This window comes from Cebidichthys violaceus, unplaced genomic scaffold (genome assembly GCF_023349555.1).
Source record: "Cebidichthys violaceus isolate CVI_PGR_0920_01 unplaced genomic scaffold, fCebVio1.0.p SCAF_40, whole genome shotgun sequence".
NCBI lineage: Eukaryota > Metazoa > Chordata > Actinopteri > Perciformes > Stichaeidae > Cebidichthys > Cebidichthys violaceus.
The window spans coordinates 60,452-132,540 of NW_027176595.1; the positions used below are offsets into that span (position 1 = coordinate 60,452).

At 36.8% G+C, this 72,089-nt stretch overlaps 2 protein-coding genes, 1 long non-coding RNA gene and 4 gene segments (V, D, J or C); 1 reads left to right on the forward strand and 6 right to left on the reverse strand.

Moving 5' to 3' along the window:
* Positions 1-15,029: 15,029 nt before the first annotated feature.
* Positions 15,030-15,457, reverse strand: LOC137885561 (Ig heavy chain V region 5A-like). The segment is given in 2 exon segments: positions 15,030-15,340; positions 15,418-15,457. Coding segments are annotated over 2 exon segments (351 nt in total).
* A 2,693-nt stretch (positions 15,458-18,150) lies between these two features.
* Positions 18,151-18,578, reverse strand: LOC137885562 (Ig heavy chain V region 5A-like). The segment is given in 2 exon segments: positions 18,151-18,461; positions 18,539-18,578. Coding segments are annotated over 2 exon segments (351 nt in total).
* Positions 18,579-23,231: 4,653 nt separating this feature from the next.
* LOC137885564 (Ig heavy chain V region 6.96-like) lies at positions 23,232-23,679 on the reverse strand. The segment is given in 2 exon segments: positions 23,232-23,545; positions 23,631-23,679. Coding segments are annotated over 2 exon segments (363 nt in total).
* A 674-nt stretch (positions 23,680-24,353) lies between these two features.
* On the forward strand, positions 24,354-26,492 carry LOC137885685 (uncharacterized). Its single transcript, XR_011104845.1, has 5 exons — positions 24,354-24,427; positions 24,728-25,066; positions 25,268-25,319; positions 25,528-25,618; positions 26,193-26,492. It is a non-coding gene; the product is annotated as an uncharacterized lncRNA (long non-coding RNA).
* Positions 26,493-30,885: 4,393 nt separating this feature from the next.
* LOC137885565 (Ig heavy chain V region 5A-like) lies at positions 30,886-31,319 on the reverse strand. The segment is given in 2 exon segments: positions 30,886-31,190; positions 31,280-31,319. Coding segments are annotated over 2 exon segments (345 nt in total).
* A 3,838-nt stretch (positions 31,320-35,157) lies between these two features.
* LOC137885710 (uncharacterized) lies at positions 35,158-53,561 on the reverse strand. 3 transcript variants are annotated; one of them, XM_068728054.1, is made up of 12 exons: positions 53,484-53,561; positions 46,426-46,474; positions 44,563-44,862; positions 38,825-39,142; positions 38,395-38,691; positions 37,988-38,299; positions 37,589-37,870; positions 37,134-37,460; positions 36,579-36,896; positions 35,981-36,268; positions 35,662-35,810; positions 35,158-35,428 (listed from the first exon to the last, which is right to left on the reverse strand). In XM_068728054.1, exons 1-12 carry the CDS (start codon positions 53,544-53,546, stop codon positions 35,420-35,422), a joined length of 2,712 nt encoding a protein of 903 aa, XP_068584155.1. In that variant the 5' UTR covers positions 53,547-53,561; the 3' UTR covers positions 35,158-35,419. The 3 variants fall into 3 exon arrangements, with proteins under 3 accessions (XP_068584155.1, XP_068584157.1, XP_068584158.1); XM_068728056.1 differs by lacking the exons at positions 46,426-46,474; positions 53,484-53,561 and adding an exon at positions 46,058-46,134; XM_068728057.1 differs by lacking the exons at positions 46,426-46,474; positions 53,484-53,561 and adding an exon at positions 45,714-45,805.
* An 11,940-nt stretch (positions 53,562-65,501) lies between these two features.
* LOC137885712 (immunoglobulin gamma-1 heavy chain-like) overlaps positions 65,502-72,089 on the reverse strand; it is a 10,946-nt gene continuing 4,358 nt past the window's right edge. The window contains 6 exon segments of the mRNA XM_068728058.1: positions 65,502-66,295; positions 67,188-67,330; positions 67,795-68,139; positions 68,266-68,592; positions 68,777-69,067; positions 70,185-70,239. Coding sequence (XP_068584159.1) covers positions 66,281-66,295; positions 67,188-67,330; positions 67,795-68,139; positions 68,266-68,592; positions 68,777-69,067; positions 70,185-70,239 — 1,176 coding nt within the window. The 3' untranslated portion in view covers positions 65,502-66,280.

Here is a 72,089-nt window from a genome sequence, read left to right on the forward strand (position 1 = left end):
TTTGTACAGCTGCTCAACCAGCTCCAGTCACTGTGGGTCTCGAGCACAATAATAAACAGCAGAATCTTCCGTCTTCAGACTGTTCATCTGCAGATACACCTGCTGTCTGCTGTTGTCTCTGGAGATGGTAAACCGGCCTTGAACTGACTGAGAGTAGTAAATGCTAGTGGTATAAATTGTAGCAACCCATTCCAGTCCTTTTCCAGAAGCCTGTCTGACCCAGTGCATGCCGTAGTCACTGAATGTGAATCCAGATGTTGTACAAGTCAGTCTGTGTGATTCTCCAGGCCTTTTAACCACTGGTTCAGATTCTGTCAGAGTCTGACCATCAACACCTGTCAAGAGAATAGAAAATGTGAAATAAGGTGGTGACACAAAGAAAAGCCATCAAAGACAAAGATCAGTGACTATCTTCACCTGCCCAGCAGATAGTTAAGAGCAGCAGTCCTGTCCTATAGTCCATCATGTTACACTGTGTGTCCACTGTCCTCTGTCCTCCTCTCTGCAGTCACATAAGTAGAGCTGGAAGACGTCTGAGTTTTGAATTGACTCCTCCTCACAGGGGGGATATACTTCATTAGGCTTTGCATACATGAAAAAATATATACTGTATATTTGAGGTGAAAGGAATGACAGTAGTCAAATATAACAAAATACATATATTCAAGTCGTGTACTGAAAGGGTGGAGTCAGTGATTCTAGAGACAGATTGTTGATATCTGAACTCTTGATTTACCTTCCCTCTCACTCCCACTGCCGTTCTTCTTCATGACTGTGAATGAGCATCAGCTCTTGCTGATTGGCTGGAATAGTGCTGTTTGGCTCAGCCCGAGCTCCTTTGTTTCTTTCCCATTTACAGAGCTGGGGCTTTTCTTCAGTGCACACACAAAACAGACAGCTAGTGGACCCTGAGGACATATTCACTGAATTTGACCAAAAGTGCATTGGATTAAAATCGCTGACCTCACCTTTAAGTACAAATTCAACTTGACTTGAGTATTTCCAATTCATGCAACTTTAAACTTCTATTCCATGTCATCTCAGTGGAAAATACAAACAAAATGAAAGTTCCTTTTTCGTAACTTTAGCTAAAATATCTGAATTCTTCTTTCAACATTGGTGAATGAGCATCCTGCAATTGGTGACCTGTCCAGGTCAATAGTAAGGCCACTCACTCAACTAAACAACGTATCAACTACACCCTGCAGCAGAATACGCACTGCACTCTCATGTCTCTCTGACTAACCCAACACACATGCAAAGGCTCAAACCCGACACACACAGACCTCATGGCTCTGCTTCTTCTTTTCATTGCCTTCCTGGTAATTAAGAAGAGGAGAGACAATGTCTTGCTTAAATCTAGGTTCATACGAAAGACACTCGATCAAAGTTGTCCAAATGGGGTTCAGTTAGGTCCACAAAGAGACATGATGACTGGCTCTCTTAGCGCAACCTGTTGCTGCTCTGGATGGCTGTCATTTAGAGTGGAAAGTTGTCTCTTGTACTCAGCATTCATATTTGTGAATAAATGATTTGCAGTTTGAATAATGAAAACTGCTGGGCATTAGTAAGCATTTAAAAGACATTTTAGTGACAATTGCAAGTGACAAATAATTGTGTTGTGATTTTATAGACCTTGAACATTTTGCTCTTGAGGCTTTTTAGGGGGCTGAAGTATTAATCAGGTATCTCGGAACCCCCGTGACCCACCTTATTTTGCACACTGCTCTAGCCCCTTCGCTAAAAAAAAAGTTAGTCTAGTGAAGGGATGGATGGATGGAATGTTAATTGTATGTTCCTCTAATTGAGCACATTGAAGTCTTAGCTGACATGTTTCAATTGCACATGTCTAAAATGCTTTATATCAAGATCCCATTCATGTTTCTTTCAGAGAAGCAGAAATCATGCTTGAGGTCTCACTCCCTGTCATTTCATCAACATCTTGAATGCTGTCTCAACATCAGCTGTACTGCTCTCAATCACCCTCTCCACTCTCTACCTCCACACTCCTTCCTTCAACCCCTTTCCTCTGAGGCCAACCTCCTGTCTCCATCATCCAGGACCAAGCTGCTCCAATCATTTCATGTTCAAGGAGTTACTCCAAACTCCCATTTCAAACATTTTCAATGCTAGATCTTACATACTCAGCTATTTTTCACCTGTATTTGATTTTGTTGTTTTGGGTTCTTTAATTTGTCATGTATGGCGTCTGAGTATCTTGAAAATTGCTCTGATGTGTTTTTTTAACAAAATATTTTCTTGTCCTTATTATTTTGTGATAGTGGAGAATAGTTATTAATGTCATGGAGAATAAATATTAATATAGTTACAATTTGTATCCCTTTAATAGACCCTGTTTAGAGACATTTTGGTCATAAAATAATAAAAACTATTTTCATTAAAATCAGTGGTTCAGGACAAGTGATACTGAGACAACTGAATGTTCCCAGTGGTGGTGATGAATAGAGGAAGTAGTTTTTGAACGACTCTCCTATTATTGTCTCTCACTGTGGGTCTCTGGCGCAGTAATACACTGCTGTGTCCTCGGTCTTCAGACTGTTCATCTGTAGATAGAGTTTACTGCTGGAGTCATCTCTGGAGATGGTGAATCTACCCTGGACTGACTGGGAGTAATAGATATGAGAACTGCCTGTGTGTATAAAAGCGATCCACTCCAGTCCTTTTCCAGGAGCCTGTCTGACCCAGTTCATAGGGTAGCTGCTGAATGTGAATCCAGATGTTGTACAAGTCAGTCTGTGTGATTCTCCAGGCCTTTTAATCACTGGTTCAGATTCTGTCAGAGTCTGACCATCAACACCTGTCAAGAGAATAGAAAATGTGAAATAAGGTGGTGACACAAAGAAAAGCCATCAAAGACAAAGATCAGTGACTATCTTCACCTGCCCAGCAGATAGTTAAGAGCAGCAGTCCTGTCCTATAGTCCATCATGTTACACTGTGTGTCCACTGTCCTCTGTCCTCCTCTCTGCAGTCACATAAGTAGAGCTGGAAGATGTCTGAGTTTTGCATTGACTCCTCCTCACAGGAAGGACACAGCTGGATCAGACTTGGATCTTTTCCTGTAATTTGTGAATAAATATTAGTTGTAATGTGTTGATAAAAGTCACAATCAAGTAACTAAAGTGCAACATTTAATAGTAATTTAAATATAAATTTGTTCTGAGTATGTTTCAGTCAAATTTGAATGATCAACAAATCGGCAAGTATTCAAAAAAGATTTGTTTTAATTTAAGTTTGAATTCATCTAAGTTTAATTTGTCCATCCTTCCATTTTCCCCCCTGTTTGTCCTTTTTTTTCCCATGTTAAGTGTTTTTTTTGGAAGTTTAACTCCTTTGAACTACTTTGAATGTGTTGTGTGCTTTCATCACTTTGTTTGTGGTCACTTGTCATTATCATCTCTCATAGACAATATCACTCATTTTGTATCTATTTTTTTCATCAGTAATTCAATTAGATTTATATTAAGATAAGAAATATAAGATGGGCAAACATCAGATGTAATTAATGGGGTATTTTAATTTATTTTAATTCAGAATGCTTTCTATCAGTGACTGATACAGTAGCAGCTGCAGGAGTTTGTGTACAGCTCTGTGGCTTCCTGTATCACTGTGGCCTTCGAGCGCAATAATAAACAGCAGAGTCTTCAGTCGTCAGACTGTTCATCTGCAGAGACACCTGGTCCACGTTGTTGTCTCTGGAAATGGTGAAGCGATTCTGGACTGACGTGGAATAAGCTTTAATGCTTCCACTCGGAGCAGAAATGTAGGCAACCCACTCCAGTCCTTTTCCTTCAGATTGTCTGATCCAGCCGATAGCAGCATCGTCATCTGATATTTCTGCATATGTACAGGTCAGTGTGTGGGATTCTCCAGGGCGCTTTACCACTGATTCAGACTCAGTCAGAGTCTGACTGGAAACACCTGGAGAGAAAAGCAGTTTAATCAGAACAGAGCCAAACACACACAGTTGACATATTTAACAAACTAAATTAGAATTGATAGAACAAAAGTGTAAATCTTCACCTGCCCAGCCGATAGTTAAGAGCAGCAGTCCTGTCCTATAGTCCATCATGTTACACTGTGTGTCCACTGTCCTCTGCCCTCCTCTCTGCAGTCACATAAGTAGAGCTGGAAGACGTCTGAGTTTTGCATTGACTCCTCCTCACAGGAAGGACACAGCTGGATCAGACTTGGATCTTTTCCTGTAATTTGTGAATAAATATTAGTTGTAATGTGTTGATAAAAGTCACAATCAAGAAACTAAAGAGCAACATTTAAAAGTAATATAAATATAAATTTGTTCTCAGTTTGTCACAGTATGTTTCAGTCAAATTTGAATGATCAACAAATCGGCAAGTATTCAAAAAAGATTTGTTTTAATTTAAATGGTGAAGAACAGTTTTACTCGCTGACTCCACAACTGGATACTATAGTTAAATCTTTTCTCATGTTTTAAGCTGTTATTTTAACATGAATAATGTGTTTAGAAACAGATTTCAGATTGTACTTTCCCCTGACATATGTACTGTAGATCCACTGTTTATACTGATCAATGGTTGGATCATTAGATTAGGTCAAAAAAGTAACTTGGGTTTGATTTGGACAAATATACAATCATCAGTAGTTGTCTTGTAGTGTTTATGTCAGTTGACATATCGTGGTTCTTTGCAGCGCTTCCGCCACCTATGTAAAAAAAACAAAACAAAAAAACAAACGATGACATTCTGCTCTAGCTACCATCATATTTCAGATCTCCTAACTCTTTGTAAAAATGTGTCCTTTAAATATTTTGTAAAGCTTCTCTGGTTACTTCTCTGGTAAGTTTGTGGTTGAGACACATGGTTGCTGGTTATTGTACAGGTCTGTTGGTGGTTTGTATCACTGTGGGCTGACGTACACAGTAATACACAGCTGTGTCCTCAGGCTGCAGATTCTGTCCTGTTAATGTCACCGAGCTAGTAGAGGTGTGTGTGTGGTAAAGGAACTTGTTCTTCAGAGCATTATTTTGATTAAAGTCTCCTCCACCCCACCGATGTAAAATCCAGTCCATCGGTTTTCCTTCACACTGTCTGATCCAACCTGTTGCATAGCTGCTATCAGTCAAAGAATAACCAGAGACCTGACAGCTGATGGTCAAAGACTGTCCAGGCTGGACAACCATTGAGTCTGGCTGGATGAGATCAAGACTGTTCACACCTGTGGAAACACAAATCAACATTATCTCCATCAGACATCTGACTATTCAGTGTTTCTAATGTGTTTATGAGTGAGAATCCACTGAAAGCTCCTCACAGGATCCAGCTGCCAGCAGCAGAATCAGAGCTACAGAGAACATGGTTGATGTTGAAGCTGAAGTGACGTGAGCTCTTCTGTCCTCTCACTGACACACAAACACACACACATTTATTTATGAGGAAACACATGAGGAGGCTGATTTACATAATGGTGACAGTAAATCAGCTGACTAAAGCATATTAACATAATTTCAAATGTAGCTGACATGTTCAGCTGTTCTCACAAAGACTATAGTGGAACTTGAATCTCAGACAAACTCAGTTTTAGATTGTTGATGAAACTTTTCTGTAATTTGATGTCATCTAACATCACTTTGAATTAAAGACTCTTGATCCTTTCACTAATGCAGTTATGATTGAAATTATAATTATATGTTTGTTTGTTTTTTAAAGAAACAGTGTTATGGAAGTGAAACTGACTTTTTGAGGATTAATTTCTACAAATCAATTTATTCCATCATTTGGAAGACTATATACATTATACAATGATGTATATATATACATTTATATAAATGTATTGATAAAAACTGTTTCTGTTAGATTAGGAACTATTTATAAAACCTAAGACTCTCTCCCTTTCTACTGTGATCTGGTGTTGAAATCATTAGTGGTGTGAGGGCTCCTCCTCTGGTGGCTTCATGTTACAAGTGTTCAGACACTGAGAGGTTTCTGTTCAGGTCTACTGATGGTTTGTGTTATTGTGGGTCTCTGGCACAGTAATACACAGCAGTGTCTTCAGGCTGCACATTCTGTCCAGTTAGAGTCACTGTTTTGCTGGAAGAGTCTAAACTGATACTGAACTTGTTCTTCAGTGAATCTTTGACATCTGTGTCCCTACTTATCCATTCCAGTCCTTTCCCTGCAGGCTGTCTGATCCAAGCTGTGTAGTAGCTGCTAAGATCATAAGAGACCTGACAGGTGATGGTCAGACGTTGACCTGGCTGCACAGTCACAGAGGCTGGCTGTGTCAACTGTTCACACTTCACACCTGTTAAAAAAAGGAAAAGTTTTGTTACAAAATATTGAAGCAGAATTGTTGATTTTGAGAAATCCAGAGAGACTCACATCCAGCTGCCAACAGCAGCAGCAGAGCTACAGACAACATGGTTTATGTTGAAACTGAAGAGATATGAACTTCACTAACAGCCTGATGTGATGTTTTTATAGCCAAGTAACAAGGGAGCTCACTGAGTTTGCATATAATCAAACATATGAAGCATCAACACTGGTCTAACTGCAGCCAATAGAAGAGTCTGTTCAGTGTTATTATATCTGCAGAGAGAAACTATAGTTTTCATGCCTGAAAATCAACTCTGCTTTACATTTTATATTATTATATTTTATTTCATTTTGAAAATGTTCCTGTATTTACAGAATCAAACAACCATTAACTTTGCTCTTAACTATCAATGCTGAAGTGTATTATGTATTTTCTGCGTATATAATTCTTGTATAATTTCAAACAATGATCAGATTCAAGATTTACTTCAAATGTATGAGTTCAGCTTCATTGTAAGTACTTCATTTTTCATTTATTTGCTCACTTTCTGTACTTACTGACTGTATTTGCTGTAAACAGAAATACAGTGACAGCAGCCAGTGTCATGTAAATAGTATGAAAAGTTAAGTCTGCTGGTTTGCAAGTTTGAATCAAAGACTTTTGATTGGTTTTAGTGTTTGCAGATGTTTGAAGACGCACAAATACAGAGAAACATGGAGCCTTGAGAGGAAAACAGCTGTTCAGACACTGAAACCTGTGTGACAAAATACAAAGAAACAACCTTTAGCTGTGATTAAACTATGGTCGTCAAAGCTTTTATGTAATGATCAAAATATGTTGCTTTCATGAATGTGGTCGTGTCAGACATGAAAAATATGTATTATTATATTATTACTACTATAGCCAAATAAAATACAAACGTTGGCAAACAAAAGAAAAAGATTAGAAAGATCAGAAATAAAGACACAGGTTTACTCCTGCCAATATGCAGATTAGGTGATTTTTATTTATATTCACATAACTTTATTTTATAAAACTGTCATTATTCTCTCCACATCTTATATTATACCCTCCTAAAGATGAAAAAACGTTCTAAATGAAGTATTCATCTCCGTATATGATTCCTTTAGTTGTAAACAATAAAGTAAAATGCTGTCATCTTTCCACTTCTCCTCCACTTTATGGATCACTGCTGTCTTTAGTCACAAATGCTTTTCATGAAGCAGTTGAGTACAATATGTGATGAAAATAGTCAAATGTTTTACTTTTGTTATGCTGTCTTTGGCCCTTTTATGAACAAGTTATCTGTATTCTGTTTTTTGCATCAGGAACAATTTTTAGGTCTACGTAAAGTAAACCATATCATGTTATTAAACAATATATATATATATATATATATATATATATATATATATATATATATATATATATATATATAATTAAGTATAAAATATAAATACTATAATAATATATAATGCTCTTCCTCTATACTGTCCAAATAACAGTGAGTATTATTGTAGGATTTGTACAGCTGCTCAACCAGCTCCAGTCACTGTGGGTCTCGAGCACAATAATAAACAGCAGAATCTTCAGTCTTCAGACTGTTCATCTGCAGATACACCTGCTGTCTGCTGTTGTCTCTGGAGATGGTAAACCGGCCTTGAACTGACTCAGAGTAGAAGATATTGTCACTGTCATATCTGCTCGCCATCCACTCCAGTCCTTTTCCAGGAGCCTGTCTGATCCAGGCCATCCAATAGCTGCTAAAGTCAAATCCAGAGGCTGTACAGATCAACCTGTGTGATTCTCCAGGCCTTTTAACCACTGGTTCAGATTCTGTCAGAGTCTGACCATCAACACCTGTCAAGAGAATAGAAAATGTGAAATAAGGTGGTGACACAAAGAAAAGCCATCAAAGACAAAGATCAGTGACTATCTTCACCTGCCCAGCAGATAGTGAAGAGCAGCAGTCCTGTCCTATAGTCCATCATGTTACACTGTGTGTCCACTGTCCTCTGTCCTCCTCTCTGCAGTCACATAAGTAGAGCTGGAAGACGTCTGAGTTTTGCATTGACTCCTCCTTTCTGATGGAACAGTGTCCTCTGTTCAATCTCTCCTCAAAACGTATTTTTATATTATAGCTTTCTTCTTAGTAATTGCATTTGGTGTTATTCTTTTAAAGAATACACTCGCCATATCTTACAATTTGAATTTTGTTTACATTTTTAACCTGATGTTATTAATATCCTTGTTTTACTGTTACTTACTTTGTAACATTTGAATATGTTTATTTACTCTCTTAGGATTCTGTCCAATTTAACATAAAACAATAGTGTGTTGTACTATAAACAGCAATAAAGACCATTAGTTGTCAGTAGATTTGTCAAATGACAGGAGACCTTCAACCTCTAGACTGATGTTTTGAGTGTGTTTTTTTGACTCAACCTAAAGTTGTATTTATTCCGTGGTGCTCACACATCATTTTTCCATATAACGCGCCGCCACATAATGCGCTGTTATGAGGCCGTTTCACGTGTTTCTGTGAGATCACATTGCATCAGTTCAGAAAGAATACAACACTGCAGGATTCTGTACAGCTGCTCAACCAACTCAGCCACTTTAGTTCTTCTGCACACAAATAAACAGCAGAATCTTGAAATGAAGTCAAACAAGAGTATTATTTCTACAAGAGAAGGGGGAAATGTAAAATACTGACATCTACTTATTATATTTCAAATTATTTAAATGAGACAAATAATAATATTTTCTAACCATATATCCAAGTGACACTCTCTAAAATGTGTTCTATTGATTGTTGAAGATGTGGAGTAAACCTTCTTTTCTTTTTTTTCAGTTGAACCATCCATTTTAAAGTGAACTGTTATCAGGGAGTAACTTTCCGTAACTCCAGCAGACATCAGAGCTCCTTCTCTCTTCCTCTGCTGGAAACCAACTTCACTCACCTGCATGAGATCCAATACGCTCCTCTGAAGGATATACTGTATGTATTGTGCTGGCAGAATGGGTGGGGTTTGTGCATCAGTGTGTGGATTTGCATTTTCACAGAGGGAGACTTTGGAGATACATTTTTGATACATCAAGTCAAAATCTGTCATAAAGAGAGGAATGTTGAAGAGAGAAAGTAAAAAAACAGACAGACACCAATAATAAACGGAGGAGACAACTACACTGGACTTGAATATTGTTATTATAATGTATCCCTTTGAGCAGCAGTAGAGGAAAGCACAGTGAGTGATCATATTCTCCACATCAATCCCTCCTTGAAGAAGATATTGACACTAGTGAGATCCAAAGAACAAAGGACTGATCATCTCAGGTGTACTTGATTCATTTTAGAGTCAAGTTTAGAAGCCCATCAGAGTCTGGTGTCTTTGAGGAAAACATTATTCCTCCATTTTCTTTCTGATAATCAACTTTTAACTTTTTTTAGGTTGTCTTTTTTCATGTTAATGAAATGTAATTTCAGGATTTTGTTTGGATCTTGTTATGTGTTCAGAAAAAAGTGTACTAACGTCACTTGGAAGTTTTGTATTTTTTTTACCAAAATGTCATTTTCTTGCTTGAACTTCTTGCATCCTCATTAAGACACATTAAGAGACCCAGTCTCACCACACTTATACACAAAATGTAATCATTTGTATTTATTGCAAAATAGAGACACTGAGACAACTGAATGTTCCCAGAATAGAGGAAGTAGTTTTTGAACGACTCTCCTATTATTGTCTCTCACTGTGTCTCTTCGGGCGCAGTAATACACTGCTGTGTCCTCAGTCTTCAGACTGTTCATCTGTAGATAGAGTTTACTGCTGGAGTCATCTCTGGAGATGGTGAATCTACCCTGGACTGACTGGGAGTAATAGATAGGAGAACTACCAGTGCAGTGATAAGCGATCCACTCCAGTCCTTTTCCAGGAGCCTGTCTGACCCAATGCATGCCGTAGCTGCTGAATGTGAATCCAGATGTTGTACAAGTCAGTCTGTGTGATTCTCCAGGCCTTTTAACCACTGGTTCAGATTCTGTCAGAGTCTGACCATCAACACCTGTCAAGAGAATAGAAAATGTGAAATAAGGTGGTGACACAAAGAAAAGCCATCAAAGACAAAGATCAGTGACTATCTTCACCTGCCCAGCAGATAGTTAAGAGCAGCAGTCCTGTCCTATAGTCCATCATGTTACACTGTGTGTCCACTGTCCTCTGTCCTCCTCTCTGCAGTCACATAAGTAGAGCTGGAAGATAACAGATTTTTGCATTGACTCCTCCTTTCTAATTGAACAGTGTTCTCTGTTCATCCCTCCTCTAAACTAATTTTCAATTCAAGGTTTTCTCCTAACAATGTTTTGTGTGTTATTTTAATAATCATCTCTCTGTATCTTGCCGCTTTAATTTGTTTATCAATTTGTTTTTTGGACATTTGTTTAACCGTATGTAACTAAGATAAAACTCTTTTTTACAACACATAGTTACAAAGTGGTTCACACAGGAAACAGTAAAACAATGAGGTCAAAATAGATTGCAATATAAAAAACAACAATGAGAGACAGACCAGACTGGAGCAAACACAAACATCAAAGGTGTGATCATGAGGAAGATCAGAAATGTAACTCAGGGCAAAGTCATGCAGTGCCTTGTATGTAATTAACAGGATCTTTTGTTTATTCTGAATTTTACCAGAAGGTTCCATCAAAGGTAATAAATACATTTATGATAATATCATTCATATCCAGGGAGTTTAGAGACACTTCAACTGAGGTACAGAAAGGTGGACTACCTACAAGTCAGGAGCCTGATGTCATTATTATCCTTGTTTAATTAACTAAGTCATTTGAACACATTTATTTACTTGTCAGATGCTTTTCTCCAATGCAACTTACAAATAATGGAATATTGCTACTGTTAATAAATAGCAGTAATATTAATATCATGAGTTTCAGTTCACGTATGAAAATCACCTTGCAGGCTTGGTTTGAGAGGCAAACAACATCCCATGTTTCCTAAAGTTATTTGTCCAAGTTGAGCTTTTGTGTTATGATAAGAACATGAATTTGTTTTGAGGGAAACTCTGACATCCAACATCTTTTAGCTGTGTGCTGAGTTTTGGCTTGTAGCTTCTACCTCAATACCTGAAGACAATTCAGCTGAATTTATTTAATTGCTTGTAAAGTTCATTGTTCAGCAATTAGTAAACATGTAATTCAGTTTTTCTTGAGGAAATATATACAATGGTGTATTAGTGCTTGTAACCTTTAAGTATTTAAACTGATGTAACAGTGATCTGGTGTTGAAATCATTAGTGGTGTGAGGGCTCCTCCTCTGGTGGCTTCATGCTACAAGTGTTCAGACACTGAGAGGTTTTTGTTCAGGTCTACTGATGGTTTGTGTTATTGTGTCTCTTCTGGCACAGTAATACACAGCAGTGTCTTCAGGCTGCACATTCTGTCCAGTTAGAGTCACTGTTTTGCTGGAAGTTTCTAAGTCGATACTGAACTTGTTCTTTAGTGAATCTTTATAGTATGAAGCTCCAGTGTATTTCATTCCAATCCATTCCAGTCCTTTCCCTGCAGGCTGTCTGATCCAAGCTGTGTAGTAGCTGCTAAGAGAATAAGAGACCTGACAGGTGATGGTCAGACGTTGACCTGGCTGCACAGTCACAGAGGCTGGCTGTGTCAACTGTTCACACTTCACACCTGTTTAAAAAAGGAAAAGTTTTGTTACAATTATTGAAGCAGAATTGTTGATTTTGAGAAATCCAGAGAGACTCACATCCAGCTGCCAACAGCAGCAGCAGAGCTACAGACAACATGGTTTATGTTGAAACTGAAGAGATATGAACTTCACTAACAGCCTGATGTGATGTTTTTATAGCCAAGTAACAAGGGAGCTCACTGAGTTTGCATATAATCAAACATATGAAGCATCAACACTGGTCTAACTGCAGCCAATAGAAGAGTCTGTTCAGTGTTATTATATCTGCAGAGTGAAAATATAGTTTTCATGCTTGAAAATCAACTCTGCTTTACATTTTATATTATTATATTTTATATCATTTTGAAAATGTCCCTGTATTTACAGAATCAAACAACCATTAACTTTGCTTTTAACTATCAATGCTTAAGTGTATTATGTATTTTCTGCGTATATAATTCTTGTATAATTTCAAACGATCAGATTCAAGATTTACTTCAAACGTATGAGTTCAGCTTCATTGTAAGAACTTCATTTTTCATTTATTTGCTCACTTTCTGTACTTACTGACTGTATTTGCTGTAAACAGAAATACAGTGACAGCAGCCAGGGTCATGTAAATAGTATGAAAAGTTAAGTCTGCTGGTTTGCAAGTTTGAATCAAAGACTTTTGATTGGTTTTAGTGTTTGCAGATGTTTGAAGACGCACACATACAGAGAAACATGGAGCCTTGAGAGGAAAACAGCTGTTCAGACACTGAAACCTGTGTGACAAAATACAAAGAAACAACCTTTAGCTGTGATTAAACTATGGTCGTCAAAGCTTTTATGTAACGATCAAAATATGTTGCTTTCATGAATGTGGTCGTGTCAGACATGAAAAATATGTATTATTATATTATTTCTACTATAGCCAAATAAAATACAAACGTTGGCAAACAACAGAAAAAGATTAGAAAGATCAGAAATAAAGACACAGGTTTACTCCTGCCAATATGCAGATTAGGTCATTTTTATTTATATTCAGATAACTTTATTTTATAAAATTGTCATTATTCTCTCCACATCTTATATTATACCCTCCTAAAGATGAAAAAACGTTCTAAATGAAGTATTCATCTCTGTATATGATTCCTTTAGTTGTAAACAATAAAGTAAAATGCTGTCATCTTTCCACTTCTCCTCCACTTTATGGATCACTGCTGTCTTTAGACAGAAATGCTTTTCATGAAGCAGTTGAGTACAATATGTGATGAAAATAGTGAAATGTTTTACTTTTGTTATGCTGTCTTTGGTCCTTTTATAAACAAGTTATCTGTATTCTGTTTTTTGCGTTTAATATTTATTAATAATTTTCAGGAAATGTTTTTAGAAATGTGTATAATGCAAGGATATATGTAAAGTAAACCATATCATGTAAAAATGATATATACAGAAATTAAGTATAAAATATAAATACTATAATAATATATAATGCTCTTCCTCTATACTGTCCAAATAACAGTGAGTATTATTGTAGGATTTTGTACAGCTGCTCAACCAGCTCCAGTCACTGTGGGTCTCTAGCACAATAATAAACAGCAGAATCTTCAGTCTTCAGACTGTTCATCTGCAGATACAGCTGCTGTCTGCTGTTGTCTCTGGAGATGGTAAACCGGCCTTGAACTGACTGAGAGTAGGATTTGGAGCTCCCGCTACCATCATCAATCCAGGCAACCCACTCCAGTCCTTTTCCAGGAGCCTGTCTGACCCAGTTCATATCATAGCTGCTGAATGTGAATCCAGATGTTGTACAAGTCAGTCTGTGAGATTCTCCAGGCCTTTTAACCACTGGTTCAGATTCTGTCAGAGTCTGACCATCAACACCTGTCAAGAAAAACAAGAAAATAGTCACTTTTTGTAATTTTGTAACTTTTTGAAGAATAATTTTACTCAAGACTTTCATCTTCACCTGCCCAGCAGATAGTTAAGAGCAGCAGTCCTGTCCTATAGTCCATCATGTTACACTGTGTGTCCACTGTCCTCTGTCCTCCTCTCTGCAGTCACATAAGTAGAGCTGGAAGATAAATGAACTTTGCATTGACTCCTCCTTTTTGACTGATCATTGTCTTCTGTTCAATCTCTCCTCAAAACGTCTTTCATAATATGGCTTTCTCTTAACTAACCATGTTTGTATATTTTTATTTGTTTACATTGTTAACCTGATCTAAGTAAATAAGTAAGTAAAGCTTTATTTGTATAGCATTTTTTTTAGATACACGGTTTCAAAGAAAAAAATGAAAGAATTAGGCAAAAATAGATTGCAATTTTAAACACAGATCAACGACAGACAAACCAAACTGGAAGGGAAAAAATTAGGAAAGAGATCTTTAAAAAGGCTTGCCTATAAAGTTGTGTTTTAGAAGCCTCTTAAAACTGTTCAAAGACTCAGCAGTTTTGATAGTTTGGTGAAGATGATTCCAGAAGGTTGGGGCTAAAACAGCAAAGCCGTGATCACCTTTTGTTTTGCAGTCGGAGCGGGGGATTGATAAAACCAGAGATTTGAGGATCGGAGTGGTCAAGAGGAAGATCAGAAATGTTACTGGGTGTAACAGAAGTGTCTCTGCTGTAGCTGTTGTTCTTATTAAGAGGATCTTGTAATTTATTCTGAATTTTACATGGAGGGTGCATCAAAGGTATTACATTTATGATCAGAGATCATAATTTAGTGTCAGGGGGGAAACTTTGACATCCAACACTTTTCAGTTGTCTTTTGGCTTGGTAGCTTCTACCTAAGACAAATAAGCTGAACTGATTTTGTTGCTTGTAAACATTAATGTTTAGCAATTTACAAAAGTGTACTCTGGTTTTCATTATGGATATACATAAAATGATGTATCAGTGATTGTAACATCCAGGTATTTAAACTGATGTGAATCATTAGTGGTGTGAGGGCTCCTCCTCTGGTGGCTTCATGTTACAAGTGTTCAGACACTGAGAGGTTTTTGTTCAGGTCTACTGATGGTTTGTGTTATTGTGGGTCTCTGGCACAGTAATACACAGCAGTGTCTTCAGGCTGCACATTCTGTCCAGTTAGAGTCGCTGTGTTGCTGGAAAAGTCTAAACTGATACTGAACTTGTTCTTCAGTGAATCTTTGTAGTATGTGGTGAAGCCACCTCCATGTTTCATTCCAATCCATTCCAGTCCTTTCCCTGCAGGCTGTCTGATCCAAGCTGTGTAGTAGCTGATAACAGAATAAGAGACCTGACAGGTGATGGTCAGACGTTGACCTGGCTGCACAGTCACAGAGGCTGGCTGTGTCAACTGTTCACACTTCAAACCTGTTAAAAAAAGGAAAAGTTTTGTTACAAAATATTGAAGCTGAATTGTTGATTTTGAGAAATCCAGAGAGACTCACATCCAGCTGCCAACAGCAGCAGCAGAGCTACAGACAACATGGTTTATGTTGAAACTGAAGAGATATGAACTTCACTAACAGCCTGATGTGATGTTTTTATAGCCAAGTAACAAGGGAGCTCACTGAGTTTGCATATAATCAAACATATGAAGCATCAACACTGGTCTAACTGCAGCCAATAGAAGAGTCTGTTCAGTGTTAATATATCTGCAGAGAGAAACTATAGTTTTCATGCCTGAAAATCAACTCTGCTTTACATTTTACATTATTATATTTTATATCATTTTGAAAATGTCCCTGTATTTACAGAATCAAACAACCTTTAACTTTGCTCTTAACTATCAATGCTTAAGTGTATTATGTATTTTCTGCGTATATAATTTTTGCATAATTTCAAACAATGATCAGATTCAAGATTTACTTCAAACGTATGAGTTCAGCTTCATTGTAAGTACTTCATTTTTCATTTATTTGCTCACTTTCTGTACTTACTGACTGTATTTGCTGTAAACAGAAATACAGTGACAGCAGCCAGGGTCATGTAAATAGTATGAAAAGTTAAGTCTGCTGGTTTGCAAGTTTGAATCAAAGACTTTTGATTGGTTTTAGTGTTTGCAGATGTTTGAAGACGCACAAATACAGAGAAACATGGAGCCTTGAGAGGAAAACAGCTGTTCAGACACTGAAACCTGTGTGACAAAATACAAAGAAACAACCTTTAGCTGTGATTAAACTATGGTCGTCAAAGCTTTTATGTCATGATCAAAATATGTTGCTTTCATGAATGTGGTCGTGTCAGACATGAAAAATATGTATTATTATATTATTACTACTATAGCCAAATAAAATACAAACGTTGGCAAACAAAAGAAAAAGATCAGAAAGATCAGAAATAAAGACACAGGTTTACTCCTGCCAATATTCAGATTAGGTCATTTCTATTTATATTCACATAACTTTATTTATAAAACTGTCATTATTCTCTCCACATCTTATATTATACCCTCCTAAAGATGAAAAAACGTTCTAAATGAAGTATTCATCACCGTATATGATTCCTTTAGTTGTAAACAATAAAGTAAAATGCTGTCATCTTTCCACTTCTCCTCCACTTTATGGATCACTGCTGTCTTTAGACAGAAATGCTTTTCATGAAGCAGTTGAGTACAATATGTGATGAAAATAGTGAAATGTTTTACTTTTGTTTTGCTGTCTTTGGCCTTTTTATGAACAAGTTATCTGTATTCTGTTTTTTGCGTTTAATATTTATTAATATTTTTCAGGAACAATTTTTAGGAATGTGTATAATGCAAGAATATATGTAAAGTAAACCATATCATGTAAAAATGATATATACAGAAATTAAGTATATGATATAAATACTATAAGAATATGTAATGCTCTTCCTCTATACCGTCCAAATAACAGTGAGTATTATTGTAGGATTTTGTACAGCTGCTCAACCAGCTCCAGTCACTGTGGGTCTCTAGCACAATAATAAACAGCAGAATCTTCAGTCTTCAGACTGTTCATCTGCAGATACACCTGCTGTCTGCTGTTGTCTCTGGAGATGGTAAACCGGCCTTGAACTGACTGAGAGTAGTAAGTGCTGCTACCAGTATCAGCAGCGGCAACCCACTCCAGTCCTTTTCCTGGAGCCTGTCTGACCCAGTGCATCCTGTAGCTACTAAGAGTGAATCCAGATGTTGTACAAGTCAGTCTGTGTGATTCTCCAGGCCTTTTAATCACTGGTTCAGATTCTGTCAGAGTCTGACCATCAACACCTGTCAAGAGAATAGAAAATGTGAAATAAGGTGGTGACACAAAGAAAAGCCATCAAAGACAAAGATCAGTGACTATCTTCACCTGCCCAGCAGATAGTGAAGAGCAGCAGTCCTGTCCTATAGTCCATCATGTTACACTGTGTGTCCACTGTCCTCTGTCCTCCTCTCTGCAGTCACATAAGTAGAGCTGGAAGACGTCTGAGTTTTGCATTGACTCCTCCTCACAGGGAGGAACTGGATTTGACTTGAATCAGTAACAGTTTGGTGAATCTGAAGAATGAATGTTTACTGAGTCCTTTTAGCATCTTTCAGTATAATTTGTGTAAAAGGTTGACAAACACAAAATGACAGTTTGTTGTCCTTCATTATTTAGCACAGTCTGCATCACATGAAGACATGACAATCAGTTTTATAATATCCCTAAAGTGAGAATTGTATTTATATTTTAATAATTACCAAATATTAACAAATGTTGCTCTTTATGTTATACTGATGATTTTCTCACAAAGTGTTCATGATTTATACATTTCATAATTTGTTGTGTTTATTAATTAAGCTTTATTAAGCAATTACCTCAGTGCAGCAAAACAGTGACTCTAAATGGACAGAATGTGTTTTTCAGTGAATACAAAAACATTGAATTAATTGTTTTTAGATGTGTTAGATGATCAACTTTTAAAAATGCCGTTTTTAACAAAAATAATGTTATCATTCAGAAGACACTTTTGGGAAAATGTCTTCACTGTATATTAAATATAACTATTTTTGTATTTTATAATACATGTTATATTCCTTTTACTTTTTTTTTGCTCAAACATATTTTCTCTTTACTGTGACAGTGATCTGGTGTTGAAATCATTAGTGGTGTGAGGGCTCCTCCTCTGGTGGCTTCATGTTACAAGTGTTCAGACACTGAGAGGTTTTTGTTCAGGTCTACTGATGGTTTGTGTTATTGTGGCTCTCTGGCACAGTAATACACAGCAGTGTCTTCAGGCTGCACATTCTGTCCAGTTAGAGTCGCTGTGTTGCTGGAAAAGTCTAAACTGATACTGAACTTGTTCTTCAGTGAATCTTTGTAGTATGTGGTGAAGCCACCTCCATGTTTCATTCCAATCCATTCCAGTCCTTTCCCTGCAGGCTGTCTGATCCAAGCTGTGTAGTAGCTGATAACAGAATAAGAGACCTGACAGGTGATGGTCAGACGTTGACCTGGCTGCACAGTCACAGAGGCTGGCTGTGTCAACTGTTCACACTTCAAACCTGTTAAAAAAAGGAAAAGTTTTGTTACAAAATATTGAAGCTGAATTGTTGATTTTGAGAAATCCAGAGAGACTCACATCCAGCTGCCAACAGCAGCAGCAGAGCTACAGACAACATGGTTTATGTTGAAACTGAAGAGATATGAACTTCACTAACAGCCTGATGTGATGTTTTTATAGCCAAGTAACAAGGGAGCTCACTGAGTTTGCATATAATCAAACATATGAAGCATCAACACTGGTCTAACTGCAGCCAATAGAAGAGTCTGTTCAGTGTTAATATATCTGCAGAGAGAAACTATAGTTTTCATGCCTGAAAATCAACTCTGCTTTACATTTTACATTATTATATTTTATATCATTTTGAAAATGTCCCTGTATTTACAGAATCAAACAACCTTTAACTTTGCTCTTAACTATCAATGCTTAAGTGTATTATGTATTTTCTGCGTATATAATTTTTGCATAATTTCAAACAATGATCAGATTCAAGATTTACTTCAAACGTATGAGTTCAGCTTCATTGTAAGTACTTCATTTTTCATTTATTTGCTCACTTTCTGTACTTACTGACTGTATTTGCTGTAAACAGAAATACAGTGACAGCAGCCAGGGTCATGTAAATAGTATGAAAAGTTAAGTCTGCTGGTTTGCAAGTTTGAATCAAAGACTTTTGATTGGTTTTAGTGTTTGCAGATGTTTGAAGACGCACAAATACAGAGAAACATGGAGCCTTGAGAGGAAAACAGCTGTTCAGACACTGAAACCTGTGTGACAAAATACAAAGAAACAACCTTTAGCTGTGATTAAACTATGGTCGTCAAAGCTTTTATGTCATGATCAAAATATGTTGCTTTCATGAATGTGGTCGTGTCAGACATGAAAAATATGTATTATTATATTATTACTACTATAGCCAAATAAAATACAAACGTTGGCAAACAAAAGAAAAAGATCAGAAAGATCAGAAATAAAGACACAGGTTTACTCCTGCCAATATTCAGATTAGGTCATTTCTATTTATATTCACATAACTTTATTTATAAAACTGTCATTATTCTCTCCACATCTTATATTATACCCTCCTAAAGATGAAAAAACGTTCTAAATGAAGTATTCATCACCGTATATGATTCCTTTAGTTGTAAACAATAAAGTAAAATGCTGTCATCTTTCCACTTCTCCTCCACTTTATGGATCACTGCTGTCTTTAGTCACAAATGCTTTTCATGAAGCAGTTGAGTACAATATGTGATGAAAATAGTGAAATGTTTTACTTTTGTTTTGCTGTCTTTGGCCTTTTTATGAACAAGTTATCTGTATTCTGTTTTTTGCGTTTAATATTTATTAATATTTTTCAGGAACAATTTTTAGGAATGTGTATAATGCAAGAATATATGTAAAGTAAACCATATCATGTAAAAATGATATATACAGAAATTAAGTATATGATATAAATACTATAAGAATATGTAATGCTCTTCCTCTATACCGTCCAAATAACAGTGAGTATTATTGTAGGATTTTGTACAGCTGCTCAACCAGCTCCAGTCACTGTGGGTCTCTAGCACAATAATAAACAGCAGAATCTTCAGTCTTCAGACTGTTCATCTGCAGATACACCTGCTGTCTGCTGTTGTCTCTGGAGATGGTAAACCGGCCTTGAACTGACTGAGAGTAGTAAGTGCTGCTACCAGTATCAGCAGCGGCAACCCACTCCAGTCCTTTTCCTGGAGCCTGTCTGACCCAGTGCATCCTGTAGCTACTAAGAGTGAATCCAGATGTTGTACAAGTCAGTCTGTGTGATTCTCCAGGCCTTTTAATCACTGGTTCAGATTCTGTCAGAGTCTGACCATCAACACCTGTCAAGAGAATAGAAAATGTGAAATAAGGTGGTGACACAAAGAAAAGCCATCAAAGACAAAGATCAGTGACTATCTTCACCTGCCCAGCAGATAGTGAAGAGCAGCAGTCCTGTCCTATAGTCCATCATGTTACACTGTGTGTCCACTGTCCTCTGTCCTCCTCTCTGCAGTCACATAAGTAGAGCTGGAAGACGTCTGAGTTTTGCATTGACTCCTCCTCACAGGGAGGAACTGGATTTGACTTGAATCAGTAACAGTTTGGTGAATCTGAAGAATGAATGTTTACTGAGTCCTTTTAGCATCTTTCAGTATAATTTGTGTAAAAGGTTGACAAACACAAAATGACAGTTTGTTGTCCTTCATTATTTAACACAGTCTGCATCACATGAAGACATGACAATCAGTTTTATAATATCCCTAAAGTGAGAATTGTATTTATATTTTAATAATTACCAAATATTAACAAATGTTGCTCTTTATGTTATACTGATGATTTTCTCACAAAGTGTTCATGATTTATACATTTCATAATTTGTTGTGTTTATTAATTAAGCTTTATTAAGCAATTACCTCAGTGCAGCAAAACAGTGACTCTAAATGGACAGAATGTGTTTTTCAGTGAATACAAAAACATTGAATTAATTGTTTTTAGATGTGTTAGATGATCAACTTTTAAAAATGCCGTTTTTAACAAAAATAATGTTATCATTCAGAAGACACTTTTGGGAAAATGTCTTCACTGTATATTAAATATAACTATTTTTGTATTTTATAATACATGTTATATTCCTTTTACTTTTTTTTTGCTCAAACATATTTTCTCTTTACTGTGACAGTGATCTGGTGTTGAAATCATTAGTGGTGTGAGGGCTCCTCCTCTGGTGGCTTCATGTTACAAGTGTTCAGACACTGAGAGGTTTTTGTTCAGGTCTACTGATGGTTTGTGTTATTGTGGCTCTCTGGCACAGTAATACACAGCAGTGTCTTCAGGCTGCACATTCTGTCCAGTTAGAGTCACTGTGTTGCTGGAAGAGTCTAAACTGATACTGAACTTGTTCTTCAGTGAATCTTTGTAGTATGTGGTGGAGCCAACAGCGGCATGTCCAATCCATTCCAGTCCTTTCCCTGCAGGCTGTCTGATCCAAGCTGTGTAGTAGCTGCTAACAGAATAAGAGACCTGACAGGTGATGGTCAGACGTTGACCTGGCTGCACAGTCACAGAGGCTGGCTGTGTCAACTGTTCACATTTTAAGCCTGTTAAAAAAAGAAGATTTGTTGTAACATCATCAAGTTATACAAGAAGAATGACTGACTTTGATAAATCAAGAGAAACTCACATCCAGCTGCCAACAGCAGCAGCAGAGCTACAGACAACATGGTTTATGTTGAAACTGACGAGCTGTGAACTCAACTGACTGACTGATGTGATGTTTTTATAGCTGAGCAACAAGGAAGCTCACTGAGTTTGCATAGAATCAAACACATGAAACGTAAACGTTGGTCTAACTGGAGCCAATTGAACAGTCTCTTCAATTTGTTCATTATATCTGCAAAGTGAAAACATGCCTGGAAATCACCTCTGCTTTACATTGGATAATGTTATTTTATTTGACACAAACATTTTGAAAATATCTCAGCATTTACTGAAATGAAACAGCTGTTAACTTTGATTTTCATTTAAAATAGTAATGCCCAAATAATAACAGTTTGATTTTAAAAACATAATGTAAATTCTTGTAGAATTGTGAACAAGGATTAGGATCATTCTTACTATTCTTTATGTTCATTTTAACATGAAGCTTAATGGAAAACATGTTCATTCAAATCAGCATTGAAATAACAATGATGATGGAAATGTAAACTAAAGGAGAAACCACCAGGAACGTTGCTTTCTATGAGCCAAGTTTATAATGTGTTTGGTATGTTTTCAAATGATTAAAACTCACTTTTTGTAATTATTTTGATGAGTTATTCATTCATTTGCAGCAGCCAGGGCCATGTAAATAGCATGATAACATAAGTCTGATGCTGATGCTTTGCAGAGTTGAATAAAATAATGTCAATAGTTTCACAGGTGTTTGAAGACACATACAGAGAAAATGTATGATTTAAATGTTGTAATAGTCAACACATTTCACCTTCATCTGTGTGAAGATGAACAGTCTTAATCAAATATCATGCCGAGTTGTTTCTGGGTTTTGTTGTTTTGTTCCATTATTTTTATTTTGGCCCAATCACACAAAAACTAACAAACTGTAACAAATAAAGACAAAGATGTATTCTTACCCATGGAGAGATGTAGATACATTTTATTTATTGCAAATTATTAATATTCTCTACACATCTCATTTAGACCTTATCTGCAGTTAAAACACAACAATAATCCTTTGATAATAGTTATATTATCTCATCAAATATGAAAAAACTCTCCATATATAATATTAAGCTTTGATACAGTCCAGTGTCCAGTCAATGATAAGAACAGCAGATCTGAGTGTCTCCTTTGAGTAACAGAGAGAAACTTCACACATAACTTTTTCACTCTCAAAATACTTTCTTTGCATTTCACATCATTTACAGTCATTATTGTGTCTCAGTTTATAGAAATTCAATTTATTTGTTGAAGTTTAATTTCAGTGTCCATATTTTAATGCTGTCTTTTGTCCCTTTCACAAACAAGTGATCTTTTATGTGTTTAATGTGAAATACTGATATTTCTCCATTTTCAGGACTTTGTATCATGCAGGGAAAATGTAAAATGATTGATACAAATTAATTTGTAAAGTAGAATATAGAACAAAAAACAATGTTTAAAATTGATATGAAAAAACATAATCAACTTGGTGCTATCAGCCTGAAAACAATGAGCGCTGTAGGATTTTGTACAGCTGCTCAACCAGCTCCAGTCACTGTGGGTCTCTAGCACAATAATAAACAGCAGAATCTTCAGTCTTCAGACTGTTCATCTGCAGATACACCTGCTGTCTGCTGTTGTCTCTGGAGATGGTAAACCGGCCTTGAACTGACTGAGAGTAGTATTTGCTGCTACCACCGTTACCATTCCAGGCGACCCACTCCAGTCCTTTTCCTGGAGCCTGTCTGACCCAGGCCATATGATAGCTGCTGAGTGAAAATCCAGAGGCTGTACAGATCAGTCTGTGTGATTCTCCAGGCCTTTTAACCACTGGTTCAGATTCTGTCAGAGACTGACCATCAACACCTGTCAAGAAAAACAAGAAAATAGTCACTTATTGTAAGTTTGTAACTTTTTGAAGAAAAATTTTACTCAAGACCTTCATCTTCACCTGCCCAGCAGATAGTTAAGAGCAGCAGTCCTGTCCTATAGTCCATCATGTTACACTGTGTGTCCACTGTCCTCTGTCCTCCTCTCTGCAGTCACATAAGTAGAGCTGGAAGATAACAGAGTTTTGCATTGACTCCTCCTTTTTGATGGAACAGTGTTCTCTGTTCATCCCTCCTCTAAACTGATTTTCAATTCAAGGCTTTTTCCTACTAACCATGTTTTGTGTGTTATTTTAATAATCATCTCTCTGTATCTTGCTGCTATAATTTGTTTATCAATTTGTTTTTTGGACATTTGTTTAACCGTATAAAACTCTTTTTTACAACACATAGTTACAAAGTGGTTCACACACGAAACAGTAAAAAAATGAGGTCAAAATAGATTGCAATATAAACACAACAATGAGAGACACACTGAAAAAAAAGACTTTTTGGCCCTGTAATTACTACCTCAATTATTTTTATAAATTTTAAAAGAAATTACCATTTCAGTGCTTTTACTTTAAAATATCACCTTTTACTTAATGTGTTACTTGGTGTTAGTTTGTAATTATGTATCCTCATTTTTATAAGTAAATGTTAGCATTCACACCAAGTAATATCTACTAAACTATTGTATTGAATGTACAACATGACACAACAAAGTAAAAAGTAAAATGTAAAATGCGCGTACTCAGGGGGTGACGTCAGAGGAGATTTAGCGCTCTTTTCTTCAGCGAGACAACGGAACAGCAGAAACTGGACAAGGACGGCTGAGTTTCACCTGAGGAGAGAAACTTCATGGACGGGAGCCATTAGGGTAGGTAATATGTTTAATTCATGTTCTACGTTGCTGTTGAGCCTTCGGTCAAGTCTGTGTTTGAGTTGTGAATACTGAAGAGTGACGTGAACTGGTCAGTTTAGCGTGCTAGCTAGTTAGGCTATCATGCTAGCTAACCTGGGACAGCATTACATACATGGCTCACAGCTATGTTTTGTTACAGGGTTCTCCCTGGAAAAGTTGTTAGCCTGAGGACGCGGTGCTCGACCGACTGCGCTCCGTCGACGTGGGGGGGCAAATTACTCCACTTATATAAATAAGCCCACTTCTGCCACACAGGTGCTGTGCTGTGCTGAGTCAAGCACACAGCGCGCTTTCCCTCGGACATCCTCAAGTGCAGCCGAGGTCCAATGAGGAAAACGTGACAAGACAGGGAGTCATAGCTGAGCAGCAACAAGCACACTCTGGTCATGAGCTAACAAATATCCCTTATGTGGTGGAATTAGTGACTTTAGAGCGAGTCAAATGCACTTATTATTTAGTCATTTTGTCACTATCATATTCTGACATATTTTTACAGTAATTTATATTTCTTTCATCAGTTTTAATCTGGTCTCTTATGTCTCTATCTATCCAATGCGGTGTCCTTGATGATGAAGGCTATGGGCATGAAACAAGGTGCCAGTACTGTGTTGAGTTTGTGTCAGAGATCAACATGACCAGGCCTGCTGTGTACCTCAGTATTAACCTTATGTTGACTTGTTTATGTGATGTTTTTTTGTGTGGGGATAAAACATGCTAACCATATGAAGATTTAAGCCAAATTCAGATTTAATGTTGTGTTCATGTTTTAACATAATTTCTCTATATATTTCACAGAATATTAAAGGACGTCAACTCTCAGCAAGTTGACCTCAACAGTTGACACAAGGTAAAATCAACTTAGTACTGTTATAGGTTTAACTTGACATTTGAAGTCTTAGAAAAACACCCTGATCCATTTTGAAGGCCGTAGTTTGTGCTGCTCAATAGTACATTATACCGGGGGGCGACCGTGGCACATGGACAATAGCTAACATTTTACTTCTATTTGTATATGCAATTACATTCTCTTTAATAAATTCACTTCTGTTTAACAGCAACATGTTGAGGGCAGAAGAGATGTCATCTTCTGCTGCTTGATGGAGTTCCTTGGATCAGTCTGGAGAGGAACTCATCAAAGACTACCAGGTAAATTCAGAAAATTTGGGGTTTTCTGATGATTTTTCTGACCCCTATAAACTTGTCTTTTCTCCAACCTAAATATCTAACTCTAATCTTGGTACATTGATATGTAGGTAAGTTATTAATGCCACTGTGTGTGGGGAAAACCTTTTTAATTCAACAAATAACAGGGACTTTAAGCTGGTACTGTATCTGTTTGAAAACCAAACATTTTACCTGATTCTATTTATTTAAGTTACTTCAGTTTTTATTCAGTTTAAAAAAAGTTTATGTTGAATCAAAAACTCAAAGTTTATCTCATGTGTTCCTCAACACTGAACGCAATTGTGTGTCATTCTTTTTTGTAAAACATAATCAACAGATTGTTTGAAAACTTTAAAGACACTTACTGTTCATAGTCCCCAAGACTACCCTAACCACCTGATCCAGTGTCTTTCTATGAGCATCTTATTCTTTTGTATTATTGTATCTGTAGACTATTAATTGGCAACTTCAACCTAGTGAGCTACTCTTGCATAATAAGGAACTTTATAGAAAATATGTGTGGTCTGTTGACCTCTGATTAACATTTTTTTGACAGAATGTCACCAAAGATGTCTTTGAAGAGGACTCTGTTCAACTTGTCATGAAGATCCTCGTCATCCATGGAAGTGCAACACAGGAAGGCTTCACCGCTGACGATGTGTTGATCGTCATCGAGGGAAAAGAGGTTCTTGATGACTGTCAAAGTGTGGCAAAGGCTTGCCTTCTGCTCATGGGCTTTATCTATGCGTATCCAAGTGTTGTCAAGCAGTACCTGTTGTTTCAAATTAAAAGTGTTTGTTAAATGACTAAGCGTTTGTGTTCTTAAATTTCTTATTGGCAGCACTGATTTAGAAATGTTTTGTGTGGCAATGCCAACCAGATTATATATGTTGGTATTGATGTGTCTGTCACCAGTTAACAAGTAATGGTGCTGTAGTTTAAAAGAAGCTGTTTCATGTTTTGTAGAAGACTTATGTTAAGACAGTTTTATTAAATAAAAGTAGCCCAGTTTAAAAAATGCAACATTCATATTTGAATAGTTGTGTAGAGTAGTAGTAGATAAGATATATTGTGTAAATATTACTTAATATTTCTCAATATAAAAAGTAAAGAAAAGCTAGTTAAATATACATGAAACACCTACTTGATTTTACATTGGTTTTGTAATTAGATGCAAAGGTCGTCTGAGTAAAGATTACTATCAAAGGCTAAGTACATTTTATGTCTAAGGAAGAAATTTGCAAGTAAAAGTTACTTGAATATTTTGGATAAAAAACAATTCTTACTAGTAAGTAAACTTAACTTGAGAATTCCTGAGTAAAAATTACTCAGAATTTCTGTGTGGAAATTGTTACCTAGCTTTTTTCAAGTAAATGTCACTGATTTTTTTTTTTCAGTGAAGACCAGACTGGAGCAAACACAAACATCAAAGGTGTGATCATGAGGAAGATCAGAAATGTAACTCAGGGCAAAGTCATGCAGTGCCTTATATGTAATTAACGGGATCTTTTGTTTATTCTGAATTTTACTTGAAGGGTCCATCAAAGTTAATACATTTATGATAATATCATTCATATTCAGAGAGTTTAGAGACACTTCAACTGAGGTACAGAAAGGTGGACTACCTACAAGTCAGGAGCCTGATGTCATTATTATCCTTGTTTAACTAAGTCACTTGAACACATTTATTTACTTGTCAGATGCTTTTGTTCAATGCAACTTACAAATAATGGATTATTGCCACTGTTAATAAATAGCAGTAATATTAATATCATGAGTTTCAGATCACGTATGAAAATCACCTTACAGGCTTGGTTTGAGAGGCAAACAACATCTCATGTCTCCTAAAGTTATTTGTCCAAGTTGAGATTTTGTGTGATGATAAGAACATGAATTTGTTTTGAGGGAAACTCTGACATCCAACATCTTTTAGCTGTGTGCTGAGTTTTGGCTTGTAGCTTCTACCTCAATACCTGAAGACAATTCAGCTGAATTTATTTCATTGCTTGTAAAATTGATTGTTTAGCAATTAATAAAATGTAATATATATATATATATATATATATATATATATATATATATATATATATATATATATATATATATATATATACACACAATGACATAATGTAATTGTAACCTTTAAGTATTTAAACTGATGTAACAGTGATCTGGTGTTGAAATCATTAGTGGTGTGAGGGCTCCTCCTCTGGTGGCTTCATGTTACAAGTGTTCAGACACTGAGAGGTTTTTGTTCAGGTCTACTGATGGTTTGTGTTATTGTGGCTCTCTGGCACAGTAATACACGGCAGTGTCTTCAGGCTGCACATTCTGTCCAGTTAGAGTCACTGTTTTGCTGGAAGAGTCTAAACTGATACTGAACTTGTTCTTCAGTGAATCTTTGTAGAATGTGGTGGAGCCAACAGCGGCATATCCAATCCATTCCAGTCCTTTCCCTGCAGGCTGTCTGATCCAAGCTGTGCTGTAGCTGCTAAGAGAATAAGAGACCTGACAGGTGATGGTCAGACGTTGATCTGGCTGCACAGTCACAGAGGCTGGCTGTGTCAACTGTTCACATTTTGAGCCTGTTTAAAAAAGAAGATTTGTTGTAACATCATCAAGTTATACAAGAAGAACGACTGACTTCGATAAATCAAGAGAAACTCACATCCAGCTGCCAACAGCAGCAGCAGAGCTACAGACAACATGGTTTATGTTGAAACTGACGAGCTGTGAACTTAACTGACTGACTGATGTGATGTTTTTATAGCTGAGCAACAAGGAAGCTCACTGAGTTTGCATAGAATCAGACATATCAGAATCAGCAACACAGTGAAATTTGTAGACAGTAAGATCACACTGCAGAGTGCAAAGGGTGCTGGAATACATAATGATAAATGTAACAGATTGATTTATATACATGAGGTAGGTGGATATGACAGTATACAGTGTATGCATCGATGCAATCATTTTTGTTAAACTGGTGCCAATAGAAGAGTCTGTTCAGTATTAATATATCTGCAGAGTGATAACATGCGTTGAAATCACCTCTACTTTACATTTGATATTTTCATTTCATGACACACTCAATTATAGCAGTTTGAAAACGTCCCTGCATTCACAGAAATGAAACAACTGTTAGCTTTGTTTTGCTATTGTCATTTGTTAACTCCTTACTGCATTTATTCATGCACTTATTTGCCTACTTACTGGACTTACTGACTGTATATGCGTCAACAGAAATATAGTGACAGCAGCCAGTAACATGTAAATAGTGAAAATGAAGCCTGATGCTGCTGGTTTGCAGATTTGAATCCTAGACTTTTAGTGGCTTCTGTGTTTTCAGATGTTTGAAGACACAGACACAACAGCAGATCTGAATGTGTTCTCTAAGTAACAGGAGAGAGAAACTTGATGCTGACTGCCCTCTGGTGACTTCATAAAAGAAACATTTTTTACTCTCATATTGTGACTCTTTCTATATTCCAAATCATTTGCATATTTTGTTTTCATTTGTATTTGTAGAAGTTACATTTCAGCAATCAGATTGTTGTCTTTGGTCCTTTCATGAACAAGTTATCTTTATCGTGTTTTCATGTGTTTTCATGAATGAGCAGGGAAACGATTAATTTATTGTCGACATAAAACAACTTGTGAAAAATGTATTATAAATGAATTAATAAAAGGTATAAATGTAATGGAAAAAAATAATGAATAATATTCATGCTTGGGTTCTAACAGCCCAGTAACAATGAGCGCTGTAGGATTTTGTACAGCTGCTCAACCAGCTCCAGTCACTGTGGGTCTCTAGCACAATAATAAACAGCAGAATCTTCAGTCTTCAGACTGTTCATCTGCAGATACACCTGCTGTCTGCTGTTGTCTCTGGAGATGGTAAACCGGCCTTTGACTGACTGAGAGTAGTAGATAGAAGAACTACCACTGCTGATATAAGCGATCCACTCCAGTCCTTTTCCAGGAGTCTGTCTGACCCAGTTCATGCTATAGCTGCTGAATGTGAATCCAGATGTTGTACAAGTCAGTCTGTGTGATTCTCCAGGCCTTTTAATCACTGGTTCAGATTCTGTCAGAGTCTGACCATCAACACCTGTCAAGAGAATAGAAAATGTGAAATAAGGTGGTGACACAAAGAAAAGCCATCAAAGACAAAGATCAGTGACTATCTTCACCTGCCCAGCAGATAGTTAAGAGCAGCAGTCCTGTCCTATAGTCCATCATGTTACACTGTGTGTCCACTGTCCTCTGTCCTCCTCTCTGCAGTCACATAAGTAGAGGTGGAAGATAACTGAACTTTGCATTGACTCCTCCTTTTTGACTGATCATTGTCTTCTGTTCAATCTCTCCTCAAAACTTCTTTCATAATATGGCTTTCTCTTAACGAACCATGTTTGTATATTTTTATTTGTTTACATTGTTAACCTGATCTAAGTAAATCAGTAAGTAAAGCTTTATTTGTATAGCATTTTTTTAGATACACGGTTTCAAAGAAAAAAATGAAAGAATTAGGCAAAAATAGATTGCAATTTGAAACACAGATCAATGACAGACAAACCAAACTGGAAAGAAAAAAAAATAGGAAAGAGATCTTTAAAAAGGCTTGCCTATAAAGTTGTGTTTTAGAAGCCTCTTAAAACTGTTCAAAGACTCAGCAGTTTTGATAGTTTGGGGAAGATGATTCCAGAAGGTTGGGGCTAAAACAGCAAAGCCGTGATCACCTTTTGTTTTGCAGTCGGAGCGGGGGATTGATAAAGCCAGAGATTTGAGGATCGGAGTGGTCAAGAGGAAGATCAGAAATGTTACTGGGTGTAACAGAAGTGTCTCTGCTGTAGCTGTTGTTCTTATTAAGAGGATCTTGTAATTTATTCTGAATTTTACATGGAGGGTGCATCAAAGGTATTACATTTATGATCAGAGATCATAATTTAGTGTCAGGGGGGAAACTTTGACATCCAACACTTTTCAGTTGTCTTTTGGCTTGGTAGCTTCTACCTAAGACAAATAAGCTGAACTGATTTTGTTGCTTGTAAACATTAATGTTTAGCAATTTACAAAAGTGTACTCTGGTTTTCATTATGGATATACATAAAATGATGTATCAGTGATTGTAACATCCAGGTATTTAAACTGATGTGAATCATTAGTGGTGTGAGGGCTCCTCCTCTGGTGGCTTCATGTTACAAGTGTTCAGACACTGAGAGGTTTTTGTTCAGGTCTACTGATGGTTTGTGTTATTGTGGCTCTCTGGCACAGTAATACACAGCAGTGTCTTCAGGCTGCACATTCTGTCCAGTTAGAGTCACTGTTTTGCTGGAAGTGTCTAAGTCAATACTGAACTTGTTCTTCAGTGAATCTTTGTAGTATGAACCTCCAGTGTATTTCATTCCAATCCACTCCAGTCCTTTCCCTGCAGGCTGTCTGATCCAAGCTGTGTAGTAGCTGCTAAGAGAATAAGAGACCTGACAGGTGATGGTCAGACGTTGACCTGGCTGCACAGTCACAGAGGCTGGCTGTGTCAACTGTTCACACTTCACACCTGTTAAAAAAGAAGATTTTTTGTAACAAATCATCAAGTTATACTGTAAAAGAAAAACAACTGACTTTGATAAATCAAGAGAAACTCACATCCAGCTGCCAACAGCAGCAGCAGAGCTACAGACAACATGGTTTATGTTGAAACTGAAAAGATATGAGCTTCTGATGCCTTCACTGACTGTCTCATGGAATGTTTTTATAACTGTGTCACAAGGAAAAATACTGAGTTTGCATAGAACCATACAAAAGGCATATAAAGGTGTGTCTACACCTCAGTATCTTCAGATGAGCTACTGTGGTTCAGCTTGAAGTCTGCAATCAACGTCTTTGTTTACCAGAAAATGCTGTTTTGTAATTAACATCTGGAGCTTTTTTCAACGTGCTTTTAAATTATTGTCGCAAATAGTCTTGTCAAAGCCTTGATTCCATATTAAATATGTATTACAAATTAAATCATAACTGAAATCTATATTTGAATAGTGAAAATGAAATGTTCATTTCATAACTCAGTTAAAGTCCTGCTTAATAAGTTCAAATCAGTTCAAATAATGCAATTTTGCTCTCATTTTTTTTATTTATGCATGTATTTTGAGATAAATTTGATGAGTGGCGGATTTGGATGCTATTGTTCTTAAATGTGCAGTGAAGTGAAAGCAAGCGATCTAAATTAATATTTGAATTTGCTGCAGCTGGTTTTTAGACTTTTTAAGGTTTCAGTATTCAAATTTCCGCCATTTGAAGCCACAAACACACAGAGAAATGTGAAGCCTCCAGAAGAAGAAAACTTCTTAGAAACTGAAACCTGAGATATGCAAAAAAAAAAACAGCTGCTGGCATGTGTCCAATAATGTATATGAAAGTGCTCTTTCATATCACAAATAAAAAAGTACAACTTGGACAGTCAAGTGAGTGGACAGTTAAGAATCTGACTTTGAACAGTAATGAAGCTGTCAGATAACTAGTGAACATTCCCCTGTGAAATATAGTGGAGTAGAAGTAGAATTAGCATAAAGAGAAATAATCAAGTATACATGTTTCAAATTCATATTTGAGTAAATGTACTTATATTAGTTACATTCCACCACTAGAACAGGAAACCATTCTTGACCCCGCCCCTTTCTGTCCTCCCCACAGTCCACACAGGTGAATGACGTCCAACAGGTTAACGGCTTGCCCACGAGTGAACCGGCTGTGATGGACATTATTCATGGTGAACAGATGAGGTTAAAGTAGAATCAAACAATAAGCCACAAGAGGCCGTGCTGTACAGTGACTGTAGAATAGCTAATGGCGAAGATTTGGACAGTTCGTGAAGGAGTGCGCCTCTTCTGTCCCCGTGTTCTACTCACACCGAGACAGACATGGTGAGTTTCTATTTTAAATTGACGCTGCAGTTATGTCCCCAGGCGTCCCTCGTACTTCTCTTTTTTACGGTTGTTTCTACCTGTCGTTTTGTTTGTCTCTCACGTGATGGACATGCCAGCTTTTGGTCAGAGCTGCAACATTACGCTAACATTGTTTGCAGCTGCTTGACTCTTTACTGGCTTAATTCACGATGCTAGTAAAATGATTGGTGTTACTAATACGACTCATGATGACTCTGTTGTATTTAAGTGGCCCAGGTAGGCCAGCATGCAGAATAAACTGCTAATCAGCCATCATTCATTTGATTGTTTACACCTGTGCTTTCTGTGACACGTAAACATGTCAAATGTGAATAAGGCCTATTGGTGACGTCACAATACACAGTAGGTCAATGTGGTTAGTAGAACATTGCCACCTGCTGGAAGTGTTTCATAACGAAAATGCACATGACTTGCAAAATCATTTGAAATGTTGCTTTTGTTTTGTTCCAACTGTGATCTCAATATTTATTGAGGAGCTCCTACACCTGGTGTCTAAGCAGGGCTTCCTGTGAGCCACTCTCTGGTGACGCCGTATAGCATCATACGAATTCAAACGACCAGGTACAATGTTGTGTTTGTGTTGTGGTTTGCTGATTTGAAACTGCCTGCCTGCAATTTGTATGTGATGGAATGGAACACATTGTATTGCCCTGCACACCAAATGGATGAACTCAAACAACATGTCTGAGAGGTTTCTCATCATGTTGGTCATACACCTCTTTACAGTTATGAAGCGTTGCTCCAGAGGTCTTCTTTGTTATGTCTTTGGAGTCGGTGTTTGGCAGCAGGGCCTCTAGACGTGTTAGCATTCATTTGATTGCAGCTTATATTATTATTATTATTATTATTATTATTATTATTATTGTCACAATTCACATAGTAGCATACTGTGGTGTGTAAGGTGTTTAAGCCTCGACATGCTTTGATTTGCTGTAGTCCATCCTGTCTTTTCTTTTGAAGCAACAGTAACAGTGAGAGTAGTTCTGAGATCAAGATGCTGTAGCTGGAGTTGGAGTGATGGTGTTTATACTTTGGTATGCTTTCCCCCCCTTCCCTTTAATTTGGTAATTTCATAAAAAAAAATGCATTTTAGAACGTATCTATACATATTCCTCAAGATATGGTGTACATTTTACAGATCATTTGTTTTAATTAATACCCCTCCTCCTGAATAAATTGCCAGTTTATGTGAAAAATAGAGATGGACATTGGTAGAGTAACCTCAGTCTGATCAATAACGCCCACTGTGGACACTGTCTGCAACTAGGCCTGTGTGTGTGTGTGTGTGTGTGTGTGTGTGTGTGTGTGTGTGTGTGTAAGCTTTGAAGATGGCATTAAGATTATGCTGATCATGACATGATAACTGATAACACTGGTCCCTTGTTTTTATTTTTATTTTAAATCTTTAAACTGATATGGCTTCAGAAAGTCCAGAAAGGTCTGGCTGCTCAACAGACTGCTTCTCTCTTGATAACTCTAAGGATAAGGATAAGATATGATGACGTTTACTTTCAGATGAAGATAATGAATAGTTACATCCCAGGTAAAGCTGGCTGCGCATGTATTCTCTTTTCAGCAGTGCACTGTTTCACATTCAGCTCAACACGCTGGGAGCTGCTCAGTACAACCACAGCCGTCTTCTGCTGGCCGCTGGGCAGTGTGTGGTTGTGTACCTCCCCCAGTGGCACTTCAACAGTAGTTGTAGAGAGCGAATAGTTCTCCTATATGTGTGAAGATGTTTGGTCGTTACTTGTCCCTGGTTTATATGGACACATCGAAGGGGTCAAGCAAGGACCCAGGGGGAGGGAGGATGGGAGGGTATGGGGGTGTCAGACAGGGAGGCGCTCTCAGGCAGCCCTCTGGGCATGATGCCCTGCTCCTCTGTTGCTGGTGCCTTGGCACTTAGACTGGCAGCAGCATGCTGTGACTCCATCCCAGCAACAGCGTCACAGATTTGGGCTGGCTGCCAAAGGGTCCCCAGCCAATCAGGGCAGACGCGGTGCCAGATCACTCCAGAGGTAGCCAATTGTAAGCCTGGATGTGATTAGCGTCGTCCCTCCCAGATGTGAATTCCTTTAAACCCACAAGGTACACAAATGCAGACACAAACATGCAGCTCTAACCCAAAGACGGAGTGTGCACACATTTACAGTAACCCTGTGTGTGTGTGTGTGCGTGTGTGTGTGTGTGTGTGTGTGTGTGTGTGGAAAGGAGAAGATATATAAACAGTCTCTGTTTGGGCTTTCAGCTGAATGCACCTCTGTATTATACCATTTAGTAAGTCCAGTTAAGACCTGTCGGTATCTTCAAATTATGACACAACTACTGTTTCACACAGAGGTGGAAAACCACTGCTGTATATGGAGCTTTGTCTCCCTCTAGTGGTCAGTCTTAGTAATACAGTAGTGCTGATATTGTGACATAGTATACTGTATAGTGTTAAGCCTTTTTCTGACGATAAATACTGTTTGTGTTATAGTTTTTTTTATTGTAATCATATGAACATATATTTGGGTGTGTGTGTGTGTGTGTGTGTTTATTACATAAGAATCAGAATTTAAACTTTCATTTTTTTATTTCATTTTTTTATTGCTGTCATCATTTTTACACAAATGCACTACATACACGCCACGCTAAATGTAGACCTGACACTTAAAACGAAACAAACAGGCCTAACGTATTAACCAGTTCCCTAACATATAACAACATTTGTTTATATATAAATGAATCCATTACACTTTAAAAACTAGAAAAGCCAAATGCCATAAAAATCTTCAAAAGTCCACATTTGGATCATAAAACGGGATCTGTCCTGGGATCATCATCATTTAGTCTAAAAGGAGAAAACAGGGAATGTGTCAGGATATGTGACATTTTTGATTTGTATAAAAAAAAAAAAACATTAGAATATTTTGGGTAGTTTGAATTTATATATATGTCTAAGCTAAATTCAAACCACCCAAAATATTTGAATTCCAGAATAATAATAATGATAATGTAGAACATAACAGATTACAATTGAGTTACTGGAAGATTACTTTAAAATACCATACTGTTGTATCTTACCTTCATCATGGTAGCCAAGACACCGTAGAGAATGGAGATGAGGAAAAAAATGAGGAAAGTGAAAGCCATATACCAGCTATCCACAACTGTGTCCTGGTTCAGTCCAGCATGCATGATGTCATCTAAGAAATCACAGTCCTTCAAGGAGTCTGTGAATGAATTCAGCCGTGTAGGATTTGTTAGTTAACTAGACTTTGTTACACTGTAAAGAGATATTAATAAACTAATCCATGCAGTTACCAGACATACTCAGAAATGTGTGGTTAACATAGTATGTGCAATCTGTAAAGTGCAAGAACGGTTTGGATCAAACTAGCACCTGGTTTAGATATATCCAGGGATTTGGTGATGTTTGCATGTGTCACCCTGCAGGTGATGTTCGCCCCAGGCAACCAGATGACTTGGGACAGACGCAGGTGGCTTTGGATGCTGAACTTTCCGTTTGGGCCTCTGTGGGGTTCACTAGTGTCGTAGTCCAACAGTTCCTTGGTGTCGTCCAGAAACCAAGTGACGTTAATGGATGCGGGGCTGAAGCCGAAGACCAGGCACACAAGTTCACCAGAGCCCTGGAGCAAGGTCGCTGAGGGTTCGCTGTGGGTCACTGTGGCTGGAGAAGATAGTCGTGAAAGAGTTTTTGTCAATGAATGTGTTTTGGGGAAGAAAAAAAAACAAGGAACATTTGTATTGAAGTGCTTTCATAACAAATTTAAATCAATTTAATCAAGTGAGAGCAAACGTTTTAAAGGCGTTCTACTTCTTTTCTTCTTTAGCTTTGTGCGCACACTGCTGCTCTTGAGCTGCTATCATTGAGAGCCAGGTGAGGTGGATAAAACACAGTAGTGACGTTGATCTCTATCTGCGATGTAATAAACTACACCAGTAAACTGTAATTGACTTGATGCTAATTGACAGCTCACCAAACACATCCTTCATAGTGCTTTCAAAAGGCCTTTCAGATGACTCGTGTCTGACAACACAAGAATACGTAGACTCCTTGTCCTCTGTTCTTGATGTGTTCAGTCTGCTGCTCATTGAATATGTGCTGCTCCCTGTGTATTTCCACGTTGGACTGTTGGTGAAGTGAGTTGAAGGGAGTCTCTGGCCATTCTCCTCCCAGTACACTATGATATTTGACGGGAAAAATCTGGAGACTTGGCAAACAAGTGCGAGGCCGTCCGAGGTGGAAAGGTCATCGGCAGTTGGTTGTATTATCTTCACTGCTGGTGGATGCAGCTCTTGAGAAACACAAAGAGAAGACAAAAGTAAATGAAGCTTTATATTTTTAACATTTCAATCAAATCATTTAGTCTCTCGCAACCTCCACAAACATCATGGACAATATCATTTTTTTAATGTAAAGTTTCTGATCCAATCTGGCCTTCTTAAACTTTGTTGAACTCTCTATAATTTCAGAAACATCTATAAGCAATGGCAAGGAAACAAATGCATCATTTTTTTCTGCAAAACACTACCTCTGCTTTTGGTTGTATGGTCCTCATAGCCCTGCTTGGAACATCGGTGCTTGGCCTCACAAGACACTTGTTTAAATGCATGCCAATCCTCCGCTGACACATTGAGGAAGCTCCGCAAAGTTTCGGTCCCATTGCTGTGACTCACTGGAGGCTCCTTGTGGGCATTCAGGGAATAACTGCTCCCACCTACTTTCCAGGTGACGGAGACGTCGTTAAGGGAAGGGCCGACCAGAAGACAGGTGATAGTCACTTGTCCCTTGTTCTGAAGCTCGTCGAGTGGCGGCCCCTGAACATATACGCCAACTATCTGAGATGATGCAGGAGTTACTGAAAAAAGAATGTGACATTGAAGTGGCAGAAAATGCAACACCCATCAAGTAATGGTTATGAGAAAGAAAAAAAAAAATGCTTAATGGATGGTGAATGGATTTATTCTCTACCAATTTTCATTTTACCTGAGCAGAGGCTGATCTTTCTCACATTTGTGTTCAGAGACTTGTCAGATACTTCACACGTGAAGACGTTCCCTGTTTTCCACTCTGCGTGAGGGACATGAAGTTGGCTGGTTACTGCCACACGTCCATCTTCACCCATGCTGATGTCATTGGTTGATGAAGATCTCTGCTGGGACTCAGAAGACCATTTAACTTGAGGGTTGAAGCCCCAGGCAAAGCACAGGAGCCTCTGTGGTCCTGACTCTTCACTGGAGGCCAGAAGAAGTTCCACTGATGGGTCCACTAAATAAGAGATGAATCAGTGCATTAATGAATCAATGATTGTGTCTATTACAGATCAATTAAGTGTGAAACATGAAATCAACCGCCACTAAGGGAAAGAAGAGTTACTCCTCTCACCAAAGAAGTTGCCTGTGGATTTTGACTTGAAGCTGTTGGAGAATCCTTGGGTCACTTTGCAGGTGAAACTTGTGTCTTTCTTCAAATGTCTTGAAGGAACAGAGAAACTTCTACTGATTGAACGGAGGCCTGGGGCTTTAGCAAATTCAACATACTGTTTGTCAGAGATGTCAACACCGTTGGCTTGAAAGTCGATGTACAGGTCGCGTGATGAGAGTTTTGTGACATCACACTCCAGCACAGCACTGTCTCCTTTCAGCAAAGCTTTGAGAGATCTCCTGATCTCAACCAATGGAGCTGTAACTGCAGGTCCTGGATGATACAGAAAGAAAACCAAGCAGAATTTATTCTTTTATGCACTTTGCTGTCACAAGACATCTGGTTGTCATGGTGTATAGTTGTCTTACCTGCGATATTCACAGTGCTCTTAGTGGATGAGAAGCACTTATGGTCAGCTTTACATGTTATCGTCTTGAGTTGTTTCCATTCACTTGAAGAAACCGTCAGTTCACTGACTAAATGAGTTGTGTTTGCGTCATCTCTCACTACGCTACCCGGTGGGACTCTCTCATCCATCAGCCAGGTCACCTTGGCATCAAGAACAGTGCGGACAAAACATGTTGCTTTTACGGAGGGTTCTGTCATCATTACTGTCTTGAAGCTGGGAATCTCCACATGGATGGAAGGAGGGTTCCTTGTATGATCTGCAGGAATAAAACGTGTTTGGTCCTAATTGTTCATTTAAACCATTCAAATAATGCATGCATTTTTCTCTTAAAACATTGATATGTTCATATTTCCATATTGTGCCGTGAGACAGTAGACAGACATACTTACATTGACAAATACTTATTGTTTTTATAAATTCCTGATTGTTGTGAATGGACTTGCACGTAAAACTTGAGGCCTGTGCCCACTCAGTCATATTTGGCTCGATCTCACTGCTTAGACTGAAGGTTTTCTCCATTTCCTCCACACTCTGCAGCTTCCTTTGGAGTGGCACAATATTTAGAGGTTGGCTGTCCTGCTTCCACTCCACACTCAGTTTGTCTGGAAAGAAACCTCTAATGGTGCAGATGAGTCTGATTGGCGAGGTCCCGAATTCACCCTCCCAATCTGGGTGTAGTGTGATGTTTGGCGAGATAACCCGCTCTCCTGTGATAAAGAGGAGATAGTTACGTCTTTACTTGCCTCATTGTAAACGTTAGATGTACACATTTTTAAAATATGCACAGACTTCATCCCTTCAGTTATACATACCTTCAAATTTTGGTCAAGTAACCCTTTTTGTCGATTCTAAATATAATATCTTTGTATTTAGGCTAGATGGCAGAGTTGCGCTGTTACAGTGTCTGGTGTCTTATAGTCAGGTGGAGACAGGGCTGGGGGCTGTTGCACAGATGTCGCAACATGGCAGGGCAGAGTGATCAGAGCTAGCAGCAAGCGGAAGCATTGAGTAACACCCAGGTCCCAAAAAAGTACCAAAATACAGAAGTGAAACAATGCAAAGAGCAATGGTGCCTCACGGACAGCAGGTGTGAGGTGTGGCTGTGTCAGTTAGAGAAACAGAGTGCACATTTAAATTTAAGTCTCATATCACTTTACATGTTTCCAGAAAGATTTCACATGGCTTCTCATGACATTGCAAGGTTTCAGTTCTCGACTCTGTTAATATTAGACCCGAGAACTTACCAACTGCAAATGTTCATATTCATTTGAACATGGGCTGATGATTCCAGGTGCTAGGGAGGTGATGAACATAAGAACATAGTGCATAATAAAGTGTTTCTTTCAACGACGAAATGCTTGAAAAAAAAAAAAAGGAAGTACTGTCGTGAGTATTATAAATGATAGTTTATAGGTGAAACTACAGGCAGTATGTACAATTTCAAAATAATGATTAAAAAAACAGTAGGAGCAACATCAATGGTTATCTTCATTTAAAGATTTATTTTCAAAAAAGACATAAAGCTCTTGTAATTAAAATGAAAATGGACAGTTGTGATTACTTACATGATACTATTGAGTTTATAAGAAGAAATGTATGAATTCTTTTTTTTTTTTTTTTTCAAACAAAAGTTTCACCTTGTTTCAATTAACCTGAAAAGAGAAAAAAGTATATGGATTAGTGATATTGTAAAATAAACGTATCAACATATGGAATAAACTAAATGTTACAACTGCCTTCTGTTGCAATTTGTTGTTGTTATTTGGTAAATTAATTTAGCTTATTTAACCTATGACCCACAATTACAGCAATTGTAAAATAGTATTCAGTTCACTATAATGGCGCTGACATTTTAAATCATTTATTTTTGGCTCAACATTTTAACTTGTTCTCAACTCGGTATACTACAGGTTACCAAAGCATTCAACCCACCTCTCGTATAGTCTGTGAAACACTTTATGCTTTACAAAGGGGACTTTTATTTTAAGTTTATAATATTGCAAAACAATAAATTGCACAAGCTCTGCTGTTTTTGTGTGCACCCACTGAACGTGCATGTATCATTCAGTGATAGCTGAGCTTTTGTTGCAGACACTTTTAGAATGTATTATAAAAACGCATTATGTAAAAAGATTATTAACAAAATTAACATTTTGTTATTGGATGTTAAAGTGGCAATCCATAAGATTTCAGTCCCATGTTTTTGTTACATGAGCTTCAAGTTTTCAGAATTATGTACTCCATTTTCTGTGTATATACAATGGACAAAAATGTTGATGTAGCATTTCTGTCCAGGATGGAGCCACCGACACCCAGTTTGTAATATAGAAAAATAAAGAAATATTCCACTACATTCCTCAGTGGGCCATAGGCTCAATCACCATTGTGTTTCCTCCTTCGGTGATAGATAGCGACTTAACGGACATTTACTTAAATTAAAATCTTTGAGATTTTACGTTAAATAAAGGAGTTACAGCAGCAATACAGTATGTGGTCAAACGTTATTTACTGACGTAGATGATTAATATCATCACGGCTATACCCTGTATGAACCTTTTGTCACTCTTCATGTTAGAGGAGTTTTCAGCCAACACATCTGTGTTGTGTGAATACATAACCCTATTTACTCAGTTGTCTTTTTCTGGTTCAATCCAAATCTGTGCACGACTCTAACATAAAAACTCATCATTACCTTGAAAGCAGTGGTTCCAATGGTGAACAGCAGAGTGATGAGGAAGAGAAGGATGAAGGTGAGGGCTGTGCTTCCCATGTTATCTTCTTCGTCCCATGCACTGTTCCATTGGTAGACCTCTGGATGTAGTGTACAGTAATGATTCAGTTAACACTTTGGACAAATGCAGCTTTGAACAGCAGCTCATGAGACAATGACCAAATTCTGTCAACGACCAAATTCTATTAACTTTCCTGTTGTAGGGTAACTTATTTTATATTCTAGCAGGTCAGAGTGGATCTAATCACTAAATCAATCAGTTTAGTATATCAAACAAAGTTTGAAATAGAGTATTACAAATTAAAGGAATAGTATTGGCATATGTCTTGTTACTTATTACATTGTTATTAGTTAACCATAAAGCCTCATTGTTTAGCATATCCTTGTAAAATGTTGATTATGTTGATTTAAGTCGTCCTACAATGATCCTGAATTGCTTTTGAAAGTCCCCATTAATGTTGTGGCAGGCATGACTTGACTTGTGAATTAAGATATTAATAATTTGATGGAAAGACCACAGAGTTGGAGTTAGACCTTTAACAATCGTCTATCTTGTGAAGGGGGTGCAAGACCCAGTGGAGGAAACGCATACACAAAGACAAGTCACACAAACAATGCACCGTCTACAAATAACAAAGAACAAATAGGATGTATTTAGTGAAATTGTTGCCTAAAGTTAGTGGGTTGTTGTGGTGTTATTCTAGTTAATACAATATGATGCGGTAAGTTTGATATATTTTTAGCAAACATGGTGATGACTACGCCTAATTTGTGTTGCATTAGGATAACACTGTGTCACTACACTTACAATAAACACGTAGCTCAAAATATTTCTTAACTAAAGACATGAACAGCATGCGACATACATCAACAGAGTTGCAAAGAGCTTTTTTTTTATTTTGATTTTGAAAAGCATTAAAAAGACAATCACAATGTCATATCACAAGCAACAAACGTCAAACAACAAACAGCAGAAGACACAGCGACACAAAATAACATCTACTGGGTCTTGCACGGTTCAGGGATGTTCATGTTGAGGTTGACCAGGTTGGTTCTTTCAAATGTTCTGTGCCCAATGGACCTGACAATAGCTTTAGTTGTGTTAGCCACAGACTCGTGGTGAACTACACAGCTAAACACCATGTCATTGTTATTCCACTGCTCAAGGCTGACAGATAACAGGCCATAAGCAGAATAGGATTCGTGGTTTCCTACGGGGTTTGTGGTATGGAACTCGTATTTTGAGTCTGCTATCTCGTCATCAACAAGCCAAGACACGAAAACCTCCTTAGGGAAGAAGTCTTTCACATAGCAAGTCAGGGTCACCGTTTTTTCACTAGTATGTTCTAGTGGAGGTAGCATATACACTGAAGGTCGCTGAGTCTTTCCTCCTGCAAGTGTGAGAGAACATTTAGAGCTCCTGCCACAGATAAATGTAACTACAGTACTGTGAAAAAATCTCTTAAAATACACTTAGAAATGACACTCAGATAACATGTTTGCTGGCATGACAAGAGGAATTAAACACAGGCTTTTAGTGCACAATTGCTGGTTTGTTTTCTTACCAATAATCCTTGTATAGGGTTCCTTAAGTGGATTAAACCAATTCTCATGTTCAACAATGCAGTTGAAGTTTGTTCCCTTGCTCCATTCGTCATACGTGATGTCAAGTGGAAGGATTATTTCACCTCTTTTTCCTTTAGGGGGCTCTATAGAGGCTCCAGGTATTGGCTCTCCTTTCTGGTTCTCCCAGAAAATCTTAGTGATGGATGGATTATTTACCTTGACATTACATTTTACAGTTCCTTTGCTGTTTACAAATATGTCTTCCATTGTGGGGCCTTCAACCATTAACTCCACATCTGCAACAGGACATTCCGTAGCTGCCAAGTAAGGAAGAATTATTGAATTGAAATAGCTGCAAAACAGAAAATGCAATTGCATTTCATTTTTTGAAGAAAAAGTAGGAATTTACTCACTAATTGGGTCTGGCTTTTTGTGAGTCAACGTTGCATTTACGAATGTTGGATGATGTTCACCTTTCCCCTTAAACTGACATGTTAACTGAGCGCCATAACTCCACTCACTGGATGGCAGCGTGACAAAACTTGCTGTACTGTACAGTGTAGTTTGATTCTCATCCTTTGTTCCCACAGGAGTAAGTGTTTTAGAGTTGGGGATTTCCTTGTCGTCTTTCAGCCATTTGAACCCATACTCCTTTGGTGAAAAATCTTTGGCAAAGCAGGAGAAGGAAACCTCGGTTTCCTCATCAGAGGAGGCCAACACTTTAAGAGTTGGCATGATATAAGGCACAACTGAAAAACAAACATATACACAAATATATATGTATGCAGAAGCAGGGAATAATGTGTATATATATATGCAGAAGCAATGTCAAAAAAATAGAAAAAAATGAGATAAAATGCTCATGTAAGCTACAATTACTATAGACTATGCTTTTTCTGTACTACTGTGTGCTACCTGCACACAGGCACATTGTGATTACTCTCCTCAGATTACCACCTACTGTAGCTCGTTACTAAATTGTGCAGAAATAATTAAAAAGAAAATAAGATTTTCATAGTAAAAAAATGTAAATAATAGAACAGCAGAGCTTTAATGCTCGCTTCTGCATATACACTGACTGCTCCGGCAAGCAAACACAGATTGAATGTTAATAATCAACAGACAGCTGAAGTGGGGGCAGACTGACACCAAGAAGAACTAGGATTATGCAGATAGATGGAAAGGAGCAGAACACATCGCAATAATCTGTTCTGAGACGGGTGCAGAGGACATATACAAGCAAAGAATGAAATCATCAGCAGCAGAGCTTCAGCCTTCTTGTTCCACCTCACTGTTAGGCCTATTATGAAATTAAAACGATTTAATTTAGTAGCATTTTATTTCCATGCTCTTTTCTGTGTTGATGTTCCTTTCAAATGACAGATTGGTGTATTTTTTATTTTTTTAATATTTAAACCAATTATTCCTCTCTTTTATGTTTATTTCACTCGTGTAAACATATCGGTTCCTCTAATAACATTTCTCAAGAAAACGCACAAAACCAAATAATAGAGACAGACTTAGTAGACTTATTGAACTTATAAAGTTTTGGCTATTTACAACTGTGTTCAAAATTATCATTTTTTATAATAAGCTTTATCAGTACTCTGCCTCAAATAACTGCCAATAGTCACCCAATTAAGTAGATTAAGTATATCATTTATCAGTAATTACCAAACAAACAGAGTTTTGTAATTTATAAATCTAATTAAAAAAAAACTTGAAATTGTTGCAATTATAGAATATGTTAATATCTCCACAATGTAAACCTACTAGATTTCAAATTATCTACAAAAATAGCATATATATATGACGTAGCGTGAGTCTTACTTGTCTTTGTAAAAGTGACATCTGCATTTCCCGCTACATGTGTCACGGCACATCGGAAAGTATTCTTTGGGTTCCAGTCCTGTTCGCTCAGTTGGATTTGACTGACTCCCGTATACAAGTTTCCCTTTTGTACTGGAGGGTACTGGATGAAGTCAGTCAAGGCATTGCCACCTACTTTGTTCCATGCAAAGGTCAGTGCGGAGGGTGTGAAGCCGGTGGCAAAGCAGCCAAGAGTGACTGTGTTTCCAGGCCCAGAACCACATTGTATCAGAGGAAACACAGTTGGTCGGGTTGAAGTGGCTAAAAAAGGAAAAACAAACGTGCAATTATAATTCAAAAATAAAATTCAAGATGACAGACATTTTCACCAAGTATTAGTTAAAACAGAGAGAAGACAATCGAGTTGATTGAGTCAATAGTGTAACAAGGCACAGTATTGTTGCCATTTAACACGACATTTTAAATGCTCTCAATACACAAACCTCTGTTTCCTTATGTCATTTATTTCGATGTTTTTGTTGCACCAAGTTTAACCTCCCTCAATGATAGCATTTGTGGTATTTATTTATGTTCTGTATATAAATAGGTAAATTACTTTAAATGCACAACTTTGACAATAATCATTAGTTTATTCTTTTAAATTGAAGGAATGGAAGTGTTAAGGCAGTTACCAGTTACCATCCATTACGATGACAATATTGATGGCAGTCATATTGTTACATAAACATATTACTTTATGTCAAATTCAAGCAGTTATGCATGAAATTAAAGAGTATTCTTACCTGATGAAACCGTTACTGTTGTACCCTTTCCCCAGTAGTCAAAAGCAGCATAGTAGCACAGTGCTGAATCTACTTAGCTCTTAGTATGAAAAGGCTACATCTAAAAATCTGCCTTCATATTTAATTAATCCCGCTATTTTATAAAATCCACTTCTAAACAAAAAATTCCATATCGAAAAATAAACAAAGCCAAAGATATTAGCCGCAAATATCCACCATTCTGTCCTATACTGAAAATATCGCTGTCCGACTTTTTACAGAAGATATACGGTATTAAAACACTTTACTTTTGAAGTGAGATTTTCGATATATATTAAATATGACACTCAAACATACCCTGATGTTGTTTTTAAATGGAACAAACCTTACCTGATGACACTGTTACCATAGTGCCTTTTCCCCAGTAGTCGAAAGCCCAGTAGTCACAGTTAAGAGAGTCAACTCGCACTTCTCACAAAAACTCATCACTTTAATCCCCCATTACTTAACGTCAAAAAGTCTGGTTTTGGCAACAGTTCAAATCGAGCTATAATATGCAGTTGTTGATGAACTAAACCGTTTTAAGCCTGACACAAATTCATTGCCAGGCAACAACATATTGTTTTCTGTCTTATCGCCGGCCATCAGTTGTGACTACATGAAAATTATGATAAATATTTAAGTAATGTGATCAAGAATTTCATTCTCTAATCAGAAATATTAAGATTCCATACCTGAAGTGACGGTGACCATGGTGCCTTTTCCCCAGTAGTCAAAACCGTAGTCACAGTTCAACAAATTATTAACCACTGCATACAAAAACCCGTTCCCAGATATCTACACATTCCATGGTTGGTTATCTCATGGCAATCTACCCTCCGACATATTTACCTTGAATTTTTGTCTACAAGGATTCAGAAGATGGAACTAACTTTGGTGGATTTTCACCACCAAATTTGAACCAATTCATAACACATTTAACATACAGTATCCCAGAAATGAATGAACTGTACGGTGTCACAACTTCATTTCTTAAAAAATACCAATACTGTGTATAAATCTAAATGTCTACATTAGAGAAAGAAAAATAAGAGTAGCTTACCTGATGTGACTGTTACCATCGTGCCTTTCCCCCAGTAATCAAAAGCACCGTCACAGTGTAATATGTCAACACGTCCAACATACAAAAACAAGCACTAAATATGGTATATTACACAGTGCAATTAAATGATCTATATGAAGACAAATAAAGCTTCTTTTACCTGTTTACTTGAGATGGTCATCATTGTTCCTTTTCCCCAGTAAGCAAAGTAGTAGTTTCAACAGCTCTTTAGTGCAAACATATTTAACAGCTCCTATCATCTAATAAATAAATGTACTTATTCAGTAAACTAGTGCATATACCGACAGTTTACCCTGATCTTTTTGCTATCCTATTTGCTGTTACTATTCTTTATAAGTCTATTACATCCTAGTTTAAGTGCAGTTGAAATCAACATAAATTTAATAATAAACCAGAAAAAATATAGAATTCTCTTCACTCAAAATATGTTTGATTGTTACTTACCAGAAGTCACTGTGACTTGTGTTCCTTTCCCCCAGTAGTCAAAGTATCACAGTGATAAACTACAACGTGCTTCTAATACAAATACTAACACTGTCATTTAAACCAGGACAAACATACATGTCTTACTGGCAAAGCAGTACCCACTGCTCTATTTATTAACCACATCCCTTGAGATATGCATTTCCTGTGGTCTAGGTTATATAAAATGAAGTGTGAGTTGCCAACAGTTGGTGAACACTTCCTCTGTATCAGACCCCCTGTCAGCTCCAGTTCCTGCTGCATACTATTAACCTATTAACTAGCCTACAAACCTTGTGTATATTCTAGTTCTGAACATTTCACATGTTTTAGGATTCATTCCTAAGTTTTAATGTACAGAACACAACTATGAAAGTTAACATATTTTAACATGATATCAAGTGTGCTGGCATTAACTTATGCCCGGCTGTGTGAGGAATTTTAAGTTTTAAAGCATTCCTAGTGCTGGATATTATGTGTCACAGTGTGTTTACTTAGGAAGTGTTAAACCAAGGAGTGTGGTCATTGAATGTATATTGAGTGTCTGTGATGGGGGTTTGAGGAATGTCAGAAGGTGTAAATCTGCGGGGGAAGAGGGTAGTTGACAGAGGTGTCTGCCCAGGACAATGGGTCAGGATCCAAGGAGGAGCTCATTGGACTTCAGCCAATCGTGGAGCTGATCGATAGGTTGAGGAATGTAACTCTGGGGGGACAAAGGAGCTGTTTGTCCCCTGAGAGAATCAGACTTCCTTCGTACCATGGGGCAGATACATCAATCTGTCCTGTGGTGTGAACGAGGTCTCATATTTCTTGAAATATTTTACTATCGATAGTGTAATTTGGTTTGTGATTGTTTTGGCTTCTGTTAACAATATTAAATACTTTTGATTTTGACCTGGACCTGCTGACTCCTGCCCTGCTTGCTGATGGAACAAAGAGTGCAAGAGGGGGGGCTGCTGCTTCTTCTCCTCAGTGGCCTTCTTCCCCTCTGTTTGAGAAATTTCTGAACATTACAGCTGCATGGAAGGTGAACATTTTATCTAAACAAATTTAAAGGATTAAGGCCAATATTTTCTGAGGAAGTAAACAACCTGTTTGTGACAACTGATGTTTTCACAATTTTCTGTTCAATCCGAAGCAATGACCTAACGACAAATATTCATTTCTGAGCTGGTCGCAGCGTGAGACCATCAAATCACTTTAATAAAGTTATTGAGTTACAGAAAGACTTAGCAATGACATTCTCTCTCACAATCACAGTAATTGCGGGTGTGATGATGAATTGCATCGATAAACAATTATTAATTGTCTATTCTATTCTAAATAGAATAAATTTGAATCAAACAACACATTCTCACCGCCATCTCTTCAAATACCGACAACTAGTCAGTGGCCCCTGAACTTCAAACTATCGTCCAAAACTGACGCTCTGGGTGCCGCTATAGCATCAGTTTATGTGTCAGTGACTGCCTGTCATTATAAGTTACTTACATGCATAGTGTCTTCTCAAAAAAAACTTCTATCTTCTCAGGAAGTTAGGTTTAGGCAACAAAACCACTTAGTAAGGTGGTTGGCGTTAACTTTACTGACTAACGACTCATATGACTAGCTAGTGGTGGTGCAACGGATCATAAACCTCACGGTTCGGATCGTATCACGTATCAGAGTCACGGATCGAATCACACATCGGTTCAGCACAAAAGAAAAAACGGATCAAATATAACTTTTAGAGATCCCTGATCATGTTTTTTCTTGCAGCTGATTCTAATTGCTGATCATTCATGATCCATATTGGCAGATACAGATCCTTTTATTGTTGTGTTTGATTATAGCAGCTGGTCTACAAGGCTCCAGACTATATCTTTTCAACTGCTCTGAAGTCAGTAAACCATCATAAATTCTAAATGTTATCCTTTTACTTTGTTATAGTAGTTTATAGTGGTTTTTTTTCTTATAATAACACATCATATAAATGATTAGGAAATAAAAGATTGTATTTTTATGGATTAAAACAAATCTTGTCATTCGTAGTTTTAATGATTAGAGCTAAACCGGTCTAATATCTATTTATGTTGCTGTGAAAACATCTCCTTCAATCAACTGTGTTGTTTTACTCATTTTCCAATGCTCATTTTCACTAAACAGAGCCTGAACGCATCATAATGTAACTGAACTGAACCTTCGTTTGTTAGCTGTTAGTGTTGTTTACAGTGTTACATTATCAGAGATCAGCGACTAGAAAATCATGAAAGCCGATGTCCTGATCGCATATTTAACTGAATGTTGGAGGATAACGATCGTCGGTAAAACTGTTTTCACACTGTGGTGGTTAATGTTAAACTGTGTAATTTAATCTGCGGTTCACATGCGTGCCGAACCGTGAGGGAGGATCCGTACAGATCACGGATCGACGTTGGTCTGTTACACCACTACTAGCGAGTGACTAACGGCTCATGTGACTAATGAGTGTCGTGGCAAAATGTCAACAGTGACTTTTAGTTTCGTACGGGACACCTTGCTCTTTATACTAGGTCAGTTGCTCTGAGCGTCTAATAATGACGCGGGTGTGTTTACATTGGAGTTAGTTGAAAGTGCGGTGTGTCTGTGTCAGACGCCGAGGGGCGCTGACCAAGCATCGGTATTTGACAAGTTGGGTATGAGACCCATTTGAAAACCAATTCTTCAATAAAAATACTTATTTTCCCTTCAGCACTATCTTACTATCGTGGCTGCATTTCTTACAAACATACAAGCAGAGAATAACCAAGACATTTAGATGCCCCCAGATTTTAGTTCAGGTGTTTGCAGCGTGTTCACCAAACTGTCTTACATCATTGCCAAAGCCACACCGTCATAGACAAAATTACCCTTTTTTAGCAAATCCTCTGGTAGATATTTTTTTCTATAATTTACGATAACAACAACATGGCTTACAATTTGTTCAGCCAGTTCGTGCTTTCAACAAGAAGGAAAATACAGATTTGGTATTTGTCACACCACCGAAACATGAAACGGAGCATTAAGAGCACTGCCTGTCTTCAAGTTCTAGTTACATGAGACACGCATCACAAATCTACATAATTAGTGTTTGTTTGTGATTATATGGTTTGATCTGTTGTTTCATTTGTCCATCACTTTGGTCATGAAATATCTTGTCAGCCACTGAAAAGATTGTCATTGAATTTTGTACAGACATTCAAGTTCCCAGAGGAATCCTAGTGACTTTGGTGATCCCCTGACTTTACCTTTAGCGTCACCATACAATTGACATTTGTGGTTTTGAGTGAAATGTGTCACTTACATGGATTTTCATTAAATTGGATACAGATTTCCATGTTTATCTCAGGATGAATTCTACTGACTTTGGTGATCCCCCTAGCACAGGGGTCAATAATAGGCGGACCGCGGAGCCAATCAAAGATGGGTATTCTGACAAGTTTCCTGACTCGAGTGAGACGTGACGAGGAAAGAGAACGAGGAGTAGGAGAATAATTACGCAAGTCAGAGAAGTTATTTTACATGACGTTCTCCAAAAACAGAAAAGTGTTCAGAGAGACCAGAGAGACCAGATTCTTAAACCAAGAATGAACAGACTCTTCCATAGGTTAATTCTTCCCACTGACAGTTTAAAACCAGTATGTTTCATATGTTCAGAGACCGTGCCGATTATTAAAAGCGGTAATGTGAAGCCCCACTACAAGCCAAAGCACAACTCTTTTGAGCAAACGTACCCACTCACATCTGAAATCAAGGCACAGATAAATAAACCTAAGAGCCCAATATGATCAGAATCCTAACACGTTAATTAATTGACCAACTATGATGTTAACAGAGATAATAGAGCTGAAACAAGTGGTTTAATAACCACAGATAAAGTCCATGCTCACACATTTATCTTGTTAGGAGATGAGACAAATATAATATCGTGGCTTTTTTGATTGACATCACTTCACACCTGAATTAACTGAATTTAAAGCTGCAGGGCAATTCAGTGAAATACATTTTTCTAAAATGAATTACTTCATTTTAACCTGAGGTGAAATCATTTTATAACTATGCACCATTTCCTCTAAAATCCCATTTGAAATTAGACAAATCATGAATGTGATTTGAAGTTAGCTCATGCATGCAATTTTGAAGAGCTTTAATTTTGAAATGCTACATCAGAATGTCCTGGTTCTCTCTGAGTGACACCTTGAGGTGGTCTGCTATTAAGATGCACATTTTTCAAAAGCTTTCTGTTATGTCAGTTATTCTTTAATCCAGCCCTTATTTTACTTGAAATGAGAAGAACATTTATTGATGTATTTCTATATATTCTTGAATATATATCTATATATCTCTATATATATATATATATATATATATATATATATATATATATATATATATATATATGTATATATATATGTGTATATATATATATATATATATATATATATATATATATATATATATATATATATATATATATATGTATATATATATGTGTATATATATATATATAAATATATATAGATATAGATATAGATAGATAGATAGATAGATAGATAGATAGATAGATAGATAGATAGATAGATAGATGGCACTAAATAGCGCAAGTTAGACATTATTGTAATGTTCTGGACTTTTGTCCGAGGAGATTTTCTCAATCTGGACCTTTTGGAATGTTAATTGAATACCTCTGCCCTAGCAGGTCAAAGTTTGTATTTTTTCTACTTTTTTTTGTCTGAATACCTGCAACTGACTGCATTCCTGTTGGCCTCGGCTGTTTTTTTGTCAACACAATCGGAAATAAAAATTGTACATGCTAAACACCGTAAGACATGACATAAGATATACCCTCTTGGGAGCACGCTCATGTGATTGATTGAAAATGAATGAGACATCTGATTTGTTACAGATAATTCCCTGTTGAAAAAAATGCATATTTGAATTGAGCGACATCAGGGGAGTATAAAAAAAAAAAAACACCCACAAATGCAGTGAAGTTCACACATGTCAAGCAGTTTATAAATGCAGGTTCAACAGTTTGTATATAAATGTAAATACAAAATGTTTTAGATGAAAATTTCAAATCCTTTTAAATACACTCATTTGTGGATTTATTACATTTATTTAAAACAAGAAAATATTTGTGAATGCAGCCGAAATGTATTTGTGAATCTTATTTCTTTTATAGGCGGATTTTGTTTACATTTACATATAATGATACCTATATTTTGTGTGCATTGAAAAATATTTTTGTGGAGAGAGTTATTGATACTGTAGTTTATCACAAACGGACTGCAAAACTAACGTCATTTCAACACTCTCAGCTGCCATCAACCATCAAACGTGGTTGCAAAAAGATGGCAACGGCCAAAAACCAAGATGGCGACTGCCAAAACTTCGAACTCAAGGCTTCAAAACAGTAGTCCACCAACCGAAATGAGAAGTCTCGGTGACTCTGCACTATACTGTACAGTCGATGGCTGTGTTGCACCACGATTTTTCTACACTAGTCCAGAACGGACAAACACTGACAAACCAAACGGCTCTAGCGAGAGCCTTCGGCTATTTAACTTCACCTGTGTAACACGCATCATAAAACAAAAGCTCAATTCAAGCTCTTCCAATTACCTGTTGATAACCAGCATACTTTTAGTGCTTCTGATACTTATTTTAAATTGTTATTACTCAGTGGTATTGGTTCAGACTATGCAGTGGTCTGAACAGACGGTATCAGTTATAATTGATTAATTATTTTCATCTTGAAAACATATAAATCCTTTTTTTCAGCCTTATTTTGTGTAATTTGTTGTATTATCATGTAGGCTATTATCAGTGCCTGTGTCTGAGCCTTAAGGCTCTCGGTCTAAAGTTTCAGTTTGTTAACTGGATGCGGAAGCACCTGTTGTGGTGAAGATTGTTTCCTCTGTGTTACATAAATATTAACCAGTAAGGATGTTGATAACCACAAGTCAAAAATGTGCAGACATTTTCATTTCTCTTTTGATAGCATCTCTATTTCACTTAACAATTTGTCTGTTGGTATAGATGTAACAAATCCTTAACTTGTGACCAATATTTCACATTTAAAACATACTTTATTAAGCCTGACATCAAAGTAGTCACAGATCTGTGTTTTTATGATTGTTTGTCAGAATGAAGGGTAAAACTGAAAAACATGCATTTCCATAGTGCTTTTGGGAAACTATCTGATACTGTGCCTCAAGAAAAGAACTTCAAAAATATAATAATGAAACAATAAAACAAACACATAGAAATATTGTTATTGCTATACATTGTGCAGTAAAACTATGAACAAATGACATCCACCTGATGTGAATGAGACACATCACTGTATGTTGTTTTTTCCGTATGTGGAATTATCTTTGCTTGAGCATAAGAAAGAAGGATAAAATTGAAAAACAGACATTTCCCTTCCACTATTCCATTGGATATTACATTTCATCAGTTTCTAATAAGTTTGGAAAACGGCCTGGTTTTGTGAAATTGTCCTTTTTTCTTTTGGCACAGTGACTTTGTGACTCAGTTCCGGACAGGTTTTTGTATTACCATATATCACTGTGGTACCCACTCCCCGAGTACACAGTGCTAGATACTCGAACAAAAACCTTTGCCTGATGGTTCATGGTCAGAATTTTTTGCTCTTTTTACACTATATTTCAGTAACTTTCTACAGTAAAACTATGAAATCATGAAAGAACAGCCCACTTTTGCTTCTTTTTATTTGTAATTTTACCGAATACATTTTTAATTACCTAATTATTGTAAATTTTTAAATACTTTTTGAATATTAACCTGATCCCCTGTGGAAAAGATATTACTTTTAAGCTCATGATATTACATTATTCTCAGTCTTCAAACATGTTTATTTTTCCTAAGAAGAGTCTTATCAGATACGTACAGGCAGCAGAAATCAGTCTCACTTTCTGACTTGTTTTCTGGATCCGCAGTATTCACAGCATTTCCTTCTCAGTGGAAGGAGGTTTTTGTCACATGATGTATCACTGTGCCGCTGCTATGTCTACACTGTGATAAAACTCCATACAAAAACTCCACCCTGGACACTGGCTATCGCGACACACAAATGCTGTTACATTATTTATAATGTGTTTTTCATATTAGTTTAACAAGAAATGTTAAGGTTTATTCATGATGTTTAAATGTGTTTTAAATATTAATATTCATATTTGCTGTTAATGTCTCCACCAAGACAATCATGTGATCGCTTGCATGTGTGTGTGTCTGTGAGTGACTGTGCACCTCTGTGTCTGTCCACAGCTAATCTTGCTGTTGCAGCAAACTGCATAATATTTAATGTCAAGGAGCTCTCATTGTTGAGGTGATGCACAGTTTCTCAAACCTCTTTTATTGTCTATTTCATACTGACATTGACTGCCTGCTGATGCCTCACTCACTGCTCTGAACCGGCCCAAAACGTTTTTAATTTTTAGTGTTGTGGACAGTGTGTTTGGCTAACAGCTAGTGGAATGGAGGCGTGTTTGGCTAACGGCTAACAGAAAGTGTAACTCTGAGCCTCTTCTTTGCAGCCTTCTTTTCTTTTGTCTTGCAAACATTCTACTTTTGCCCCATTGTATTTTGAATTCTACCATTTGACATCTAATAGTTGTTGATTTAGGTTTTTTTTTTGTGAATATGTACATGATCCCTGTCTGCTAAGGAAACCTAACTCAATCCTTTGTGTAAATTTGCATTATTGTCAGTCTGTAAACATTTTAGTTTTTCCTAGCAAGAGTTTATCTTCTGACTTGTTTATCAGCACCATGCAAAGCTTTTCCTTCTTAGCAGAAGGAGGTTTTTGTCACATAATGTATCACTGTGCACCATAGCTGCCATAATGCACTGTGATGTAACGCCATACAAAAACTCCAACCAGGACGCCGGCTATCTTAACACACTAATGCTGCTACTGTACTTTAAATATAGTGTTTTTCATATTAGTTTAACAAGTAATACTAATGTTTACTAATTTTAAAGGAATCTCCAGTGCAAATGTTCCCCGAGGATGGTTTTTAAATGATTTACTTATTTATTTGATCATGTTGTACAAAAAGTCCAACGCAATCATGATGAAGACATAGCCTAATAAAACATTTAAGATCATGGGTTAAGTCAACCTTTTCCAGATTGTTTTCTGTTGTTACAGGATAAAACAGAAAAAAAAGAAAAAAGTAGAATTCTACTTTTGTTTTTTACCCTCCCACTAGTCCATTAAACTTTTTCTTCAGGGTCTAATTATTTTTGGGAATTATCTTATTTTATTTTTTTTTTAGGCAGTGACTTTTGGCTTCACTTCAGGACAGGTTTTTGTATTACCACTTATCACTGTGGTTGCCACTCCATACACAATGCCACATGCTCATACAAAAACCTGATATAGTTCATTTTTAGCTTTTTATATTAAAACTTACTGCTTCTAAGCCCCTGTTGCCTGATACATCCATTAGTGTAAGATCACATTATTGTCGATATTTCTACATCTCTGTTTTGTTGTATTGTTGGACGATTGTGTCACCTACTTGTTTTCCGTATGAACACTACATCTCTTTCTCAGTGGAAGGAGGTTTTTGTCACATGCTGTGTCACTGTGGCCGTTATACTGCACTGTGATGTAAGTCCATACAAAAACTCCACCCTGCACACTGGCTGTGATGGCACACTAATGCTTTTAAGTTAAACAAGAGAGTTTAAAAAAAACCTTTGGCTCAGTTCCGGACAGGTTTTTGTATTGCCATATATCACTGTGGTGCCACCCCCCACCCCGTATACACAGTGCTAGATACTCGAACAAAAACCTTTTGCCTGATATGGTTCATGATCAGAATGTTGTACTCTTTTTACACTATATTTCAGTAACTTTCTACAGTAAAACTATGAAATCATGAAAGAACATCCCACTTTTGCTCCATTATATTTGTAATTTTACCAAATTTATTTTGAATTACCTAATTATCACTTTTTGAATATTAACCTGATCCCCTGTCGAAAAGATATAACTTTTAAGCTCATAATATTACATTATTCTCAGTCTTTAAACATTTTCCTAAGAAGAGTCTTATCAGATACGTACAGGCAGCAGAAATCAGTCTCACTTTCTGACTTGTTTTCTGGATCGGCAGCATTCACAGCATTTCCTTCTCAGTGGAAGGAGGTTTTTGTCACATGATGTATCACTGTGCTGCTATAGCCGCTGCTATATCTACACTGTGATAAAACTCCATACAAAAACTCCACCCTGCACACTGGCTATCGCGGCACACAAATGCTGTTACATTATCTATAGTGTGTTTTTCATATTAGTTTAACAAGAAATGTTAAGGTTTATTCATGATGTTTAAAAAATTAAAGAAAATACTAATAATACTACTAATATTCATTATTGTTATTAATGTCTCCGCCAGGACAATCATGTGATCGCTTGCCTATATATGTGTGTGTGTGTGTGTGTGTGTGTGTGTGTGTGTGTGTGTGTGTGTGTGTGTGTGTGTGTCTGTGAGTGACTGTGCACCTCTGTGTCTGTCCACAGCTAATCTTGCTGCTGCAGCAAACTGCGTAATATTTAATGTCAAGGAGCTCTCATTGTTGAGGTGATGCACAGTTTCTCAAACCCCTTTTATTGCCTGTATCATACTGACATTGACTGCCTGTTGATGCCTCACTCACTGCTCTTAACCGGCCCAAAACGTTTTTAATTTTTTGTGTTGTGGACAGTGTGTCTGGCTAACAGCTAGTGGAATGGAGGGCGTGTTTGGCTAATGGCTAACAGAAAGCGTAACTCTGAGCCACTTCTTTGCAGCCAGAGACACAGTGGGGGAAAACAGTTGGCTCACTTTTACTGTTTTGTGTTGAAGGGTGTGTGGACTAACAGCTAACAGAACTACCGGTACACACGCTGCTGTACAACGCTGCAACTACTGCAACTTTGCCGCTGTTAAGCAGACAGCTTAGTGAGTTTAATTTAGTTTTTGGTAAGATTGTGTGAAGTGTATTGTACATCATCTTTGAGCCAGGTGGTTGCATACATTGCTGCTTGTTTGACTTTGAAGAAAGTCTGTTTGATGACGCTTTACAACCCAGGGTTGTATTCATTCAATCAAACGTTGTCGCTGCAGACACACTTGGTGGAGAGCGGCACTTATCTGTATCAGCCTCATTCACAGCGTTTCCTTCTCAGGGGAAGGAGGTTTTTGTCACATGATGTATCACTGTGGTTGTTATAGTGCACGGTGATATAACTCCATACAAAAACTCCACCCTACACACTGGTTGTCTTGACCAACTCATTTACTGTCGTGTTTTTCATATTAGTTAATAAGTCAAATTAAGGTTTAATCATAGGAAAGGAATCTGCAGTGCAAATGTTCCCTGATGTTGTTTATTTAATAGCTATTTATTTTTGATTTGGTCATGTTGTTACACACTCCTGAAAAGGGCAATAGTGATATAATAAAACAAACATATATAAATATTGTTATTGATCTACATTGTGCAGTAAAATAATGGACATATAACATCCCCCTAAATTTGAATGAGAAATATCTTCTGAAGCATAAAACAAGACTGTAGGTTCTGCCAGGATGATGCATTACTCCCAGTGTATTTTTTCAGTCATATCATCCAAAGTTTGGGTGACCTAACACAATAGGTTGTCATCTTTAGTTCAACACTGTGTGTCTTATTATAGAACAGCAATTTAAAATAATGTGTTAAAAAAAAAGATGGGTGGTAATAGTAGTTATTTTGATAATTAAATACTTATTAACATCAAATGAACTGTAAGTAGTACATTTTTCAGTTTGTGAAATATATTATCAGGCTAAAACTGAAAAAAAATAATAATCTGATCTTCTCTTTTTCCTGAGACACAGTGACTTTGTGCCTCAGTTCAGACCAGGTTTTTGTATTGCCCTATATCACTGTGGTTGCCCCCATATACACAGTGCCACATACTCATACAAAAACCGTTGCCTGATATGGTGCTTTGCTAGTTTTTGTACTGTATGTACTCAGGGGCAATCATGAAACAGTCCGTATTATGTTCTCCTTTAATAAGTATGCACTATATTTCAGTTTTCATGAAAAAACATTCTACTTTTGCCCCATTGTACTTTAATTATGCCATTTGACATCTAATAGTTGTTGATTTAGTTTTTTCTTTGTGAATATGTACATGATCCCCTGTCTGCTAAGGAAACCTAACTCAATCCTTTGTGTAAATTTGCATTATTGTCAGTCTGTAAACATTTTAGTTTTTCCTAGCAAGAGTTTATCTTCTGACTTGTTTATCAGCACCATGCAAAGCTTTTCCTTCTTAGCAGAAGGAGGTTTTTGTCACATGATGTATCACTGTGCACCATAGCTGCTATAATGCACTGTGATATAACGCCATACAAAAACTCCAACCAGGACGCCGGCTATCTTAACACACTAATGCTGCTACTGTACTTTAAATATAGTGTTTTTCATATTAGTTTAACAAGTAATACTAATGTTTACTAATTTTAAAGGAATCTCCAGTGCAAAAGTTCCCGAGGATGGTTTTTAAATGATTTACTTATTTATTTGATCATGCTGTACAAAAAGTCCAACGCAATCATGATGAAGACATAGCCTAATAAAACATTTAAGATCATGGGTTGAGTCAACCTTTTCCAGATTGTTTTCTGTTGTTACAGGATAAAACAGAAAAAAGTAGAATTCTACTTTTGTTTTTTACCCTCCCACTAGTCCATTATACTTTTTCTTCAGGGTCTAATTCATTTTGGGAAATTATCTTTTTTTTTTTTTTTAGGCACAGTGACTTTTGGCTTCACTTCAGGACAGGTTTTTGTATTACCACTTATCACTGTGGTTGCCACTCCATACACAGTGCCACATGCTCATACAAAAACCTGATATAGTTAATTTTTAGCTTTTTATATTAAAACTTACTGCTTCTAAGCCCCTGTTGCCTGATACATCCATTAGTGTAAGATCACATTATTGTCGATATTTCTACATCTCTGTTTTGTTGTATTGTTGGATGATTGTGTCACCTACTTGTTTTCCGTATGAACACTACATCTCTTTCTCAGTGGAAGGAGGTTTTTGTCACATGCTGTGTCACTGTGGCCATTATACTGCACTGTGATGTAAGTCCATACAAAAACTCCACCCTGCACACTGGCTGTGATGGCACACTAATGCTTTTAAGTTAAACAAGAGAGTTTAAAAAAAACCTTTGTGGCTCAGTTCCGGACAGGTTTTTGTATTGCCATATATCACTGTGGTACCCCCCCGTATACACAGTGCTAGATACTCAAACAAAAACCTTTGCCTGATGGTTCATGGTCAGAATTTTTTACTCTTTTTACACTATATTTCAGTAACTTTCTACAGTAAAACTATGAAATCATGAAAGAACATCCCACTTTTGCTCCATTATATTTGTAATTTTACCAAATTTATTTTGAATTACCTAATTATCACTTTTTGAATATTAACCTGATCCCCTGTCGAAAAGATATAACTTTTAAGCTCATAATATTACATTATTCTCAGTCTTTAAACATTTTCCTAAGAAGAGTCTTATCAGATACGTACAGGCAGCAGAAATCAGTCTCACTTTCTGACTTGTTTTCTGGATCCGCAGCATTTACAGCATTTCCTTCTCAGTGGAAGGAGGTTTTTGTCACATGATGTATCACTGTGCTGCCATAGCTCCCGCTATATCTACACTGTGATAAAACTCCATACAAAAACTCCACCCTGCACACTGGCTATCGCGACACACAAATGCTGTTACATTATCTATAGTGTGTTTTTCATATTAGTTTAACAAGAAATGTTTAGGTTTATTCATGATGTTTAAAAAAATAAAGAAAATACTAATAATACCATTAATATGAATTATTGTTATTAATGTCTCCGCCAGGACAATCATGTGATCGCTTGCCTGTGTGTGTGTGTGTGTCTGTGTGTCTGTGAGTGACTGTGCACCTCTGTGTCTGTCCACAGCTAATCTTGCTGCTGCAGCAAACTGCATAATATTTAATGTCAAGGAGCTCTCATTGTTGAGGTGATGCACAGTTTCTCAAACCCCTTTTATTGCCTGTATCATACTGACATTGACTGCCTGTTGATGCCTCACTCACTGCTCTTAACCGGCCCAAAACGTTTTTAATTTTTTGTGTTGTGGACAGTGTGTCTGGCTAACAGCTAGTGGAATGGAGGCGTGTTTGGCTAATGGCTAACAGAAAGCGTAACTCTGAGCCACTTCTTTGCAGCCAGAGACACAGTGGGGGAAAACAGTTGGCTCACTTTTACTGTTTTGTGTTGAAGGGTGTGTGGACTAACAGCTAACAGAACTACCGGTACACACGCTGCTGTACAACGCTGCAACTACTGCAACTTTGCCGCTGTTAAGCAGACAGCTTAATGAGTTTAATTTTGGTTTTGGTAAGATTGTGTGAAGTGTATTGTACATCATCTTTGAGCCAGGTGGTTGCATACATTGCTGCTTGTTTGACTTTGAAGAAAGTCTGTTTGATGACACTTTACAGCCCAGGGTTGTATTCATTCAATCAAACGTTGTCGCTGCAGACACACTTGGTGGAGAGCGGCACTTATCTGTATCAGCCTCATTCACAGCGTTTCCTTCTCAGGGGAAGGAGGTTTTTGTCACATGATGTATCACTGTGGTTGCTATAGTGCACGGTGATATAACTCCATACAAAAACTCCACCCTACACACTGGTTGTCTTGACAAACTCATTTACTGTCGTGTTTTTCATATTAGTTAATAAGTCAAATTAAGGTTTAATCATAGGAAAGGAATCTGCAGTGCAAATGTTCCCTGATGTTGTTTATTTAATAGCTATTTATTTTTGATTTGGTCATGTTGTTACACACTCCTGAAAAGGGCAATAGTGATATAATAAAACAAACATATATAAATATTGTTATTGATCTACATTGTGCAGTAAAATAATGGACATATAACATCCCCCTAAATTTGAATGAGAAATATCTTCTGAAGCATAAAACAAGACTGTAGGTTCTGCCAGGATGATGCATTACTCCCAGTGTATTTTTTCAGTCATATCATCCAAAGTTTGGGTGACCCAACACAATAGGTTGTCATCTTTAGTTCAACACTGTGTGTCTTATTATAGAACAGCAATTTAAAATAATGTGTTAAAAAAAAGATGGGTGGTAATAGTAGTTATTTTGATAATTAAATACTTATTAACATCAAATGAACTGTAAGTAGTACATTTTTCAGTTTGTGAAATATATTATCAGGCTAAAACTGAAAAAAAATAATAATCTGATCTTCTCTTTTTCCTGAGACACAGTGACTTTGTGCCTCAGTTCAGACCAGGTTTTTGTATTGCCCTATATCACTGTGGCTGCCCCCATATACACAGTGCCACATACTCATACAAAAACCGTTGCCTGATATGGTGCTTTGCTAGTTTTTGTACTGTATGTACTCAGGGGCAATCATGAAACAGTCCGTATTATGTTCTCCTTTAATAAGTATGCACTATATTTCAGTTTTCATGAAAAAACATTCCACTTTTGCCCCATTGTATTTTAATTATGCCATTTGACATCTAATAGTTGTTGATTTAGTTTTTTCTTTGTGAATATGTACATGATCCCCTGTCTGCTAAGGAAACCTAACTCAATCCTTTGTTTAAATTTGCATTATTGTCAGTCTGTAAACATTTTAGTTTTTCCTAGCAAGAGTTTATCTTCTGACCTGTTTATCAGCACCATGCAAAGCTTTTCCTTCTTAGCAGAAGGAGGTTTTTGTCACATAATGTATCACTGTGCACCATAGCTGCCATAATGCACTGTGATATAACGCCATACAAAAACTCCAACCAGGACGCCGGCTATCTTAACACACTAATGCTGCTACTGTACTTTAAATATAGTGTTTTTCATATTAGTTTAACAAGTAATACTAATGTTTACTAATTTTAAAGGAATCTCCAGTGCAAATGTTCCCCGAGGATGGTTTTTAAATGATTTACTTATTTATTTGATCATGCTGTACAAAAAGTCCAACGCAATCATGATGAAGACATAGCCTAATAAAACATTTAAGATCATGGGTTGAGTCAACCTTTTCCAGATTGTTTTCTGTTGTTACAGGATTCTACTTTTTGTTTTTACCCTACCACTAGTCCATTATACTTTTTCTTCAGGGTCTAATTATTTTTGGGAAATGATCTGTTTTTTTAGGCACAGTGACTTTGGGCTTCACTTCAGGACAGGTTTTTGTATTGCCACTTATCACTGTGGTTGCCATCCCATACACAGTGCCACATGCTCATACAAAAACCTGATATAGTTAATTTTTAGCTTTTTATATTAAAACTTACTGCTTCTAAGCCCCTGTTGCCTGATACATCCATTAGTGTAAGATCACATTATTGTCGATATTTCTACATCTCTGTTTTGTTGTATTGTTGGACGATTGTGTCACCTACTTGTTTTCCGTATGAACACTACATCTCTTTCTCAGTGGAAGGAGGTTTTTGTCACATGCTGTGTCACTGTGGCCGTTATACTGCACTGTGATGTAAGTCCATACAAAAACTCCACCCTGCACACTGGCTGTGATGGCACACAAATGCTTTTACCTTAAACAAGAGAGTTTTTTAAAATTTCATTTAGTAATGTTAAGATCTAATCATGTGGAAGGAATTGGCTCTGCAAAGGTTTCCTGATGATTTATTTAATATATATATATATATATATATATATATATATATATATATATATATATATATATATATATATATATATATATATAGATATTTTTATATATATTTATATATATATAAATATATATATATATATATATATATATATATATATATATATATATATATATATTTATTTAGGAGTGGTAGTTTTACAGGAATAAAACAAGTACATTTATACAGTTACATTGTGTGGTAAAACTGCATAAATGGACAAATGACATCCATGTCATTTGAATGAGAAACAAAAGCACTGTAGCATAAAACAAAGAAAAAGCCTCTGACATGATGATGCATATTTCATACCCAATATATTTTTTGTAGGTTGGGTACTATAGGGAGTACTGTATTAGTGTCAAACACTGCCCAGTCATTTATTAAGTTTTGAAAGTTCTGCATATTGATCATTTCAGTTGCTTTGGCTCACTGTATTTTAAAGAAGCCACAGCTTCCTTCGAGTGTCTACATGCAGCTTTCATTTACAGCATGCAGACCTTTGCATCTCTTTAGAGGTTTTTGTAACGGTGTGAATCACTGTGGCCACCCTGGTACACAATGAAACATCACAATACAAAAACCTCTGCTGTCATACCCTTCTCTGAAATACACAATACTATTTTTCACTATTTTTAAAAATGAATATTAGTTAAGTTAAGTAAAACTTAAAACCAGCTTTTGTGGGATTATAATGACCATTGTACAATATACACTTGTTTTCTGTTATTATGCAATAACTTTGTTCAATGGCAGGACTAATTAGATGGATTTTGTATACATCTTTCAGTAACTTTATTATGTGTGTGCTTCTTTGGAGTATCAGCAAAGACATTGTACGTATTTATGGGGTTTTGTTATATTTTGTACGTTTGATGGGAGCTCACTTTTTTACTGTACTAATATTTTTCAATGACAACTAAAATTACTAAGGAAATATTTAACTTAGTTTTCATGGCTTTTAGTTGAAATAGTCATGCACATACATTTAGTCTGGTCTCAGAATGTGAATGTGTACAAACTGTTTAAAATGTTTTCATTAATACTGAACAATTTGAAGAGATGGGAAAATAATATTTCATTATAAATATATAAAATCGTACGTGCATAAATACATGCGGTGACAGAATATTGGAAACACTTTGCTTCGTAAATTACCACAGAGTTGAATCAGCAGTGTCACGGGGTCATCAAACGTTTAACATCATATCGTATTGCAGTTGTATTGACTTGAATTAGATTATATAACTGTGACATTGTATACGCTGACTCAGCTTTGTAAATGGAGGGCTGGGGTTAAGAAGAGAGTCAAGAAGCCACATGTTGTTTTTTACTTTGTCAGGAAAACAAAGTTTCCTACTGAACCGGTTTAGAGAAAGGAGAAAGAGAGAGATTGTTTTACAAATAGAAGAGAACAATACTTAATTTGTTTTTTTCCCCCAAAAATGCACCCTCTTTAGTACTTCTATTTATCGTAACATAATAGAAGCACATTGATATTATGTGTTCCCAATCACATCCTTTCCATGTTCTTACAAAATCTCTCCACAAGATGGCAGTCCTTACTCACTTTTCTGACTTCTGCTAACCAGCTGGCTGTACACCGAAGATGTCCCTCCAGCACTTCAGCAAGCTGATGTCTGGAAATATTTCACAAAGTGAAAGTGTTCAGCTGGTAGCTATGACTCAAGTAGTGAGTCTGAGGAGCAGATAGTACACATGTTGATTTAATAACTGACAAATAACCTAATAAATAACTATGAAGAATTAATACATAGTTTAGAAGAAGTTGTAGTTCAAGCTGTGCAAAATATTGGTATGTTATTAATGAATGTTTACAACGGCACAAAAGATAATACTTAAAAACAGATGTTGTTGAAATGGCTGATCTGAGCAGGAAAAAAAATATAGAATTTGTAATGGAATATATGTTTCATGAACAAATAATTAAAATAAAGATAATACAGTTAATGTGCTTAAATGCCACATTTTTTCAATGTGCATTTCCTCTAAATGTTGTTACCACCTTTACGCGCAGCAGCTTTTTTGCATGCATTGCTCTGCTTGTATCTGCATTCCGGTAAAGTGCACCCACAATCTTGAGCGTTTAATCCCGTCTTTGGTTCCCGTGTGCAACAAATCAGGGACCAGCAAGAAACACAAAGGAATAATGATTCACAGTCACCTATGTGAGAATGAATTAGAGGGGAAACACATACTAGCAGCACCGTCATCCATATTCTGGTTACAGCTTGATCTGCTGAGGATGCTGTAAATGCTGCTGGTGATGATTTTGAGAAAATGTAACTACAGGAATCATATTTTAACTGCCATATAAGCATCTGCATCTTCTTATAATATCCCAGTCAGTCAAGCTGTGGCAATGAGAGACACTCTCAATACAAAACTAAAAAGAAGCTACAAAGCCACACTCATTACACACGATCTCAAGCTTCCAGCTCCTATTGCTGTGTGCTGCCATGATGTTCTAGATACCAAAAAAGAACGCTATGAAATGATTCATCTCTAGATCAAACATGAACTTACTACTCGGCACCACACAGCCAAACAAATAACATAATACAGAAATATACTGTATTTGCTATTTCATACCCTGCAGGTCCTGCATTTACTTGTATGTTGTTTATACATTTCTGTATTTGATATCTCTGTCAATTTATCCTGCTACTTCATGGTATTTCACATATTTTTCGCGTTGCCTTTGTCTGTGATGTGTCTGCACTATGAATGTCAGCCACTTCATGCCAGGATATATGCCGATATGCAAATAAATACAGTGAAAGATGGGTCTCTTGTTTCGAGGAAGTTTATTTGTAGCTCTGTCTGTTTCCACAAAGTTTCACTACTACAGGTGTGGTCCCCGAGGTGCAGAAAGACTCTCTAAAGATGATATGTTTAGAAATGCCAGGAAATGGATAGACCTTCAGAGCTTAACTGATAACAGATGTTTCTGGTACGCTGACTTGATGTGGCGTGTGTGCTTTTTAAATGTTCTTACATTAGCTCAGTGTTTTGACAAAAGCCTTTCATGTTTATCACAAGCACACTATCGCTCATATTCATACTCTCTTTAATTGATTTAATTATGTGGCTGTCCGTATTATTGTAAGTATTATATATATATTGAATTAAAGATGAAAGCAAATATAATCAACACAATGATCAAACATGAAAAGTTAAGATTTATATTCAAACAAAAAAATGCAAAACATCATACAGAATATATCTATCTCAACTACACTGCAATTTGATATTTTATGTGTCAATGAAAGTTAATAATACTTTACAACACATTGTATTGACACTAAAAGTCTTCAAGAAAAGTAATACATAACTTTTCTATTCATAATGCAACTATAGTAGCCAAATGCAAGAACATCTATTCATCTAAATGACTAAGAATTACAACTGCATCTTTATTTTTCTATAGGTTACAGAGAAATCCATTTTCAGTGACATTATATATGACAATCATTTAATTTAGCACTCATGTAAAAGTTTTTAAAACTAGATATAAAAGTCAGAAAACAAATGAAGACCTGTAGTCCATGCTTTGCATCCATCTCATCTTACGGTCTCTTCATCTGGAAAAACAAACAATAAAACAAATATATTTATATATTATATTATATTGACTGCTCAAATACAGATTATTAAACAGTGGTAAAGTGTGATGGATTACTTCAATCTAGAGATTCATCCAGCTGGAGAATTGACAGTAAACTGATCTCTTTGTCTTCACTACAGTATAGCTTTAGCCATCGAATGTTCTGCAGGGCGAGTCTGTTCTGTAACAATTATAATATCTGTACTTGAAGATGGCGTCTGTGTGGTATGATGTGGCATTTAAACATGTTCTGTGGCTGGTGAGGCTCTTCACTCTGCTGCTGCTGCTAAATGTTGATCAGGCACTGGTGCTGGTTGGACATGCAAATAAACTCTGTTCAGTGAAAGTGATGCACTTTTACACCACTTTACTGTCTAATTGTGTCTATCAAAATCCACACAACAAACTTGTAATATCACGGGTTTGTTATGGCCAGATAGAGCAATTCACCAGTCAGAAAGAATGATTTGGTGTCCATTAACAAATCAGATATTGCTGATAATCAATTACATATATATTTTTGTCTCTTTTGTCTAATTTCATTAAGTCTAATGGATGAAATCATTTTCATTACAATGGTCTCCCTTTTCGGGATCGAGTGCACTGTAAGAACTTTCACATAAAAATCTTGACAATTTAGAGTCTTAACAAGCTATCACACACACAGATAAACTATTCAAAGATCAGGAGGTGAAAATGCTCTTGCCTTTATGTGTAGTCTATTTTATTATCTCCATGCTACTTTATTGTATAACTTGTAACATACTTGGTTAAACTCATTGTCAGTGAATGTATGAATGCTGTACTGTATCTTATGCAGGCTTAAGTCCTTAGTGCAGCTGAAATGCAGAGAAAGCCTGCATGTTTACCTTGACCAGGCTGAATATCATGTTATAAAGGAGCGAGGATATGAAGAGGAATATGAAGGAGGAGGTTGTGGACCACAGGCTGCTGTACTCATCCTCCTCAATGGCATCATCTGTGCAGCTCATAGCAAGATGCAGATTTAAAGCTGGAATAGAATGTAAGGTATAGGCGGGTTAGATGTGTGTGTCTGTGTGTATGTTAACAACGTTTTATTAAGACAACGCGTAGATGCCCTTTTCTCTCTTGAATACTGCTCATAAACTGGAATCAAGCATTATTATCATATGTCGTGTGGACGTTAATCCATCTGAACAGTGGATCAGTGCAGTATACTAGGAATCTTTAAAATATTAAAGTCATGCGTGAACATGTAACAAAAGTTTCTTCATGCAACATTTATTTGAAACAGACAGCACACTTATCACGCTGTTAGACAATATGACAAAGACAGATTCAAACACAATATGATGACAAACACAAGTAAATTGTCATATTGACTGTTATTTTTTACAATCACAAAGACAGGTTCCCATGACAGAGAGTACACACAGACATAACAGCACATTTGCACACAATGCCACATTTATAGCCGAATCTATTATTTCTCACATTCGTTCGAGCTACTCTGGGCCTTAGACACGTCTCTGGGTTTCATAGGCTTTTCGCTACCAGCAGGCCAGACGTTGCAGGAGAACATGTCGTACTTGTTCCACTTTTCCTTGGAGGTGCTGTAAATACTTGTAACTGAGAAGCCCTGTTTGGTCTTCTGAGGGGGGAAGTTGATGCCATCGGTATAGATGTTCTCGTTTTGTCCACCTTGTTCTGACCAGGCGACGTAGTAGTCCTGCAGCACAGGACTAGAGACCAGACACACCAGAGTGACCTCAGCTGAGTCTCCTTTGCTTATGTCTTCCTCTGGGAGGATGTGGACAGTTACTTTTGGCTCCCTCCCATCTGAAAGAGAGGTTCATATTTAAGCTTTGCTTTTGCTATACTTAGATAATGACAGGATTGTGAGTGATCTCCCCAGACTTACAGATTACTGTTCTACCAATCAGTCTCCATCACTTAGTTACATACCTCCTTTGTGGAAAATCAGATCTTGAGAAACTGTTTTCATATTGGCACTAGCGGCAGAACAGCGCACGTACTTGACGCTCTGCCACTCAGAGCGACTACGAGTCAACGTGCTGATTTTGACTCCGGAGTTTGTTGTTGGAGAGATGTTGTCCGTCACAGTTTGTCCATTAATTTCCCAAGTGATTTCAATTTTGTTTAGAGTGATCTGGTCCTGGCCAGTAATTTCACATTCCAACTTTGCCTGGTTGTTGATGAAGATTTCTTTGGGACTTGGTGGTTTCAGTGTCATTGTGATATGAGCTGCCAAAGTTGGAGGAGAAGAGGCCTCTAAGCATGTGGAGGAAGGAGCAGAAATAGAGCTCAGACTATTAATTCATTTCAAATGTGAATGTAAAATACCAGACAGATTAGGTTAAACATGAGAAACGGGTATTATTACAGAACAGTTTCTGAATAAAATAAGATTAACAAGATAATGTGTACTCATAGACATACAGTAAGGGAACCATACTTTTTTCCAATTTGACGCTGTTGGTGCCTCCTGGGTGAGTCACAGAACAATTAAAAGACCTTGAATTCCAGTCAGTATCTGATACTTGGAGCAAACTGACTCCTGTATATTTGTTGTTCTTCTCAGTTGGAGGATATTGCACAGAAGACAGGGTGGTCCCGCTGGCATCGGTCCACTGGAATGTAAGACTCTTTGGGTAGAAGTCGCGTGCAAGACAACCAACAGTGATTGTACCTGCAGCCTCAGGTCCGCACTTAACCAGAGGGAACAGAGTTGGTGATGCAGCCGTTTCTGTGAAAGTGTCAAAACATATAAATACCAATATAAGTCAAATAAATATACACAGATGATCAATTGTGTGTCTAAAAGTTAATCAATAAAATATTGCACATTATTGTATGATGAAGCTGAAGACAGAGAAATCTGCCCAAGGGGTATTTTAATGAATATTACTTCTGGATAAAGAATGTCCTCATGGTTATTTTTGCACATCTGTTCAGCACACAGATGTAAACATACTGGATCTGAGTTTATGCAATGTAACTTATATGTATTACTGCACCGTTTTGTGATATATTTAATCAATTTAAAACATTTTTGCCATGTCTTGCATTGGTCCGATACTCTTTGGGTAGAAGCCGTTCGCAAGCCAACCATTTATCTTTAGTCCCGGAGTTGAACCAGACAAACGGAGCAGAGTTGCTGATAAATGAGTGTTTGGCGTTAAAAGATGATATCAATTTTATAATTATACAAATAACTAAATATGTAATATAACTACAGAGCTCTCTGAAATATTATGTCATACTTTTTATATTGTTCAATTATTGCAACCTATTCTCATAATGGCCTATTCATTTATTTAACACTGAACACTTTGGGTATAATATTAAAAATGCTTTTGGTTATCGTTATAACCATGTACAGACTGTAACTACAAAACTACAAAATAAGTTTATCAGTAAATAATCAAAATGCAGCTTATTGTTGATGGATTTGAAAATTTCACAAACCATTTTGAAGGAACAAAGTCAGGTTTATCTTATGTGTATATATAAATAGCATATTCCTATTTCAAAACTGTAAAACAGTATAATTAATAGTAGAAAATGGTAATAGAAAATACATTGGATAATAATGTGACTACAATGATGCAAACATTCAACAGCTGCAATTACAATCCATCTGAATAAATTCTTCTTGCAATCAGAGATAATGCCAAAGAATAACTTTTTTAAATGCTTTCTAAGAAACAGCTGCATTAGAAACATCTGCCTGCTCTCTAGTTTGTCCAACATCAATGTAAACCTGAATAAGACCATGAAGTAAACTTCTCTACCACTAATAACCAATTTAAAAAAAATCAATAATCTTTGCAGTAAAAATATAATGTTTAAATGTGACTTACCTGACGATACTGTGACTTCAGTCCCACTTCCCCAGTAGTCGAAAGCATCACAGTGCTGCATCTCCACTCACTGCTTGAACAAAAACCTAACGTACCAGAAAGATGCATTAAAACCTCATTAAGTGACTGAAATACACAGAAATCCTGGTCAGAATAATGCCATGATAGTATCCTGTGAGGTTTTTTCTTTTTTCGCTGATTCTTAATCAGTTGTGAAAGTTATTTTACTGGAAGATGACATTTGCGTCTGTGCACAAACTGTGACTTTAATCTACTTATGAACTAACTTTTAGTTACTAATCTCCTTATTAAAGTGATAAACACAGTAGTTACTTCATATTCCAATGAGAACTAGTCTGTCCTGTTCATGTATCATCATGAGAGTGTAAAGTGTTTGCTCTTAGGTTTTTGTATGGCTCTATATCTCAGTGCCCCCCACCCCAGCCCATCACTGTGATAAACCCTACTACAAAAACAAAACCACAGTTTCCTGCACTGGAGACGTATTGTCAGCAGTGGGTAAGAATAAAACAAAACTTATATTCTAATCAACAAAACTATATTGAAGGTTGTAAGATTCCTAATTTGCATTTTGTATTTTACATATTTTTAATCAGTTTGTCATTGATTTTAGTCCGATTTAGTTTGTTAATTTACCATTTACTATGCATACTACTGTATTTACTATGTGTGTGTGTATATATATATATATATATATATATATATATATATATATATATATATTAAAAAAAGACTCCAAGGACATTTTATCAACATAAACAATAGTGTATTTTGATACAACACCAACCCACTAAATGGTGGTCAAAATCCTTTATTCAGATAAATATGGCTGTAGCATCATAATTTGCAATAATAGTTTAGAAATGCTATTTTGGTTTAAAAAAAACATAATTTTCTTTTCAAAAAAAGCTGTTACACTTCCAGCTTGGACTTTGAACTAAACACATTCAAATGAAAAAAACAAACAATCGATAATATAGTTACTGACCTTTTTGATATTGTTGTAAAATTGATAAATTAAAATTGAAACATCAAAGCAATGGTAAATGTTTAAATGAGTAGAGTTTTGTTTAATTGGGTCCTTTTGTCAAACTACCGATATATGAGGGGTCAAGAAAGACATGTATCATTTTGTGTTATTGTTGTACAGATGAAGTGCAGCTCAGCCTCATAGCAAGAGTTGATCAACCTGATGGTGTGTAAACTCTGCTTTTTGTTTCCCAAAGGAAAACTTGTGACAAAAGCATAGTGTTGAGAAAGATATTCTGATTTCTTTTTAAACAACTTGCCCTTTATATCAGTGACCGATGTGATGGAATAGTGGCATTCGAATGTGCCAGAGGACAACACATTTGGGCTTTAAGGCCACTGGCTACTCTACTGTATGTCCTTGTAGAAAGCCCTTTTCATCACAGTGGAGTATACACTTGAGACGTCACCTTTTGAAGGTATTTATTATGTTTCTTCTCTCCCATTCTTCCTTGATTCCCTCTCACTCATTGATCTCTCACAGCTTTAGTGTTTTTAGGTAGTTGCACTAGAACTGGGCGATATGGCCTAGGTCGTGTATTCAGATATGTCATTTACGATATATATCACAAGCTTGCTTGTATAGCTTGTTTTCTGGTAATTTAATAAATAAATGAATGAATAGTTTATGTGAAATAACCACATGGTAACGCCTTTTTTATACTCATGTGTGAATTAAATACTTGACTAAAATGAAAAGTAGAGTATTTTCTCATTTAAGAACATTAGTGCAAAATAAAATCAAGTGAAATTAAAGGGGATGAATTAATATTTCAAGCTATGACCTGACGATACGCATTCATGCATGCACACAAATAGAGTAATCAGATGTATCTAGACTGATGTATTCGGGTA

What these genes read in the sequence shown, in the direction of transcription:
- LOC137885710 (XM_068728054.1), bottom strand. Translation starts at nt 53,546, where the DNA reads ATGAACCATCAGGCAAAGGTTTTTGTTCGAGTATCTAGCACTGTGTAC. An exon ending in AACAATAAGTATTTGTCAAT is followed by an intron (nt 38,692 to 38,824) that starts GTAAGTATGTCT and finishes TTATTCCTGCAG; the next exon opens with ATCATACAAGGAACCCTCCT. An exon ending in CACTATGAAGGATGTGTTTG is followed by an intron (nt 36,269 to 36,578) that starts GTGAGCTGTCAA and finishes TATCTTCTCCAG; the next exon opens with CCACAGTGACCCACAGCGAA.